This window comes from Quercus robur, chromosome 9, assembly GCF_932294415.1.
Source record: "Quercus robur chromosome 9, dhQueRobu3.1, whole genome shotgun sequence".
NCBI classification, from domain to species: domain Eukaryota; kingdom Viridiplantae; phylum Streptophyta; class Magnoliopsida; order Fagales; family Fagaceae; genus Quercus; species Quercus robur.
Window position 1 is genome coordinate 21,118,954 of NC_065542.1, and position 72,089 is coordinate 21,191,042.

At 38.9% G+C, this 72,089-nt stretch overlaps 3 protein-coding genes across 5 annotated transcripts; all 3 read left to right on the plus strand.

Moving 5' to 3' along the window:
- Positions 1-20,970: 20,970 nt before the first annotated feature.
- On the plus strand, positions 20,971-53,703 carry LOC126699433 (cytochrome P450 89A2-like). Of its 3 annotated transcripts, XM_050397263.1 has the most exons (3): positions 20,994-21,119; positions 22,282-22,377; positions 40,094-41,709. In XM_050397263.1, the coding sequence occupies exons 1-3, from the start codon at positions 21,054-21,056 to the stop codon at positions 41,489-41,491; spliced, it is 1,560 nt and encodes a 519-aa protein (XP_050253220.1). In that variant the 5' UTR covers positions 20,994-21,053; the 3' UTR covers positions 41,492-41,709. The 3 variants fall into 3 exon arrangements, with proteins under 3 accessions (XP_050253219.1, XP_050253220.1, XP_050253221.1); XM_050397262.1 differs by lacking the exon at positions 22,282-22,377 and having other exon boundaries at positions 20,971-21,119; positions 39,998-41,709; XM_050397264.1 differs by lacking the exons at positions 20,994-21,119; positions 22,282-22,377 and adding an exon at positions 53,669-53,703 and having other exon boundaries at positions 39,887-41,498.
- Positions 52,117-53,658, plus strand: LOC126699435 (cytochrome P450 89A2-like). Its single transcript, XM_050397265.1, has one exon. The coding sequence runs from the start codon at positions 52,117-52,119 to the stop codon at positions 53,656-53,658; it is 1,542 nt and encodes a 513-aa protein (XP_050253222.1).
- Positions 53,704-69,402: 15,699 nt separating the features above from the next.
- LOC126700837 (uncharacterized) lies at positions 69,403-70,101 on the plus strand. Its single transcript, XM_050399018.1, has 2 exons — positions 69,403-69,434; positions 69,501-70,101. The coding sequence occupies exons 1-2, from the start codon at positions 69,403-69,405 to the stop codon at positions 70,099-70,101; spliced, it is 633 nt and encodes a 210-aa protein (XP_050254975.1).
- The last annotated feature ends 1,988 nt before the right edge of the window (positions 70,102-72,089 follow it).

Below are 72,089 nucleotides of genomic sequence, written 5' to 3' on the forward strand. Positions count from 1 at the left end.
AAGTCCTAGGTTCTGTCCAAGACTTATAAGATATCTTCTTCGTACTTGGTTTTCCCATAGGCTTGAGTCCGAGGACCATGCAAGTCCTAGGTTCTGTCCAAGACTTATAAGATATCTTCTTCGTACTTGGTTTTCCCATAGGCTTGAGTCCGAGGACCATGCAAGTCCTAGGTTCTGTCCAAGACTCTTTGAGTTCAGATTCTCCCTTTCATAAGGCATTTCCCAAGGTGCCGAGCAGGGGTTGTCCTCGGCCACGGCCATTGCTCGGCGTGGGCCACAGTACCTGGGCCCTCACGCAAAGTGGGCCCGGGGCCACGAATCCACTTAGCCCATGAATTAAGAGATATTTCTGCAACTTCTGGCCACGTGGTACTCTCTGATGTCACAGTGACCGAGGTGCGCCTTTACGAGGCTCTTTAATCTTGTGGTTGCAGTTGATGTTGGAAGTTCAGCCAGAACTGTTTTGTCTGTAGCGTTCCTTGGGACGCCGCGTGAGTTGACTGCCATCACCTTGTCTTTTCAAATAAATGGGAGGGAGAGAAAGTTGCTTTATATACGCACAAATCCTTCAGATTTTCTCCCACATCACAGCTTCCATATCCGGAGCTCTCCTCCCTTAGCATAACATGTTTAAGGCAAGGGTTGGGAAGAAAGAACTTTCTCCGCCGCAGATGCACCGTGCCTTCATGAGACTGAGAATAGTACGGTATGGGCACAGGAAGCTTAAGTTCAGGAGAACACTTCATTTCGACCGAGGGGGAAGGGAATCTTTCCCTCTTTTAGTCAAAATCCGAAGCAGGTTCTGTCCATGCCAGAATTTTGGTGTGGCAGAAGAAAGATTTTCCGCCATCAGCGCCTCTGCTTTGCGGCAGGCGTATATTTAGTGAAAACCCCTCAACTTCCAACTCCCTGCACCTTTCCTTCGGCGGTGTCAGGCTCAAGTTGGGTTTCTTTTGCTGTTTGAGTTGTGGGCATGCGAAAGCATTGAGGAAGAACAAGGTCTTGGAGCTGTAGCCAACCTCTCCTCTGATCTACTTCCTCAGCTTTATTTTATTCTCTTGTATCTTCCTTTCTTTTCAGTTATGTAATGAGCTTTGACGCAAACCGATTCCAGCTTTTATTGTACGCTGTACTATTTCTTTGTTTTAGTGATAATGGAAATTTCTTTACTTGTTTTGGATTCTGTTCCTTTGATTACACTACCTTGTGAGTGAGTGTGCCCCATGCATGTGTTTCTTTCTGAATATTTAGAGCTAAATAGCTTGAAACGTAATCTAACTAACTCCTACTTATCCAATACTATCAGGCAATATATCGATAATTTATAGTAAATCAAACTTGGGAAACTAACCGGGATAGCAGTTGAATAATCTGTGATAAGCGCGTGAACACCGTCCAAGGCTGATAATCTCTAAATAATCCATCCGAGCAATCGACTGGGAAGTAGGGAACTCCGATGGTGCTTGTGTACTTGGTTTCCCCATAGGCTTGGGTCCGAGGACCATGCAAGGCCTTGGTTCTGTCCAAAACTTGTAAGATTTCTTTTTTGTACTTGGTTTCCCCATAGGCTTGGGTCCGAGGACCATGCAAGGACTTGGTTCTGTCCAATACTTGTAAGATTTCTTTTTTGTACTTGGTTTCCCCATAGGCTTGGGTCCGAGGACCATGCAAGGACTTGGTTCTGTCCAATACTTGTAAGATTTCTTTTTTGTACTTGGTTTCCCCATAGGCTTGGGTCCGAGGACCATGCAAGGCCTTGGTTCTGTCCAAAACTTGTAAGATTTCTTTTTTGTACTTGGTTTCCCCATAGGCTTGGGTCCGAGGACCATGCAAGGCCTTGGTTCTGTCCAATACTTGTAAGATTTCTTTTTTGTACTTGGTTTCCCCATAGGCTTGGGTCCGAGGACCATGCAAGGACTTGGTTCTGTCCAATACTTGTAAGATTTCTTTTTTGTACTTGGTTTCCCCATAGGCTTGGGTCCGAGGACCATGCAAGGCCTTGGTTCTGTCCAAAACTTGTAAGATTTCTTTTTTGTACTTGGTTTCCCCATAGGCTTGGGTCCGAGGACCATGCAAGGCCTTGGTTCTGTCCAAAACTTTTAAGATTTCTTTTTAGTACTTGGTTTCCCCATAGGCTTGGGTCCGAGGACCATGCAAGGCCTTGGTTCTGTCCAAAACTTTTAAGATTCCTTTTTTGTACTTGGTTTCCCCATAGGCTTGGGTCCGAGGACCATGCAAGGCCTTGGTTCTGTCCAAAACTTGTAAGATTTCTTTTTTGTACTTGGTTTCCCCATAGGCTTGGGTCCGAGGACCATGCAAGGCCTTGGTTCTGTCCAAAACTTGTAAGATTTCTTTTTTGTACTTGGTTTCCCCATAGGCTTGGGTCCGAGGACCATGCAAGGCCTTGGTTCTGTCCAAAACTTGTAAGATTTCTTTTTTGTACTTGGTTTCCCCATAGGCTTGGGTCCGAGGACCATGCAAGGACTTGGTTCTGTCCAATACTTGTAAGATTTCTTTTTTGTACTTGGTTTTCCCATAGGCTTGGGTCCGAGGACCATGCAAGGCCTTGGTTCTGTCCAAAACTTTTAAGATTTCTTTTTTGTACTTGGTTTCCCCATAGGCTTGGGTCCGAGGACCATGCAAGGCCTTGGTTCTGTCCAAAACTTGTAAGATTTCTTTTTTGTACTTGGTTTCCCCATAGGCTTGGGTCCGAGGACCATGCAAGGCCTTGGTTCTGTCCAAAACTTTTAAGATTTCTTTTTTGTACTTGGTTTCCCCATAGGCTTGGGTCCGAGGACCATGCAAGGCCTTGATTCTGTCCAAAACTTTTAAGATTTCTTTTTTTTTTGGAGGTCAGCCCCTTGGCCATGACGAGGGGAGCTGACTTGGGGTCGGAAGCCCCTAGAGAAGCCCGCGCCGTTAGCGGTGCAAGGCGTAGCCCCCAGCAGAAGTTCATGGCGGAGCAACGACTGCACGTCGCCGAAGATGAGAAAGACTCGTGAATCTCTGCTTGCTAGAGAGCTGACTTATGCGCCACTCGCGCCAACACGCAAACCTTCCCACAGACGGCGCCAATTGTAGGGACACGATTCTCAAGCGGCCCAACAATGGCGTTGGGCTCGCGCATGATGGATCCCTCACAATAAATTTTGTAGAGAGTGGGCTTGAAAGGCTAGAGTTGGGTCACGGGGCGTTAGTACGGGCCGGACATTAGATAAACCTAGACTAGAAAAAGCTTTAGTCCGGTTATCTAGGCCCATTAACTTTACAAATTGAGGGATTGGGCTCCTTGGATCCTGTCCGAGGAGCACTAGTATTTTTCTCCGGTTACCCGTCGATGGGTTTTCCATGGCGGAGTGCATATACTATCCGGGCATTCTCATTCCTAGAGTATTTTTCAGGAAGTGAGATGGGGGCCTCCCACTTTGTTACCTTGTGTTTTCTTTTATACTAGCCTACGTTCATTATCCCCCGTCCACGTGTAGGGTCGACTTTTCCAGGACAGAGATTTGTCCCATCAGTCTAATCCCGAAATTGTGGGAGATGGTCAATAAAGCCTAAGAATCCGGCTCTGTTAGGTGCGGTGTCATGTCAATGAAGGGTATTAAGGACTATTTCCCTGAGATATTTTCTGATCTTTTAAGTTTGCGTGTATTCCACTTTCGTCAATGGGATTCTGGGTCTTCCGAGGACTGAGAGGTCCTCGGACGTATCTTTGGGCCACATCGGGCTCACTATTTTTGGGCTTGGGCCCTGGCCTCCTTTAGTTTGGGGTCTGTGGACTCCCTATAAGCGAGTGAGCCGGGCCCATAAACTATTGGGCCCCACATATATCATTTACAATAATTCATTATTTAGGTAATCCTAACTTAGTAGCCTCCACGGGCTCGCACATAGACACACAAACCTATAATTTGAGACAATCCCTAAAATTTAAATGCACAAATTAACCACCCAAAAAAAAAAAAAAAAAAACATTTGAGCATTCATGCTGAATAAGATTAATACAGTTAATTTATTTTCTAGTATTTTTGTGAAAATTCTAAGATTTGGGATTCATCAACATTTGTGCAGTCGTGTAGATTAGATTAGAATATTATCCACAAATTGTGAGGATGCCTTTCAAGTTTTCACTTCGACTTGATGGTGATAAACCTTTTTTCCCTGGTTTTTAAGATGGGTGATAGTGATAACTTGATATCCGATTCCTCTAGTTTTCCTTCTAATTTTACTCATTTTATTATAACAGTCTTGACTCTTGAGAGATCTGTGAACCCATGAACAGGAAGAGGGATGGGGGGTCTCTACTTTCACCGTGTCAGAAGAGTCATATTCTAATCCATACTTATCTAATTTCTTTACTCTATACTCCGTATATGAAATATCAATGGTGGTATCAAATATTAGGATGGTGTTATTTTAGACTCTGTGTTTTATATACGCCCTATTTTTATAACTTAAAAACATGACTTTAAATTGTGTTTTCTGTTATTAGAGCACTTGCATTAGTGCTTTTATAATAATAAAAAATTACTATATTTTAGCTAATCAAGTCCAAAATTCACTCAAATTAGATCATGTAAAGTTGTGTAAAAACAATAGGCGTAGTGGGGCCCGATAGTTTATGGGCCAGGCCCACTTGCTCGTGGGGAGCCCGCAAGCCCAAGTTGAAAAAAGTTATGGCCCAAGCTTAAAAGTATAAGGCCGAGGATGGCCCAGATATGCAGCCGAGGACGGTTTAGTCCTCGGCAAGCCTAGAGCCCCCTTGACGAAAGGGGTAAAAGAGAGCTATAAGAACAAATCCGTAAGAGGATCTAAAATATCTCAGGAAAGTTGTCCTTAATACCCTTCACTGATAAGACTTTACACCTAACAGAACCTGATTTTTAGGCTTTATTAACCATCCCCAACAATTCTGGGATTAGATTGACGGGACAAATATCAGTCCTGAAAAAGTTAACCCTACACGTGGACGAGGGACAACAAACGTAGGCTAGTATAAAAGGAAAGGTAAACTAATTAGAAAAAAGGGGGGGAGGGGGGGGGGGGGAATCCCCATCTCACTTCCGGGGAAAAACTCCAGGAATGAGAATGCCCAGACAATATATGTACACCACCACGGAAAACCCACCGCCGGGTAACCGGAGAAAGGCATTAGTGCTCCTCGGACATAATCCGAGGAGTCCAATCCCTCAAGTTACAAAGCCGTAGGGCTTGAATATCCTGGCTGAAGCCTTTTCTTATCTGAGTTTCCCTGAAGTCCGGTTTGGACCAACGCCTTGTGACCAAACGCTAGCCTTTTAAGCCCACTCTCTACAAATCTTATTGTGAGGGATCCTTCACGTGCGAGCCCAACGTCATTGTTGGGCCGTTTGAGAATCATGTCCCTACAATTGGCGCCGTCTGTGGGAAGGCTTGCGCGTTGGCACGGGTGGCGCATGAGTCAACTCTCTAGCAAGCGGAGATTCGCGAGTTTTTCCCCATCTTCGGTGACCTGAAGTCGTTACTCTGATATAAACTTGCACCAGGGCTTACATCCTGTAGCGCCAACGGCACGGGCATCTCTAGGGGCTTCCGACCCCAAATCAGCTCTCCCCGTCAGGGTCAAGGGGCTGACCTGCGAAAAAACTATAAGTTTTGGACAGAATCAAGGCCTTGCATGGTCCTCGGACCCAAGCCTATGGGGAAACCAAGTACACAAAAGAAAAACTATAAGTTTTGGACAGAACCAAGGCCTTGCATGGTCCTCGGACCTAAGCCTATGGGGAAACCAAGTACACAAAAGAAAAACTATAAGTTTTGGACAGAACCAAGGCCTTGCATGGTCCTCGGACCCAAGCCTATGGGGAAACCAAGTACACAAAAGAAAAACTATAAGTTTTGGACAGAACCAAGGCCTTGCATGGTCCTCGGACCCAAGCCTATGGGGAAACCAAGTACACAAAAGAAAAACTATAAGTTTTGGATAGAACCAAGGCCTTGCATGGTCCTCGGACCCAAGCCTATGGGGAAACCAAGTACACAAAAGCACAGTCGGAGCTCCCTATTTCCCAATCAACCTCTCGGATGGATTATTTAGGGATTATCAGTCTTGGACGGTATTCGCGCGTTTATCACAGAATATTCAACTGTTACCCCGGTTAGTTTCCTAAATTTGATTTACTATGAATTATCGATATAATGCCTGGTAGTACTGGTAAATTAGAATTAGTTAGATTATGTTTCAAGGTATTTTGCTCTAAATATTCTTGAAGCAACACACATATGGAGCACACCCATTCACAAAGTAATGTTGCCCAAAGGATCAGTACACAAAACATGTAAATAAATTTCTATTTTTACTAAAACAAAGAAGTAGTACAGCGTACAACGAAAAGCTGGAATCAGCTTATGTCAGAGCTCACTGCATAATTGAGTAGAAAGATACAAGAGAATAAGAGAAAGCTGATGAGGTGGGTCAGAGGAGAGGTTGGATACTGCTCCAAGACCTTATTCTTCCTTAATGCTTTTACATACCCATAACTCAGGCAGCAAAAGGAACCCAACTTGAGCCTGACACCGCTGAAGGAAAGGTGCAGGGAGCTGGAAGTTGAGGAGCTTTCTCTAAATATTTGCCTGCCACAAGGCAAAGGCGCTGATGGCGGAGAATCTCCCTTCTGACACGCGAAAATTCTGGCATGAACAGAACCTGCTTCGGATTTTGACTAAAAGGGGGAGAGACACCCTTTCCCCTCGGTCGAAATGGAGTATTCCCCTGAACTTATGCTTCCTGTGCCCATACCTTACTATTTTGAGTCTCATGAGGACACGGCGCTTCTGTGGCGGAGAGAGTTCTTTCTTCCCAACCTTCGCCTCAAACATGTTATGTTAAGGGAGGACAGCACTGAATATAGGAGTTGTAATTTGGGAGGAAACTGAAGGAGCTGTGTGTATATAAAGCAACTTTCTCTCCCTCCTATTTATTTGAAAAGACAAGGTGGTGGCAGTCAACTCACGCAGCGTCCCAAGGAACGCTACAGACAAAATGGCTCTGGCCCAACTTCCAACGTCCACTGCAACCACAAGATTAAAGGAGCCTCGTAAAGGCGCACCTCGAACACTGGGACATCAGAAAGTACCGCATGGCCAAAGATTGCATAAATACCTCTTAATTCGTGGGCCTAGTGAATTCGCGGCCCAGGCCCGTTCTGCATAAGGGCCTAGGGACTATGGCCCACGCCGAGGAATAGCCGCTGCCGAGGGCAACCTCCTGCTCGGCGCCTCGTGATATACCTGAAGAAAGGGAGAAATTGAACTCAAAAAGTTTTGGACAGAACCAAGGCATTGCATGGTCCTCGGACTCAAGCCTATGGGGAAACCAAGTACTAGAAAAAGTTTTGGACAGAACCAAGGCATTGCATGGTCCTCGGACTCAAGCCTATGGGAAAACCAAGTACTGGAAAAAGTTTTGGACAGAACCAAGGCATTGCATGGTCCTCGGACTCAAGCCTATGGGGAAACCAAGTACTGGAAAAAGTTTTGGACAGAACCAAGGCATTGCATGGTCCTCGGACTCAAGCCTATGGGGAAACCAAGTACTGGAAAAGGTTTTGGACAGAACCAAGGCATTGCATGGTCCTCGGACTCAAGCCTATGGGGAAACCAAGTACTGGAAAAAGTTTTGGACAGAACCAAGGCATTTCATGGTCCTCGGACTCAAGCCTATGGGGAAACCAAGTACTGGAAAAAGTTTTGGACAGAACCAAGGCATTGCATGGTCCTCGGACTCAAGCCTATGGGGAAACCAAGTACTGGAAAAAGTTTTGGACAGAACTAAGGCATTGCATGGTCCTCGGACTCAAGCCTATGGGGAAACCAAGTACTGGAAAAAGTTTTGGACAGAACCAAGGCATTGCATGGTCCTCGGACTCAAGCCTATTGGGAAACCAAGTACGGGAAAAAGGTTTGGACAGAACTTGGGCCTTGCATGGTTCTCGGACTCAAGCCTATGGGAACGTCAACTACTCGGACGGGAAAGTCCTCGGCTCAAATACTGTAAAATATTAAGGCCAGTATGTTAAGATGGCAAAATGATCCCCTATTCAATAGCCTAAGGAAACTGTTCGTTTTGCGGATGACATGTCCTCGGATAGTTACTTCTTACACCGTATCGAATACTCAGTCCTCATCTTGGTTAATTTTGAGGTAAGTGGCGTCCTTCCCTGGTCGGCATTGCTATGTCAAGTAATTCTGTTAAAGTTATGGTGGCATCTTTTTATCAGCAAGTATTTTGGCCTTAGTTGTCATTAATTCAAATGCTATACTATTGTGCCGAGCAGTGTTTGCAAATTTATTAAAACATATAAACAGAACACGCGAAGTAGAATAACAATAACTTTTATTAATATGAAAAATTATTACAACGTACAAAGAAGGGCTTAAACAAGCCTATACAAAAAAAATGAATTGCTAAAGCAACAATAGCATCCGCAATACAGATCAGTAAACAGTCAGGTGTCTTTTAAACTCGCCTTCAAAGTCTCTCCAATCTCTGCCTCAGTACTGCTCATATCAGGAGAAGAACCTTCTTTAGAAAAAGATGAAGGAGAAGGAAGAAGAATTGGAACACATGGAAGCACTTCAGCAAGCTCTTGTCATCAAGGAGCGCAAAGGAAGAAGAAGATGGAGGACATGAGCAGAAGATGGAGGAGATGAATGAAGAAGATGGAGGACATGAGTAGGAAGGAGGAGAAGAAGAGAGAGAGGCAAAGGGGGGCGCTAGTGAACGAAGAGAGGAAGAAGCAGGGGCACTTAGTCCCTGCCCCAGTCCTGACTCCTAACACGCTGGCGCCATGTTAGATATGCTCGTGAGAGAGCGGACGGTGATGATAATGGATGTTTTTGACTCAGTCACACCGAGAGTGAGATGTGACAAGTCCCTACTTCGGATTTTGGTTAAAAGGAAGGGGAGACAAATCTTGAGTCTCCGCCATCCTTGCCCTGACCGAGCCATCTCAAGCTTTATTAGGACATGGCGTTTCTGGGAAAGGAATGGTTTATTCATGGCTGACTACTATGGCGAACGTATTATTGGGTAGGGTATAACCAGAGGGAAGAAGTGAACTCTGGGAAGAGCCTGGGGGATTCAGATATGAGAGAATCACCTTTTGTCTTCTCTCTTTATATAAGGGACGAAGAAAAGGGTACATAACACGTTCAGATCCCCAGGGAAACCTACAAATAAGAATACGCCGTTTCGTTCTCCCACACCATCAATAACCGTCAGATCTGGGAGGCCTCGTAAAGGGAGGATATTAAAGACGCGCCTCGAATACCCAAACGGCATAAGGGCAACGTGTGCAAATTAAGGGGAACAGCTCGTAGACCGGTACATTCCTTGGGCATGTGAAGAGTTACCCGCGTCCTTCAAGGGTTGAAATGAATGAGCCATAATAAAGGCTCGGCATTACCAAAACCCACCTTTCCAATCAAGATGTTGGACAGCAGGGTTTTGAGGGGCTATTGTGGGGCCCGATAGTTTATGGGCCAGGCCCACTTGCTCGTGGGGAGCCCGCAAGCCCAAGTTGAAAAAAGTTATGGCCCAAGCTTAAAAGTATAAGGCCGAGAATGGCCCAGATATGCAGCCGAGGACGGTTTAGTCCTCGGCAAGCCTAGAGCCCCCTTGACGAAAGGGGTAAAAGAGAGCTATAAGAACAAATCCGTAAGAGGATCTAAAATATCTCAGGGAAGTTGTCCTTAATACCCTTCACTGATAAGACTTTACACCTAACAGAACCTGATTTTTAGGCTTTATTAACCATCCCCAACAATTCTGGGATTAGATTGACGGGACAAATATCAGTCCTGAAAAAGTTGACCCTACATGTGGACGAGGGACAACAAACGTAGGCTAGTATAAAAGGAAAAGTAAACTAATTAGAAAAAAGGGGGGGAGGGGGGGGGGGAATCCCCATCTCACTTCCGGGGAAAAACTCCAGGGATGAGAATGCCCAGACAATATATGTACACCACCACGGAAAACCCACCGCCGGGTAACCGGAGAAAGGCATTAGTGCTCCTCGGACATAATCCGAGGAGTCCAATCCCTCAAGTTACAAAGCTGTAGGGCTTGAATATCCTGGCTGAAGCCTTTTCTTATCTGAGTTTCCCTGAAGTCCGGTTTGGACCAACGCCTTGTAACCAAACGCTAGCCTTTTAAGCCCACTCTCTACAAATCTTATTGTGAGGGATCCTTCACGCGCGAGCCCAACGTCATTGTTGGGCCGTTTGAGAATCGTGTCCCTACAGGCGTAAATGCTCTTTTCGTCCCTACATTTTGGGGTCATTTCTATTTTGGTCCCTACATTTCTATTTTACCACTTTTAGTCCCTAATCCAATTAACGCTTGTTATTTTAGTCATTTCCGTCACTCAACTAACAGAAAAAACTGACATGGCAAATGGAGTGCACTGTTGACACAGTAAATACTGACGTGACGAATAAAATAATAATAAAAAATTATTTATTATTTAATAAATGCCAAGTCAGCATAAAATAATAATAATAAAAAGATTTTTTCATTTTTTTTTCTAAATTCTTTTAAAATAAAATAAGATAATTAAATTAAAAAAATTTATTTCTTTCATTATTTTTTCTGAAGAACATGTTCATGTTCCTTGGGTTCATCCCCAGAAATTTTCTTGAGAAACAAACACACAAAGAAACCCAAAAAATTTAGCTCAAAAAAGAAATCATAAGCTCAAAAAAGAAATTCAGTCCTCATTTTCAATTCCAGCAAAATCATCAAATCCCTAAGCCATAAGCCCAGAAAGTTCAAAACCAGAAAATCCTCAAATCCCAGAAGCCACAACCCACACTTCTTCAATCACCAAACTCACATTGAAACCCAGAACCCGACCAGGACAACTTCATCACCACAGAACCTAGAACCTAGCAACCACTTCAACAACTTTGTCCTCTTGCACACCATCTTCGCCACCAAGCTTCACCTCCACCAGATTCTCCACCATCGTGAGCGTGCTATACATCGCAGCCATCTCATCGGGATCGGAAGCCATCTCATCGGGATCGAGATGGTGGGTGTTGGGTTTGACTGGGTTTGCTGGGATCTGATCGGATCTGGGTTTAGAGAAAGAGATGGCTTCTCCGCCTCTCTCACGCAAAGCGAAGCCGATACGATCGGTGAAAACCCCTCAGTCCTCGCCGTGTTCGAGGCCTGCCGTTGCGAGCTTCACACCACTCGGTCTGCACAGTTTCTCGGCCTTAGGAACCAGCGCGGTCTCTGGTCCGATTCTGATTACGGCTTCGATGTCCGATTCCGCGTTTGCTGAGAATTTCACATTTTGAAATTTCTTTTTGTTTTTTAAGTTATTAACTTGTTGTGGTATTCAAAATTTCTTTGATTATGGTTTGGTTTGGGAGTGGATGAGTTGGGTGCTTTGCTGGGTTTCTATTCTGTGGATGGTTTGGTTTGGGTGTGGTTTCGTGTGGGTTTACCTGTTGCTCTTGTTGATGCTCTTTGATTTGGTAATGTTCATGTTTTTTTTTTTTTTTTTTTTTTTTCCTGTTGGTTTGATGTTCATGTTCTTTGATGTTCATGCTCTTTGACTCTGGGTTTGCTCTTTGATTCTGGGTTTGATGTTGTTGCTGGGTTTATTTCTTGATTTAAGAAGAACATTGAAGAACAAGTTCTTATGTTCTTAGATTTGTAATTTTTTGTTTTTAATTTTTTTATTTAATTAAAATTAATTTAGATGCTGATTTGGCATTTTTTAATGTCAAAATAGTTTTTTTTAATTATTATTTTAATGTACCGTTTGCCACGTCAGGTTTTCTGTTAGTTGAGTGACGGAAAGGACTAAAATAATAAGCGTTAATTGGATTAGGGACTAAAAGTGGTAAAATAGAAATGTAGGGACCAAAATAGAAATGACCCCAAAATGTAGGGACGAAAAGAGCATTTACACCAAAACGATAACCAGGTCAATTTACACTAACACTATTCATTTGGTATTTGGTTTTTTTATTATTTCTTTACGTATCTCAAAGATGAAGGAAGATAGTGAATGTTGATTGTTGTTTATGAAGAAAGAGAAACAATAAATCAAGAAAATTTGATATTTTAATAAAATGTAGTGTAAAATAGATAATATGATGTGGGGTGTTTTGTTAAGTGGGTATGTAAAGTAGAAAAAGTATGTTCTTAATTACAGTTATCAAAACCGTATCAGAGGTTGACTCAGTTGAAGAATTGGTTCACTGGTTCAACTAGTGGTTCATTGGTTGAATTGTAGGTTTATTAATTAATTAAATAATATATTTTATAATTATAAAAGCAATTAAAATAAAATAAAAATGCTCCATTTAGGTAAATTAAGAAATTATAACAAAAAAAAAAAAATTGCATCATATGACATAAAGTTAGAGAATATATAAAAATAAACACGTCATTCAAATAAATCATCTAGTAACCAAGTTATATAGTCCAAAAGTCTTGAAACAACATATCTCATAGAAATTCAAAATAAATTTTTAACTTAATCATTAAACCCCAGATAGGGCTGTACATGGTACGGTGTGGCTGTTTTGAGAGGCTATTTTGCACCGCACCTGCAGAGGGCAGTTTCTCTGCATGTCTGACCGCACCTCAAATGTGGAGAGTGGAAACTGGCCTATGGAAGGTGCAGTGCACCATACTGGTTTGGTGTGGTTAGTTCGGATATTTCTTAGGAACCAAACACAATAAAATTAACACCCCAAAGTACATATTAATCATTAAAATATCCCAAATATTCTCCAAAAAAAAAAAAAAAAAAAATTCACTATCCTTCTGTCAACTATCCCATTCAAATCACAAAGACTCAAATAAAAACAAAAAACAAAACACAACCCATAATATATTTTAAAAAGAAGAACAGGATGCACATACAAATTTGGTAGAAAGAACAGTAGGATTTGAACATCAAAACATTCTCTAAAAACTTTGAGATAGCTAGGCCTTGAAGAATGAAGACTTCAAGGGCGAATCAAGTGGAGGAGGGCACAGAGGCGGAGGAGGAGAGGGAGAGGAGGGATAAAATAGGTAACTAACACTAAATTTTTAACTATTTAGTTAGTAGGCTTAGTTATCAAACTAATTGGTTTTATAGCATCTCGACTCTAAGAGAGTCGATTTTGGCCTATAAGTCGACTTTTTGAAGGTCGATTTTCATGGTTTGATCGGGTCCGAGGTGGCACTTGTGTCAGGAGAGGTCCACCTGTAAATCGAGTCTCTAAGACTCGATTTACATCTACATCTCCATTCTCAAACTTCCAAATCCAAAAAACCCAAGAACAGTTCTCAAACTTCCAAAAAACTCAAGAACAGTTCTTCTCCATTCTCATTTCTCAAACTTCCAAAAAACTCAGGAACAAAATCAAATCAAACTTTCAAATGTCTGTTCGTCAGTACTCGAAATTTCTGGTATTTGAAATTTCTGGGTTCTGTTTTATGATTTTGGAATTTCTGGGTTCTGTTTTATGATTTTGGGAGCTATATAAGAGTTGTAAATCGAGGCTAAAAGACTCGATTTCCAGCAATCTGATGTGGAAAAAATGCCACATCAGGCCATGAAAATCGAGTCTTTTATACTCGATTTACAGGCCAAAATCGAGTCTAAGAGACTCGAGATGCTATAAAACCAAATACTTTCATAACTGAACCATCTAACTAAATAGTTAGAATATTAAGGTTAATTACCTATTTTATCCGGAGAGGAGAGACAAGTTTTCAGTTTCACACGAGACTTGAGAGAGGAGAGGGGGAGAGGCGGAAGAGAGAGGGTGACTAATCTAAATGAGAATAGAAAAGTTTAACTTAAACCTAATGAGTTAAAACAATGCCGTTTGACTATTTTATATAAAATAAATCTAATAGTAAAAACGACGTAGTTTTGAACTTAATATTAATATTAATTTTGGGTTCAAAATGGCACCGTTTAGTATCAATTTCTTTTACTTATATAATAGCTAAACTATATTATTTTACACGTATCAACTTAAACCTATTGTCTTCTTCCTTCAAGCTTCACCCGCCTCTCTATCTCTCTCTCTACTACTAGTGTGGTATGCTAATTCCTCTCTCTCTCTCTTGGGAAATCACCTCTTTCTCAGTATTTTTTATACTAAAACACAAATACAAACACAAACACACATATACTCATTTATGTTTATATATACATATATTGGTGCAGTGCGGTTCTCGTTGGTGTGCAAAACTCACCACCACTCGTTGCACCAACCAACGTCAGTACTCGAAAAAATTTGCCGACCACAGCGCCTGAAACCTATTGTTGAGTCATGAGGCAGGTGAATCAGTGTGGTGAAGGGCAGTTCCGTTGGTATCGGGTAGTGGCTAAACAGGCCTAACCCCAGAGCATAACAAAATTATATAAATCTCCAGATACAACTAATGATTGAAATCAATTAGGTGTTATTAACCACTTGTGTTCCATGTAGCCCATCGGTGCCAAAGTCCATAAATTATCTCCATCTCTAGCAATGTCTGTTAGGACATATGTGATTCACTTGTTAGGAACATATGTCACTATTTTATGTAATTGGCTAATCCTTTGACAAAATGCACTTTACTTGTATTTGGATCTAGGATGTGTTTAATATTTCAAGAAACTATGTTTCAAGATCAAGTGTTGAAACCATGCAAGTTTGTCCAAGATTCAAGCTGAAAAGTGCCTATCATTAAAGCTCGATAGCTAGCCATCTATCGAGCTTAAAGAGCTGTTCAGCCCCGTGGCTTGACAACAGCTCGACAGATAGGGCATCTGTCGAGGTTTATGAAAAACAGAATTTCAGATCTGTTTTGACTCCAATCCATAGTTATGTGTTTGGGCTTTCTTTTCTCACAACCCTAGACATATAAAATGATTATTTTAAGGGCCGTCAAAGTGTTTACAAGTTGCACAAGTGTTGAGCAAAGTTTATTCAAGTAAATTGTGACCGGAGACAGAATTTGCCCTAGTTCATCGTTCTTGTAAAGAAGTTGCTGTGTTTGTGCATCGTAATGTTTTGTGACCAAGCATCTTTTGGATCTTCATCGTTCGGATGAACTGAAGAATTTTGCAACCAACAACCTTCTCTAGTTGGTGATTGAAGTCGCGTACTGGGATCTGCACAATTGGTTAGTCACGTATTGGGAGCCGTGCATCAAAAGGAGAAATTGTCACTACAGAACAAGTTCAATTGGGTATTGGGGTAAGGGTTCAACTGTAGGTTGGTATAAGGTACTGAGATTCCTTTACTTGTAACCGCTTGTTGTGATAATAGTGGAATTTCAGGAGTGGTGACCTTACTGTGTTAATTTATTTTCCGTTGCATACTTAGTTATTTGGTGATTTGTTTGTGGTACCACGCGTTTGCATGTTAATTTGATTAATTAATAAACTTGGCTAATTAACCAATTAATTCATCACAAGGGGTCAATACGTTTTTGGCCTATCAATGTCAATCTCAACTCTCATCTCATGGCACAATTCTTACTTTATCTTTTTAGTTTTTTAGTCTTAATCTTTATCGCTTTATGTCTTTATCAGGTTACCTTTTCAATCTTCAGCAGTTTAGTAAATATATATGGTTTTTTTTTAAATTTTTTTTATCTATGGGTTAAAAAGATTAACCTGTGCAATCTGTCGGTTTACATGGTTTGATAATAGGTCATTGCATATTCGGTATTTTACACCAAACCATTCTAAATAATGCTTTAGTTCATAGTTTTAACGGTTTAATCGATGTTTAACATAATTTTTATAACTATAGTTCTTATACTAAAATTGACAAAAACTTTTGTACAAGTTGATGTGAATGCACTAACTCTTAGCCTGTGTAAAACAGGCTGCATAAAACAAGTTTTTGCCTAAATATTAACACCCACTTGTGGACTAATGGAGTTGCCACCTAGATTAGGTCTAGGAATCATATTGGGTCTTTTGGGCCAATTCCTTACATACATGGGTCCATATACCATTTTATGGGTCTGGAGTTTGGGTACAACTTGGAAAGGTGTTAGGCATCCAAGACCGCCCGGCTTGTGGGCCGGCCTCTATTATGTGTTGTTAGGCCATATTTAATTAAAAAGTTTATTAAGAGAGCCCTAATCCTTAACCTAAACATACATCATGCACTTAAGGAAATAAAATACACAACATATTAAAGATCACAATATAAACGGAAACAAATAAAACATAATAAAAAACAAATAAATTAAACATGGCAAGTTGACAATTAAATGTAAACATACAAGAAAAAGATATTAAATAAACTAAATATAGTAAAAACATTGAAACAATATGGTAAAATAATTTAAACATAGATAATTAACCTAAAACAAAGTCAAATAGAATCAAATAACATGTTAAAAAGTGATTAAAATAATAAAAAAAACAAGATTTTGCCCTAATCTGGGTTCGAGGTGTGTATGCATACTCAATCATGCATACGCATGCCATGTGTACGCATACTCAAAGATGCGTACGCATCCTTTATCACAGATTCGAAAAAAATTACATTTTTACAGATTTCATCATTCAAAGATATTGAAACAGAAATCAAACAAGCATGTTAGAACCCTAAACACTTAAATGAACATAAAGCAAACAAAACAAACATCAATATAAACAAATAAACATGAAACAAAACAAACAATTATACTAAACTAATGTTAACTCAATTAACATGTCAAACTTTACATGGAACTAAAATAATAAAACAAGGACAGCTAAAACATATTATAAACAATCTAAAATCAAATTAAAACATATCAAACATAATCATGAACATCAAACAAACAAATATAACGAATATAAAAACTATGTTAAGAAACTCATGCGAATCCTATTAAACAAAGGAAGAGTTCATGGAAAAAACACTCATTTTACTTTAGATTGTGAGTTTAGAGTTTGTTTAAACAACCCCTCAGTGCCTACAAAACAAAGATTAGATTGATAAGACAATAATAATCAAAAGAACACAATAGTTTAGGTAATCACAACTCAAGAACAAATTTTAATTGAAAAAGGTTTTGAGAAATCAATTTTGGAAAATAGTTTCTGCCTTAGAACTAACTAAAGAGAGGTTTTAATTTTGTAAAAAACGTTCTAAGGTGCTGCCCTAGGGTTTTGAAAAGAGAAAAAAAGTTTTAGAGAAGATGGGGGCCAAAAGATCACTCTCTCTAGCTAGGGTTTTGATTGGAGGCATAAGGTGAATATTTAAAAAATTAAAATTAGGATTTTCAGACTTTTTAATGATATTTGGACGTTTTCAAGGATAGATGGGCCGGCCCACATCAAAGCATTGTGTTTTGAACCCTAAAAATGAAGTTTTAAAACCCAGAAAATCAGACTACTCAGTTGACCCAACTTCAAACAGTCATAACTCACTCAAAATAAGTCCAAATTAGGCAAAATTTGTATTCAAATTGAAGTCTAGGGTTTCTACTTTCCAATTAAACAAACCTCAATTAAAAATTCTTTGTGGACCAAAAGTTATGGTCAAAACAGTGAGTAAAAGTCATTTTTCAGTATCGATTTCAAAACAATTTTAGCACTTTTAAGTTGTGATTACTTCCAAACTATTGTGAATTCTTTAATTACCCTTAATTTACATGTCAAACTCATCATTGGGGTCGGTGATCGAAATTTACTAATGGGTACAAAATGCGGTGTCTATACCACCAACCAACTTGAGATTTTTATATTACTCAACTTTTTTAATTTTTTAATTTGTTTTGATTAAGATAAATCCATCATCCATTCATTCATATTCAAAAAAATCTTACGTTCCATCCAAAAAGAAAACCAATCTTACAAGATGTCGAATCCAACTGGTCCACCTCAAACTCAAACATCTTTCTTGCTCCTCTCTTATAGTATAGTAAATATTTTTTGAGTAATTCTTATGCCACACCAAAAGGCACAACATTGGCGACGACTTGCCCATGTGGTGAGTTGTGGTTGGTGGAAGGGAGATGTTGGGTTCATGTGGGGATATTCTTCCACTAACCACAACTCGCCACATAGGCTAGTTGTGGCCAATGTTGTGCCTTTTGGTGTGGCACAAGAATTTTTCATTTTTTTTTTATGAACCATGTTATAGTACATATTATACAATTAATATAATCACTATAATATATATTTTTTTGATGAATCACTATAATAGTATATATTTGTATTCTTTTCAGATCTTTTTGGCTTGTGCACCCACGAGCACAACTCACATGTTTCTAACATGGTTTTAAAAATCGGACCGGACTGGCTGGTTTAACCGGGAACCAGACTTTAATCCAGTCTAGTTATTATTAAAAATTGGAAATGAAGAAAGAAACCGAAAAATCAGAAAAATCGTCGGTTTAACCGAAAAACCAAAAACCGGTACAGTTAAACCGGTTTTAAGCTGCTTTGTTCATTAACACTTCAACCACTGTGATTCGGACCCAAAAAAAAATAAAAATAAATAAGAGATTTTGTTTCAGATTTAAGAAGAAGAGAGATTTTGACTTTGAAAATGCTATTAAGTCTAAAGCTGTGAAGCCTAAGATGCCCACATTCACACCAAAAATACAGATTTACTATTTATGACTTGACATAGTTGAAAAAGAACTGAGGAAACCCAAACCAAAGAGATGCAGCCACGCAGATACAATCTGTCCGCTTCAGTTTAAGAGCTTTTCTTGTTGCTCTTGTATTTTTTTTTTTTTTTGGCTGAATAAAAAGAAAGAGAAAAATCTTGCTGCTCTTGGAGACTTGCACATGCACTGATGCACATATATTGACGAGAGAGAGAGAGAGAGAGAGAGTATTGAAGGCAAAGAGATGAGAAATTAGAAAAAAAGTAAAAGAAGAAACTAGTACAGAACTTTTAATTAACCAAGGTGTGGATGTAAGATTTCAAAATATGTGGTAGGTGGAGTATCAATGTGTAAAGGACTAAAGGTAGGATATGTGGTGGAAAAGAAATGGGCAATGATATTGTCACTCACTGGTGACATTTTGTTATTTGAAAAATGAAAGAATAGCTAAAATAATTTTTGTATTGAGTTTGAGCTTGATTGTCTAATATATAAACAAAGAGAGGTGTTATATCTACAATATATTTACAACAAATTATAGGTGGTTAGTAGTTATTGATTCAAATTTGAATTTAATACTAAAATTACTTTTTTGACCTAAAAATAACAATTAGTAACAACTTGCCACTTAGAATTTGTTGTAAAAATATTGTGAAAATGTTATTTTAGAGGCAAAGGCCCAAAATCATATAATGGGCCTTGGGCCCCATACGGGAAGATCAGCCATGTCCGAGGAGAAGAATTGGGTGCCAAAAGGGCTCCCAGCCTAGTTCTCGTGGATGGGGAGACATTTAAAGGCGGTTTGAGGAGAAATGCCTCCTTGGACGTGATGAGTATGGCTCAAACATGCACTCTGTCTACTAGACGGACCCACCCCAAAGTACATTAGTAGCAGGGGTGAGTCCCACAGACCCGTAGGAAAGAAGGAAATGTAAGGTGTCTAAGGAGAGGTTGTTGCTACCGTATTAAATGCGTTACAGCTACTTTTCTAGCTGCATTAATGTGGAGAGGACCTGTGAACAGTGCTGCCTTGGCTACCACAACTCACAGAAGGCTGGAAGGGGGTGTCCAATGGGACAAGCACTCAAGTAAGAGTCCAGATAATCAACAAGTGTAAGGCCACGATGGCTTCAAGAAGACTATATAAGAAAGGGAGTCCCCATGAGGAAAGGGACGGAAAAAAGAAAGGAGAACAGAGGAACAATACAAACAACCGTAATCTTCGAACAGGGACCATCATACGTTCATTTCATCTCCTCGGACTGAGGATCTATGGATACTAACATGCATCACCTGTGTTCAATTGTAGTATAGCCCAATATTAACCACTATCTACTTCGCTAAGACCTAGTTCTATAGCCCACTCTCTACAAATTCATTGCTTCTAGGCTCCTTGGACCAAGACCCCATACCTATTGAGCTTGGACTCCAAATTGTGACCTTACAATTGGCGCCGTTTGTGGGAAGAACTTGTGCCTCAGCAAGTGCAACCGTTAAATATGGAAGGATCAGGCCCGCGCCAAACGGGGCCCGCAGACTCCCAACAGCAGGACAACTTTCTTAACCTCGAACGGAAAAAAGAAAGGAGAATAGAGGAACAGTACAAACAACCGTAATCTTCGAATAGGGACCAGCATACGTTCATTTCATCTCCTCGGACTGAGAATCTATGGATATTAACATGAATCACCTGTGTTGAATTGTAGTATAGCCCAATATTAACCACTGTCCACTTTGCTAAGACCTAGTTCTATAGCCCACTCTCTACAAATTCATTGCTTCTAGGCTCCTTGGACCGAGATCCCATACCTGTTGGGCTTGGACTCCAAATTGTGACCCTACAGTTATGGACATATCATTTCTTATAAATTAAAGTTAAGGTTTAATGTTTTATTGTTATTTAATTTAATCTTTTAGTTTAAATATTAGTTATAAAATTATTTATTTATATTTTATAATTATTAATTAATTATTTATGACATCATCGGTTTGACTATCGATCCGACTCCAGTCCGATCATAAAACCGAGAACCACTCTCTATTTTGGTTCTTTGACTGTACCGGTTTTTAAAACCATAGTATCTAATTCCAATCATGCTACTCCAATTATAGTTTTTTTTTTTTTTTTGATGGGGTCCAATTATAGTGTTTATTATAAATTTTTTTTTTTGGACCAGTGTTTATTATAAATTAGTGCGCATGCACACATGTTTCTAATTCCAATCATGCTACTCCAATCATAGTATTTCTTATACACTGTAACACTAGTGCGCGCATTCACACAAAAGTGTAATAACGCTGAAAAATCGTGGGTATAACTCACGACTTAAAAATGGAAACCGTGAATTAAAACTAACGCTTTCAGTGTTATTTAAGTGCATACAGTGTAATAGGTTTTACTTGGTCGCTATTTTTTCTTCCACAAAAAAAAGAAAAAATGGAAACCTGGTTCATCGTCCTTATCTCTCTCTGCATCTCAGCTCTCCTAAAACCACTTCTCAACCTTTTCATCAATGGCGACTCCAGGAATTTTTTTCAGGGTGTTCCTCAACAAGTATAAATTATACAATCTAATAAAGAGAAAAATTTGTTTCTCACCGTGGTCGAACCACCTTTTCCCCCTAGACCCCTAGGCACTTTGTACATGGGGAAGCCACAGTTACAAGACTTTTGGCTGTCAAATTTGTAATTTACTAATATAATTAGCCAAACTATTAATCTATTAACCAAACTACTAATATATAAGATATTCTATTCATCCCTAGCACAGAGTTGAAACTATTAATAGCATTACATGTATTATATATATATATTTTTTTTGGTTAAAAGGACATAGAAAAAACAAACTAGGAAGCCAAAATGGCTAGGTTCACGGCAGACAGCCTACATGTATTATATTTATATACATTCAAAGGCCTTCAAAAAGTAACGTTTATTTCATTAAAATATATATATATATATATATATATATATATTAAGGTTTGAAATGGTCCCCCCATCTTTCGGGGCGGATTCTCAAAAAAAAAAAAGGTTTGAAATGGTAGCAGGCATTCAACTTTTTTTTGAGAAAGTAGCCGGTATTAAACTAGTCTAAAACACGTTTTTCAAAACTAAAATACATGTCAAAGTAACATGAAAACAGGTGTGTGGCTGTGGAATTTTTTTGTTTAAGAAAATATAAAATATCTCATCTCTATCTCATCCCCACACAATAAGTAACACAAATACGTTGATCTCTTCGAAGCTGTCTTTCTCCGTCCTCTTTGTCTCTGTTTCTGTTCTTTTTTTTTTTTTTGAGGATCTCACCTCTTAGTCTCTCATACAACAAGTAGATTAGAGCACACATCTCTTCCTCTATAACCTTTCTTCCTAAGCAAACTGATCTATCAATGGTAGATCTAACATCTATCTAAGGTTTGAGCTTTTGGTGAAGATGAACTAGCCCAGACACCTTTTTAGTGATGATTTCTGTGTGAGGAACCATGAGAACCGTAAGGTTTGAGTTTTTTTTTTAGGGTGTTCTTAATTTTGATTGAAGGTGTTCCTAATTTTTTTTTAAGGGTAAACAAATAAAAAAAATTTAATTATTATATATAATTTTTTTTTTTTTTTTCAGGTCAGGGTGTTCCTGGGAACACCCTGACCTGAACGTGGCGTTGCCACTGCTTTTCATCAACAAGAAAAACAATAAGCTTCCTCCTGGACCCTTTACCATCCCAGTACTAAGCAGCTTCCTATGGATCCGCAAATCTTTCTCCGACCTCGAACCCATTCTCCGCAAACTCCATGCCAAGTACGGATCCATAGTCACCCTCAACATCGCTTTCCGCCCTGCTATCTTCATTGCCAACCGCTCTATCGCTCACAAAGCTCTCGTCCAAAACGGTGCCGTCTTTGCCGACCGGCCACAGGCTCCTCCGAGCAACATCAACTCCGCCTCGTACCGTCCCACGTGGCGCCTATTTCGCCGCAATCTCAGTTCTGAGATTCTTCATCCTTTGCGCTTGAAATCCTACTCTAACGCGCGCAACTGGGTCTATAATATCCTCTTCAATCGTCTTCATGACTCTGATCACTCCAAGTCCAGTGAAGGGCCAATCGTCGTTAAGGAACATTTCCAATACTCCATGTTTTGTTTGTTGGTTCTTATGTGTTTTGGTGACAAGCTTGGTGAGACTCAGATTAAAGAAATCGAAGATGTCCAGCGTCGCTTGCTTTTGGAGCTTCCTCGGTTTAATATACTTAATGTTTGTGGGAGTGTCGGGAAGATTATATTTCGTAAGCTTTGGCAAGAGTTGTTTGATCTTCGGAGAGACCAAGAAGCTGTACTAAGGCCTTTGATAGAAGCGAGAAGGAAAGTGAAGCAAGAAAGACAGAGCAAAGCGAAAGAAGACAAAGATGTTGATAATGACGATGAGATTGTGGTGTCGTATGTGGATACGTTGTTGGATTTGGAGCTACCAGGGGAGAAGCGGAAACTCCAGGATGGGGAAATGGTTAGTTTGTGCTCTGAGTTTCTCAACGCGGGTACAGATTCTACGTCGACTGCATTGGAGTGGATTATGGCGAATTTGGTGAAATACCCACAAATCCAAGAGAGGCTTTTTATGGAGATTAAAGGGGTTGTTGGTGATGGAGAGAAAATAGTAAAGGAGGAAGATTTGAAAAAGATGCCATATTTGAAAGCAGTGATTTTGGAAGGTTTAAGAAGACACCCACCTGGGCATTTTGTGTTGCCACATGCAGTGACTGAGGATGTGGTTTTGGATGGCTATTTGGTGCCAAAGAATGCTACTTTGAATTTCATGGTGGCAGAAATGGGGTGGGATCCAAAAGTGTGGGAGGATCCTATGGAGTTTAAGCCTGAGAGATTCTTGAGTGGCGGTGATGGTGGAGGAGAAGTGTTTGATATAACTGGAAGTAGAGAGATTAAGATGATGCCATTTGGTGTGGGGAGGAGGATTTGCCCTGGTTCTGGTTTGGCAATGCTGCATTTGGAGTATTTTGTGGCCAATTTGGTTTGGAATTTTGAGTGGAAAGCGGTGGAGGGTGATGATGTTGATTTGACAGAGAAGCAGGAGTTCACCATGGTGATGAAGAATCCTCTCAAGGCCCAATTATCTCTAAGGCTTTAAAGTTCCCTGCGTTTGCGTTTGGATTCGGCTGAAAGTTCCCTGCGTTTGCGTTTTGTCTGTTTTTTTTTTTTTTTTTTTTTTTTTTCACGCGTTTTGGAGCGTTTTGGGTGTTGCGGCTACTGTTCATGCACAATGAACAGTAACCGCAAACTTTGACTTTTCAAATTTTTTTGGACCAATCACAGCACATTGTGTACTGTTTACGGACCCATAAATTTCACTTTTCAGCAACTTTTTCATTAAAAATGGGTCCCACGATACTATTCACACATTTAAAAATTATTTTGCTACAGTGTTTTTCAGTTTTCAGTTTCAGTTTTCAGTTTTCAGCTGTATCCAAACGGACCCTTAGATAAGAGGCCAGTGTTTCTTTCGAAATAAAGTCTATCTCTGTATTTATTGAATTTTCAATAAAATGTTTCTATGCGATTTCATTTGAAGTACTAGTTTGGTAATCAGTACAGTATAGTGAATATACTTGAAACGAAATGGTAATGAATTTATGATTTTGGTGTTATTCTTGTTGCTGAGGGAGATTTGTTGTCAGTCATTTGAAGCTCTTCGTTCTTACGAGGGGGATATGTCAAGGTTGGTCATGTTTTCTATTTGGCTAAGAGTAAAGTGAGTTTGTTGCGTAAACTTCTTTTAGAGCATTCTCGTCAGCTCACTCATAAAAAATACCATTTTGACACTCCAAAATCTTACTTTATCATTTTAATACATCATTTTACAACATACCATTTATCAGATGTTCTATACTTCAATTCTATACATTAAAATAATATTTACAACACATTAAAATAATATTTGCTACACATTAAAATAATATATTAATTACTCTCTATCATCCTCATCCTCATTGTCGTCAACAACAGCACAACCCCCACTGCCGCAACAACGGCCACCAACAACCACTGCCGCAACAACACCGACAGCCACTACCGGCACAAACTCACATCCACCAACGCTACCTCAAAAAAAAAAAAAAACAAAAATACAACTAGAGAGATCGGCAAAAACCCACATTTACCAAACCAAACAAACCCACATCCCAAACCCACCACCGGCACAAACCCACATCCACATCCACCACCGGCACAAACCCACATCCACCGACACAAACCCACAAACCCAAGATCGGCGATTGCGAGATCTTTGAGTATGCTGTCTTGTGTGATTTTTAGTAAATCATGCGTTTATGCTTTGACTCCGTAATTTTTATGGTTTATAATGAACATACAGGGGAGTAGTTGTATAAAATTTCATGACAATTGGATGTGTTTGGACAGCCCGTTTGTATTTTACAAATGGGGCATATGCTGCTGGAATAGAACAGTGAACAGTAAGGGACATGCCTAATTTTGAGGATTTAATTCTAAAGTTAGGGTGAATGTTTTGAACTATAATTAAATATGCTCATCCTTTGGTATATTAGAATCATATATAAATTTTATGAATTGGTTTCTCTATGATTTAGTACATCATGTTGTCTGATGAATGCATTTTGTGTTTGTGGGAACCTCTTTGAGGTGGGATTAGGACTTCCTTGATTCTAAGAGATAGGCTTTGAGATGAATGTGAAGTTTATGAAAAGGAAATTATGGATAGTAATAAGCTTGATATTTGGTTTAGGTGATACCAATATCCAAGTCTAAGCTCCTTCGACTTTAGGCTCTCAGTTTCTCTGCTTTCAGGTAAGGGATAAGTTATATGGGCATTTGGTAAGTCATGAGGTTATTTTAAAGTATATTATGCATTAAAATGTTTTTGATTAGAGATATGGCATGTAATCATTATTCTGACAAAGATATGTTCGTGAGCTTTCGAAAAACTTAAGTAAGTAAATGATTTAAGCATATTAATGCTATTACTGATTTCATGAACATGATGTTTAAAGAAAAGAATGGAAATGTTATTATCATGAAATGTCATGCAAAACAAGAAATTTCAGTATGATGTAAAGTATAAAATGTTTTCGGGTTATGTCCTCTGGTGATCTGAACTCTACTAGTAGGGGTTAATTACTAGCTTTCCATGGAAAACGTTATATGATTGGCCATTAAGTGGGACTGGCTCTGCTGTACCCGCCCCTTGTTATTTACGGCCAACTTGTGGGGGAAGCCAACCTACCCCCATGGTTGGAAGATATGTATTATGATGTAATCCCGGGAATACTTGGCATTGTGAGGAATGCTGGATGCCTAGCATCGTGGTGCTAGAAGCCTCCCAAATAAGTACAGACTTATCAGATACCGGCTAACCAATAAGTTATTTATGAACAGCTATGTTATGTTATTAATCATAAGAGAATTATTTTGTTTAAATGCATTGTGAAAAGTGAAAACTCTCATGGCAAGAAGAAGTTTCTAATGAAAAGAAAAGCTGTTCATTAAAGATAAAAGTTTCTAAAGTTCTGTTATGCTATAAAGGTAATAGTTTTCAAAAAGTTAAGTTGGTTTTTGTTAATATCAGGTTTAGGCTTGATATTAGCATGCCGGTCATGGTCACAAATCCGGGTACCGGGTTTGGGGCGTGACAAAACCCATGAAATAAATGCTGAATATTTTCTCCAACAACCTGACATCATCCAGCTGACCTCATCTACTTCAGCCCCTACCAATAGCTATCTTGTGACAGCTATGACAGCCTTTTTTGATAGCTGGGACAACTTTTTCAGAACAGCTGTGATAGCTAACCCAACAACCTTGAAATTACATATTTTCCTTATTTGGCTAAAAACCAAAACCAACCAAAGAGACTATCTTTTTCTTATTAAAATCATTTCCTTTTTTCGTTGGTCTTTCCTCTAATTGATATTACCCTAAATAGCAATAACATATCATTTTAGGCCAAATCCTAGGATGGATTTTCTGAAGATTTATTATTGATTAGGATAGATTTTGGCTGAGATTCTTTGCTAAATACCCCCTTAAACTTAGCTATAAATAGAATCTCTCATCAACACACCAAAGCACACCAATGGAGAAGAACAACTCTTTCGTAAACTTCTCTATTCTCTCCCCCTCTAATTATCTTCTTAAGCTCTTAATGAAGTTTTGAGCTTCTAAGTTTTTAGTTTTCAAATTATGAACTAAACTCTTCAGTCCTTAGCTCATAATTGCACTTCATAAGCCTTTAGCCATTCTCCAGCAGAAAATCCCAGCAACATTGCTAAACACACTATAACACTATTACTCCTCTTATACTCATGCTCTCACTCTTCAGATTCATAAAATACATCTTGTTGCCCATATCTCTAAACATCTCTTTCTCCGTTTCTCTTACACAATCCCATACACACTTACTACACCATTACATATAACACACCACAACTCTTCTAAACTCCACTCTCATACTCTTTCACTCTGAAATTCTACTATTTTGCTACCTGTAAACACATCTTAATACTCTTCACCTCTCTTATAAAAGTCATTCTCACGGAAGACTTAAACTTCTAATACTAAAGCCCTTCTCCTAGAAGGCACTAAGATCTCATATCAAAGCCTTTTTCCTAGAAGGCACAAATACTTCTTACAAAAGCCCTTTTCATGGAAGGCAATACCATTCATAACTTCACAATATCTAAAAGAGTATTATCAAACTTAACCAACCACTACACATAGTTGGACATATTCTCTCTCCCTCCAGTTGCACCCATTTTCCCCCTTCAATCTTGAAGTTATCATGGAAAACTACTTTTCCACCGTTGGAGTTATCTTGCTGGAATACTATCAACTGATTGACACTACAAAACTGGAGCTACAAACCATACAAAGATAAGTCACTATGTTTTCATATCTCTAAATTCACATTTAAATACATATTACTTTAATGACTATTACAACCATTAATCAAAGCCATTATATCAAACACATATTATTTATTTATTCAATCATTATCATGGTTCTTAGACTTTAGGTTTCACCTATTTTGTAGGCCTAAAAATACGCCGGTAGCTATTGAACTATGTGGCCCAATGTTGAGTTCTGGATGCAAATCCCCAAACATATTCGGGTCTAGCAAGGTCACCCCTCTAACGGACAACATGTGGCCGAGCAATGAAAAAAGGCCTCCGAACAACTGTCAATGTAATTGTAGATTAAAAAATGCTTAAAACATTGTATATATTTATAAGGAGTGTACAATATTATACATATTTTTATAAAAGTATATAATGTTGTAAGCATTTATTTAAACTACAATGTAAATCTTATCTTGATAGTATATTGTAAACAAATAATTGTTCTTTTTCTTTTTATTATATTATTTTGTTTAACAATTAATAATATTGCATTGATTTTTGAACACTATAATAGAAGTTGTCATATGAAAAATACATTTGAAAGATGGTCTTTGTGGTTGCACGATTTTCCTGGCCCAACTGCTGTTGATCAGGCCTTGGCTCAAAGCACAACCCACAATAAATACTTGTAGAGAATGGGTTAAAGAACTTGACCTCAGTGAAACTAACAAGTCTAATGCATGTAATGTGCTATTTGCAGAAGGAAATAAGAACGTAAAGAAGGATTCCTCAAGTCTGATTTTATTTCTCTTGTTCCCCTTACAAATCTCCCGTCCCTTCTTTGAGGGATTTCACTACATTATATATTTCTCTCCTTTTCATCCCAGCCTTACACCTGTTAGTCATCCCAGCATCCACTCGAGCACCTGTCCCATCAGACGCCCTCATCAGACCCTTTGTGAGTTGCAGAGGCCAAGGCGGTACTGTTCAGGAGTCTTTTCCTCATTAATGCGGCCAAGAGGGTGGTTGGGGCGCAATTAATGTGGTGGTAGCCTTCCGTGAGATATTTTGAATTTAATTCGTTTTATATGTTGGGGAAGGTGAGCTGAAATGGCTGAGCAGAGTTTCTTGTCTGGGCTTCGTGATGTCCGAGGAGGAGTTACTCCTCGGACAGGTTTCCTTGACGCTATTGGGGTTGAATAGCGCTTCATATGAGTCTTTTCGTTGGACAGGACGCTCCTCGGACGGGCCTGAGCTTGGAATAGCCCATCATTTTTGGGCCGGGCCCCACAATAGCCCCTCAAAACTGCGGTTTTAACCTCCCTCCGAGGAGAAAAGCGGGGTTTTGATATTTGTGAGTGGAGGGAAATAAGGAGATCGTGGGGCGCGCGTGCGGACCGTTACTTTTGACGCGCCACAATTTACGAGACGTGGTCATTAACTTCTGGAGGCGTTATGTTCCCTTCATCCAACGGCTTGGCGTGAATCGAACGGCCATCGTTTCTTTCTCGTATTTTTAGGCAGGGATGATCTTTTCTCTCTCCTCCCTGCTATATAAGACGTCAGCGGGGCTCAGTTTCTTTTTTCATCTGCATTTCACAAACCCCAGAAGGCTCCAGAGAACTCCAGAGATATACGAACACTTGCGTCCGTTACGCCGCCGTAGCCGTTCTTGTGAAGCGCTTCGTCCAAGAGAGATTCCCAGGCGTCCCCTTGAGCGTCTTGTGAAGGTACCAGTACATTTCGCCTTTCTCTCCGTTTCAATTTCTTCCTCGGACTCTACTTTTCTTTCCAGTCTTTACTTTCATTTCCTCAGTTCAGTTCAGATGGGTAGATTCGAAAAATTAGTAAAAACTCCTACCGCTATGGAAGCCTTTAGGGCTAAATACCACATTCCCCCGAGGGTTGGGCTGCGGCACTGTCCTCTTGAAGGAATATTGACCGATAGAGTTGAGGGAGAAGTCGTTATCCCCATGATTGCTTTCATAGAGGGAGGGATGACGCTTCCCATGCGCAGGATCACAAGGGAATACCTGTTCAACCATAGGTTGACGCCGTATCAGTGTGCCCCAAATATGTTCAAGATACTAGGCTGTGTAGATGTCTTAAGCGAGCGGATGAATCTAAACCTCACTTGGCATGATGTGGCTTATTTGTACGAATGCCACCGCCTTGGGGATGATGGGTATTATCTTAAATCCCGGAACGAGGTCGTTAGGTTGATCTCTTGTCTTCCAGTTTCCAATAAGACCGTGAAGGATGACTTCCTCATTGCTTCTGGGGAGTGGTTCGAAGGTATTCACTGTCCAACTCGGGCGGGAAACCCAGGTGCGGCGCTTTTAGGATTGATCCTTTTTGGGGAGAGGATTTAGTGTTGAGGGGTTGTTTTTCTAGCTTTCTTTGTAATTGGAAAATTTCATGATCTGACCTCACTTTTCTTGGTTGTTTGCAGACAAAATTCACGTCGCTCCTCGGATAGACCTTACGAATGTGCCAGCGCTGAATTATCTTCTCAGGTCGGAGATTTACGTTACCGAGGACAGACAGTTGCGTGCGGCTCATCTGGTTTTGGGCTATCAACCTCTGAGCAGGGCTTTCCAGGCAATTGGTCACGCTATAAGGGCGGGCAGTCCGAGGTTGGCTAGGATTGACGTGTCCCGAAACGGGTTCCTAGCTCCACACGATCTGCCACTAGTAGTGCTGCCTGGGGTCAGGAATCCTTACTTAGCGGAGCAGCCTCCTCCGGTAAATGAGCCTGGCGCGGCTGCTCGGATTGAAGAAGAAAATGAATCTTCCCGTCTTTCTCTTGAGGCAGAAATAGACGAGTTTTACTTCGAGGAGGAAATTCAGCAAAATCCTTTAGGGGAGTCTTCCAATCCTGAAGCCGAGCAGGACCGACATTCTGCAGTTGGTGTTCCCTCAATCGTTATCTGCTCGGATGATACCTCAGACGAAGAGGCTGAGCCCATGGCAGGAAAAGGGAAGTCCTTGAAGGAGTTGATGTCCTCCAGGGGGAAAGGTCAGTCACCAAAGGGTCAATCTTCGAAGGGGCCAACTCCATCTCAGGCCAAGACCCTTCCTCTGGTGGTCCCCCAGGGTGTCTCGGATCCTGGCCTTAAGGTTAATCCTGACCTGAAGAAGAAGAGGCCGGTAGACACGCCTGAGGAAGGCGAGGTGGCTGTCCAGCCGGCCAAACAGCAGAAAACCACACGGGCGCCAAGGAGCAGAAGGGGCACCTCCTCGGACAGCAGGGATGAGGGGAACCTTGCTGAAGTGCGCACTTCCCCTCGTCCATGGGACCCAAAGCTGGAGCTGGATGGGCTCGCCATTCCTTACACCGCTTCGGTCCGAGAGTACAATCGTGGCCGGGCGGGGTACGTGGCGGAGGCCTTAGAGCAGCCCTTACTTCTTCCTCGGGACATGGAGGCCTACAGGCGGTGCACTCAGTCCGAGCTCTTCCTGTCCCTTAAAAGGGATCTCGCGCTGGTAAGTAATCCTTCTACTGCTTTGTCCATTTACTTGCTCCTGTTAGATTATATATTTTTCTTTTAAGGACATTCTTGTTTTGTCTGTAGATTACTCAGCAGGTCTTTGTGGCTGAGGAGTTTTGCCGTAACAGCCGCAATCTGGCTGAGGCTGAGACCCAGGCTCGGACAGAGGTGGAGAAAGCCTTGGGGTCCCTCAAGCATGATCACACTAAACTCACGGCGGAGTTCAAGGATTCGGAGAACCGACGTAAAAGTGCAGAGGCTGGCTTGAAGAGCGCCGAGGATCAGGCGGAGGATCAGCGCAAACAACTGTACACGGCTCAGCTTGACCTTAACACCGAGAGGCAGGCAGTGCAGGACCTCAAAACTGCCCTGCAGAAGGTGGAGGGCGAGCTGAAGCTGGCAAGGGAGGAGGCCCAGCTGATCCGAGAGGCCACAGAGGCTGAGAAGAATGCTGCTCGACAGCTCGGGGCCGAAGAGACTGAGGCCAGGCTGTCCGAGGAGATCCCTGAGGTGTGCAGGGAGTACTGCGACATTTCATGGGCTCATGCTCTCGATGCTGTAGGAGTTCTTGCGGATTCGGCACTAAGATTGCCCGAGAGCATCTTCTATCCTCCGGAGATCCGAGTTAGACCTGATGAAGCCCAAGTCGCTTCGGAGCAAGACCTGGCGGTGCCTGATGCCGCCCTTGTGCCTGATGTGGCTAAGGATCCTGCCACAGACTCTACCGTTGAGGTTCCTCCTCCTCAGCCCGAGCAGAAAGAAGATCCTCCCGCTGAAGCTTAGCCTTATAGGTTTTTTTTTATATGAGAGTTGTCTTGTTTTTTCATTCTTTTGTAAGGACCTCTCTTTTTAATGTACTCGGAATGTTAATATGAAATGTTCGTTTTGTTTGTTAAAAATGTATGTCAATAGCGTTTAAACCTTTGTAACGAGGTAGATACAGGCAAATGGTAAAAATGAAAATGGGTTTTTGGGTTGCTCATTTGAGGGTCGCGATGATGCTAGACTGTGCGCATGTATTAAAAGTGATTTACTTTAAATAATGATCTTCCAATCTATCACAAGTAATAATCTCCCCAAAAGTCTACATTCCGAGGAGCCAGGCAGGACTTAGGTTCTGCTTAAAACTATGACTTGTCATGAGTAATAATTTCCCCTAGAGTCTGTGGTCCGAGGAGCCATGCAGGACTTAGGTTCTGTTTAAAACTATGAGCTGTCATGAGTAATAACTTCCCCAAAAGTCTGTGGTCCGAGGAGCCATGCAGGACTTTGGTTTTGTTTAAAACTTATAAATAGTTGGCTTAAGTAACAATTTCCCCCAAGTCTGTGGTCCGAGGAGCCATGCAGGACTTGGGTTCTGTTTAAAACTTATAAATAACCGTAATGTAGACTGGCAAGCGGAAAATAGTCATGAAAGAGAACGTACGCTAAGCCATTCTTATTAATAATAATACCTCCTGAGGTTATTTACATTCCATGGTCGGGGTACAGTTTTTTCATCCAAATCTTCTAGGTAGTAGGCGCCTATTCCGGCCACGGATGTGACACGGTATGGTCCCTCCCAATTGGGCCCCAGCTTGCCCCAAGAGGGGTTCTTTGCGCTGCCAAGAATCTTCCTCATCACGAGATCACCTGGACCCAGAGGCCGCAGTTTGACGTTAGCATCATACCCTTGTCTTAACTTCTGGTGATAATAGGCCATGTGAATCGTGGCCTTTTCCCTTCTTTCCTCGGCTAGGTCCAGACTTCTTCCTAGCAATTCATCGTTATCACTTGGGGTAAACGAGCTAGACCTCAACGTTGGGAAATTGTTCTCGATCGGGAGTACAGCCTCAGCCCCGTAAGTCATTGAGAAGGGGGTCTCACCGGTGGAACGCCGCGGCATTGTCCGATAGGTCCATAAGACGTGTGGTAGTTCTTCTACCCATCTCCCCTTTGACTCATCCAATCTTTTTTTCAATCCGTTCACTATGACCTTGTTTACGGCCTCGACTTGCCCATTCCCTTGGGGGTATGCGGGAGTGGAATATCGATTAATGATCCCAAACTCACGGCAATACTCCCTAAAATTCTTGCTGTCAAACTGAAGACCATTGTCGGAGATGAGTGTTCTCGGAATTCCGAAGCGGGTGATAATGTTCTTCCAGATGAATTTCTGGGCGTCCACGTCCCTGATGTTGGCCAAAGGCTCAGCCTCCACCCATTTAGTAAAGTAATCGGTTCCGACTATTATGTATCGCCTGTTTCCCGCAGCTTTGGGGAAAGGTCCGACAATATCAAGACCCCACTGCGCGAACGGCCACGGACTGGAGAGTGGGTTGAGAACCCCTCCGGGTTGGTGGATATTCGGCGCAAATCTTTGGCACTGATCGCACTTCTTGGCATATTCCTGGGCCTGTCTCTGCATGTTCGGCCACCAGTATCCTTGAGTGAGTGCCCTATGTGCCAGTGATCTTCCTCCGGTGTGACTTCCACATACTCCCTCATGCAACTCTTCAAGAAGAGACTCGGACTCTTCTGGATGTACGCAGAGCAGGTACGGTCCAGAGTAGGAACGCCGATAAAGTTTGCGGTCCTCCGATAGCCAAAAACGAGGAGCATTTCTACGTATCTTCTCGGCTTCTAGTCTTTCTTCCGGTAGGATCTCATCTTGGAGGAAATTCCTTAGGGGGTCCATCCAACTGGGGCTCTGTCTTATCTGATGGACTTGGGTCGGGTTTCCACTGATGGGACTGGCCCTAACCAGATCTTCGACTAGGATCACTCGTGGCAAATTACGTGCCGAGGATGTGGCAAGAGTGGCCAGTGAGTCTGCATGAATGTTTACGCTCCTGGAGATGTGCGTTAGACTGAAGGATTCAAAGCTCTCCTGTAGCCGTTTGACTTGTCCCAGATACTCTTGCATCCTAGTATCTCGAGCTTCCAGCTCTCCCATCACTTGTCCGACCACCAATCTGGAGTCCGAGAAGGCTTCTATTACTCTTCCACCCAGCCTTTGAATCATTGCCATTCCTTGAAGTAAGGCTTCGTATTCGGCTTCATTGTTCGTAGCCGAGAATCCGAGTCTTAATGACTTTTCAATGACCGCGCCGTCTGGCGATATTAAAACTATCCCAACTCCTGATCCTCTCTGGTTGGCCGCACCATCCACGTAGACCTTCCAATGCATGGTTTTCCCGGCTGAAATCGCGCCGACCAGTTTTCCGCACAGGTCTTTCTTCTCGGTCACCGTTTCTATAGAGGGCTCAGCGAACTCTGCTACCAAGTCCGCGAGGACCTGTCCTTTGACGGAGGGTCTGGGCATATATTTAATATCAAAAGCCCCCAGAAGAGCACTCCACATGGCGATCCTTCCTGTGTAGTCAGCACTTCGAAGCACGGCTCGAAGTGGAAGCTGAGTCAGGACGATGACTGTGTGCGCCTGGAAGTAATGAGGAAGCTTCCGGGTTGCATGCACTATCGCCAAAATTGCCTTCTCTAAGGGTAGGTATCGCACCTCGGCCTCATGTAGTGACTTGCTCACATAGTACACCGGTCGCTGCACCCCATTATCATCCCGTATTAGTACCAGGCTTACGGCGTGGGGAGCTACGGCGATGTATGCAAACAGCACCTCGTCTGCTTCCGGACTGGACATGATGGGTGGTCGGGACAGGTAGTCCTTAAGCTGCTGGAAAGCCTGAACGCAATCCTCCGACCATTTAAACTCTTTCCACTTGTTTATCAGGAGGTAAAAAGGCCGACATCGATCCGCCGATCGTGATATGAACCGGCTTAATGCCGCAATCATGCCAGTGAGCTTCTGCACTTCTTTCGGGTTCCGAGGAGTCTGTAGACTGTTAATGGCCTTGATTTGGTCTGGACTTACTTCTATCCCTCTATGGGTGACCATGTACCCTAGGAATTTCCCAGACCCGACCCCGAATGAACATTTGGAGGCATTCAGCCGTAACCGGTGCTCCCTTAAGATGGCGAAGACTGTTCCCAGGTCTTGCACGTGCTCGGACACCCTTTTACTCTTCACGACCATATCGTCTATATACACCTCAATAATCTTGCCCAGTTGCGGCTCGAACATCCGAGTCATCATCCTTTGGTAGGTTGAGCCCGCGTTCTTTAGCCCGAATGGCATCACCTTATAATGATAATTTCCGATGGGCGTCATGAAAGCCGTTTTCTCTTGGTCCTCCAGTGCAAGGGGTATCTGGTGATAGCCCTGGAAGGCGTCCAGGAAGCTCATTCGAGGGTGTCCCACGGTTGCATCCACCAATCGATCAATTTTAGGTAGGGGGAATGGGTCCTTGGGGCATGCCTTGTTCAGGTCTGTGAAGTCCACGCAGACCCTCCACTTCCCCGTCTTTTTCTTCACCACCACTGTGTTCGCCAACCATTCAGGATAAAAGACCTCTTTGATAGCCCCTGCTCTTTTCAACTTGGCCACTTCGTCTCTTACGGCACCAGCGTGCTCCTTTGAAGGGCGTCGGGGTGGTTGCTTCCTCGGAGTGGAGGAGGGGTTGACGTTCAGGTGGTGGCAGATGAGGTTGGGATCAACTCCAGGGGCATCGTAGGCGTCCCAAGCGAATACGTCGACATTTTCTCTGAGAAATCTGACCAGTTCCTCCTTTTCCTGAGAGGGCAATTCAGAGCCAACCTGAAAGAACTTCTCCGGGTCACTGCTGACAGCAACCTTATCTAAACCTTCACACCTTATCTCCTCGGCCAGCATCTCGTCTTGCTTTGCCGAGGAGGTTGGTTGCTATAAGCTCTTTGGGGCCGAGGTCTCGATCAAGGGCCGATGTAAAATGGCGGCCACCACACACTTCCTGGCCACGGCCTGATCTCCTCGGATCTCTTCCACTCGTCCTCTGGATAGGTATTTCACTTTCTGGTGAAGTGTGGAGGTCACGGCCTCTAGGCTGTGGATCCACGGCCTTGCGACTATTGCGGTGTAGGGTGAATAAGCGTCGACCACGATGAAATTCACTTCCCCCACTTCCGCCCCAGTCTGTATGGGCAGTCGGATTTGCCCCTTTGGCGTTACAAGCTTCCCCTCGAAGCTAAGGAGGGGGGAGTCATAAGCTGTCAAGTCTTCTGGCTTCAGATTCAGCCCCTTGTATAGGTCGGGGTACATTATCTCCACTGCACTTCCAGAGTCTACTAATACCCTTTTCACATCGAAACCCCCAATCCGCAAGGTGACCACCAAGGCGTCATCGTGAGGTTGAATTGTTCCTTCCTTATCCTCATCCGAGAATCCCAGTATCAAAGAATTTCCCTTTTTTATCCTTTTGGGTTCCCTTTGTCTGCCCTCGGAGGGAAGGTGGTCCACGGCCAATACCCTGGGGATGGGTGGCCCAGTTCTTCCTGGTGCAGCGAGGATGACATGTATCGTCCCGGTGGGGGGTCTTAAAGACACGTCCCTTCGAGGCTCTTGTGTCGCTTGGCCGGGATGGCCGCTCGATGGGTGCAGCAGGTGACGTAGCCTTCCTTCTCGGACCAATTGATCCAAGTGATTCCACAAATTCCTGCAATCCTCAGTAGTATGCCCGTGGTCCTGATGATATTGGCAATACAAGTTCTGATTACGATTGGCAGGGTTTCCAGCCATCTTTCCCGGCCATCTGAAATAGGGTTCATCCCTTACTTTCTCCAGTACTTGTTGTACCGGCTCTCTGAATATGGCATTCACTGTTTGTGGGGTGCTCTGCCCAGTCTGTCGCTGAAAATCTCTCCTCGGCTGACCAGGATTGTGACGTTCTGTCCTGAAATCATTTGCTTTAGGGGGGACAACCTTCTCCTTCCCCTTCCCTTGCAGCTGATCCTCCTCCACCCTTTTGTACTTGTCGATCCTGTCCATTAGCTGTTGGACATCAGTAACTGGCTTTCCGGTGAGGGATTTCCTCAAGCCATGCCAGGTAGGGAGGCCGCTTTTGAACGTGCTGATAGCAACGTTATCATGGTTGTCGTCTAAATCGTTATACACTTCCCAATACCTATCCGAGTATGCTTTCAGAGTTTCTCCTTCGTGCATGGACAAGGACAGAAGCGAACTGAGCGGTCGAGGGACTCTGGTGTTTGTAATAAAACGGGAGCAAAAAGCTTGAGTGAGCTGCTTGTAGGAGCCTACTGAGTTTGTCCTCAGGCTGTTGAACCACCTCATTGCTATCGATCCCAAGCTGGATGGGAAGATCTTGCACATTAGGGCTTCGTTTTGCGAATAGATCGCCATTTTCTGATTGAACTGACTCACGTGTTCTACCGGGTCTGTTCTGCCGGTATAGATGACGAATACCGGTTGGTTGAAGCGTCTTGGCAGCTTAGCCCCTTCGATTTTGCTCGTGAAGGGCGACCTTGAGAGCTGATCCAACGCCTTCTTCATGGCATCACTCCCCGAGCCTTTGCTGGATGGGCTCTCATACTTCCGTACTGGGCGTGGTTCCTTTACGTAAGAAAAGGTCTCGCTTGGGGGGGTCCTTGACCTTCGTCTGTAACTCATGTCCTCCGCATTAGAAGACTCGCCTGAGTCAGAAGGAGATCGTCTTCGTTGTACACGTCGTAGCTTCCTTTTCAGGTCATCTATCTCTCGCTGCAGGGCCTGGTGACTATTTCGCCTCTGAGACACGTGGCTTCCTATCTCTGTGTGACTCTGACTGGTCCGGGTGATATGCACACTCCCCTCATGATTCCCCCTGCCGCCCGGGTGGGTTGGGTTATTTTGCCTCTGGGACTCGGCGGGTTGTGTTCGTTGGGAGTTAGCTTGGTGAGGATCCTCCTGGTGTGGATCTAGTTCTTCCATGCTCGACTGTTGCACTAGCTGATGCCCTAGCTCTCCCCACAGACGGCGCCAATTGTGGTTGCACGATTTTCCTGGCCCAACTGCTGTTGATCAGGCCTTGGCTCAAAGCACAACCCACAATAAATACTTGTAGAGAATGGGTTAAAGAACTTGGCCTCAGTGAAACTAACAAGTCTAATGCATGTAATGTGCTATTTGCAGAAGGAAATAAGAACGTAAAGAAGGATTCCTCAAGTCTGATTTTATTTCTCTTGTTCCCCTTACAAATCTCCCGTCCCTTCTTTGAGGGATTTCACTACATTATATATTTCTCTCCTTTTCATCCCAGCCTTACACCTGTTAGTCATCCCAGCATCCACTCGAGCACCTGTCCCATCAGATGCCCTCATCAGACCCTTTGTGAGTTGCAGAGGCCAAGGCGGTACTGTTCAGGAGTCTTTTCCTCATTAATGCGGCCAAGAGGGTGGTTGGGGCGCAATTAATGTGGTGGTAGCCTTCCGTGAGATATTTTGAATTTAATTCGTTTTATATGTTGGGGAAGGTGAGCTGAAATGGCTGAGCAGAGTTTCTTGTCTGGGCTTCGTGATGTCCGAGGAGGAGTTACTCCTCGGACAGGTTTCCTTGACGCTATTGGGGTTGAATAGCGCTTCATATGAGTCTTTTCGTTGGACAGGACGCTCCTCGGACGGGCCTGAACTTGGAATAGCCCATCATTTTTGGGCCGAGCCCCACAGTCTTTATATTTATTTGGTTTATTCTAGTCAAATTTTATATTTATACTAATTTAATATATTAATTTATATTTTAAATAATTATTAAATTAATTATGATGTTATCACGGTTCAACCTCAGTCCGACTTCAAAAATCTTGAATCTCTCTTTTATGATTCGATGAACAATCCGAGTTTCAAAACCATACAGTTTACATAGTTTGATAATGGATCATTGCATATTCAGCATTTTACACCAACCCATTTTGAATAGTGCTTTGGTTTATGGTTTTAACAGTTTAATTGGTGTTTAGCTAGTATAATTTTTATAACTATAGTTCTTATACTAAAATAAATAATTTTTATAACTATAGTACTTATACTAAAATAAACAAAAAAACTTTTGTACATGCCAATGCTTAGCCTTGTGTAAAACAGGCCGGATAAAACAAGTTTTTGCCTAGATATTAACACCCACCAACCAACTTGAGACTTTTATATTACTCAACTTTTTAATTTTTTAATTTGTTTTGATTAAGATAAATCCATCATCCATTCATTCATATTCAAAACAATCTTACTTTCCATTCAAAAAGAAAACCAATCTTACAAGATATGCCGAATCCAACCGGTCCACCTCAAACTCAAACATCTTTCTTGCTCCTCTTTCATAGTATAGTACATATTTGTTTTTTTATGAACCATATTATAGTACATATTATACAATTAATATAATCAATATTCTAGTACATATTATTAGTGATTCAGTATTCTTTTTAGATCTTTTTGGCTTCTACACCCACAAGCACAACTGACATGTTCCTAATTCCAGTCATGCTACTCCAAGTCTCCAATTATAGTGTTTCTTATACCCTAGGTGGCATTCACACAATAGTGTAATAAACCACTGTGTACCCACGATGCGGTGGTCATTTTACAAGTACAAGTGCTTGTAAAGTGTAGGGAGTAAAGACCGTGATTCAAGTCTCCAAAAATGAGTTTTATGCACAATAGTATAATAACATTAGTGCACATTCACACAATAATTGGTAGTGTATTTTGAACAATAGTTTTCAATATTTAAACAATATTACACATTTTTTCACACATTTTTCCTTCCACACATATTTTTAAAAAATATAAATAATATTACTAGGACAACACAATCTCATTATTCTTTTCAGATCTTTTTGGCTTCTGCACCCACGAGCACAACTCATATGTTCCTAATTCCAATCATGCTTCTCCAATCATAGTATTTCTTATACACTAGTGCGCTTTCACGGGATAGTGTAATTACACTGAAAAATTGTGGGTCTAACTCACGACTTAAGAATGGAAAACGTCAATTAAAACTCACGACTTCAGCGCTATTTAAGTGCATACAGTGCAATCGGTTTTACTTGGTCTCTATTTTTTCTTCCGCAAAAACAAAAAAGAAATGGAAACCTGGTTCATCATCCTTGTCTCTCTCTGCATCTCAGCTCTCCTAAAACCTCTTCTCAACCTTTTCATCAACAAGAAAAACAGTAAGCTTCCTCCTGGACCCTTTACCATCCCAATTCTAAGCAGCTTCCTATGGATTCGCAAATCTTTCTCCGACCTCGAACCCATTCTCCGCAAACTCCATGCCAAGTACGGACCCATAGTCACCCTCAACATCGCTTTCCGCCCTGCTATCTTCGTTGCCAACCGCTCTATCGCTCACAAAGCTCTAGTCCAAAACGGTGCCGTCTTTGCCGACCGACCACAGGCTCCTCTGACCAACAGAGTGTTCTCAAGTAACTCGAGCACCATCAACTCCGCCTCGTACGGTCCCACGTGGCGTCTATTTCGCCGCAATCTCAGTTCTGAGATTCTTCACCCTTCGCGCTTGAAATCCTACTCTCACGCGCGCAACTGGGTTTATAATATCCTCTTCAATCGTCTTCGTGATTCTCAGTCCAAGTCCAGTGAAGTGCCAATCGTCGTTAAGGAACATTTCCAATACTCCATGTTTTGTTTGTTGGTTCTTATGTGTTTCGGTGACAAGCTTGGTGAGTCCCAGATTAAAGAAATCGAAGATGTCCAGCGTCGCTTGCTTTTGGGGCTTCCTCGGTTTAATATACTTAATGTTTGTGGGAGTGTTGGGAAGATTATATTTCGTAAGCTTTGGCAAGAGTTGTTTGATCTTCGGAGAGACCAAGAAGCTGTTCTAAGGCCTTTGATAGAAGCGAGAAGGAAAGTGAAGCAAGAAAGACAGAGCAAAGCGAAAGAAGACAAAGATGTTGATAATGACGATGAGTTTGTGGTGTCGTATGTGGATACGTTGTTGGATTTGGAGCTACCAGGGGAGAAGCGGAAACTCCAGGATGGGGAAATGGTTAGTTTGTGCTCTGAGTTTCTCAACGCGGGTACAGATACTACGTCGACTGCATTGGAGTGGATTATGGCCAATTTGGTGAAATACCCACAAATCCAAGAGAGGCTTTTCGTGGAGATTGAAGGGGTTGTTGGTGATGGAGAGAAAACAGTAAAGGAGGAAGATTTGAACAAGATGCCATATTTGAAAGCAGTGATTTTGGAAGGTTTAAGAAGACACCCACCTGGGCATTTTGTGCTGCCACATGCAGTGACTGAGGATGTGGTTTTGGATGGCTATTTGGTGCCAAAGAATGCTACTTTGAATTTCATGGTGGCAGAAATGGGGTGGGATCCAAAAGTGTGGGAGGATCCTATGGAGTTCAAGCCTGAGAGATTCTTGAGTGGCGGTGATGGTGGAGGAGAAGTGTTTGATATAACTGGAAGTAGAGAGATTAAGATGATGCCATTTGGTGTGGGGAGGAGGATTTGCCCTGGTTCTGGTTTGGCAATGCTGCATTTGGAGTATTTTGTGGCCAATTTGGTTTGGAATTTTGAGTGGAAAGCTGTGGAGGGTGATGATGTTGATTTGACAGAGAAGCAGGAGTTCACCATGGTGATGAAGAATCCTCTCAAGGCCCACTTATCTCTAAGGCTTTAAAGGTTTAGTCTATATTCTGTTGAAGTAGAAGACTTCAGTACAAAAATCAATAGATAAGATGCTAGTGTTTCTTTCGAAATAAAGTCTATCGCTGTATTTATTGAATTTTCAGTAAAATGTTTCTAAGCGATTTCATTTGAAGTACTAGTTTGGTAATCAGTACAGTATAGTGAATATACTTGAAACGAAATGGTAATGAATTTATGATTTTGGTGTTATTCTTGTTGCTGAGGGAGATTTGTTGTCAGTCATTTGAAGCTCTTCGTTCTTACGAGGGGGATATGTCAAGGTTGTCATGTTTTCCATTTGGCTAAGAGTAAAGTGAGTTTGTTGCGGAAACTTCTTTTACCACGTTCTTCGGGAATTAAAGAGAAATTACGTATCCAAAATATTTTTATTATAAATTTTAAGTCACATGTTATTACTAATAGTTATTATTGAGTTTAAAGGTAATCGTAATATTAGATTTAAATTTGAACTAATGATAACTAATTATTTGTATTTTATTAAAAAATATTATAAAAATATTGTGATTGTTATTATTGAGGTAAAAGATAATTTTAATGTTAGGTTTAAATTTAAACTAATGACAACTAATTACTTGTATTTTATTAAAAAATATTATAAAAATATTTTGTACTTAGTATTTGTATTAAATGGTGCTGTTAAACTTTAAAGTCACTATCAAGTATGATTGGTCCTTCGTTTGCTCTCTTTTCTATATATTTATCTTTATTTATCAAAAAAATAAATAGAAATAAAACAATCAAGTATGATTAGAAGAGCACTTCATGGAGTTCCTCAGTCCTCGTTATAATTATGGAATTATCAATGGCTACAAAATAAATAAAAAATATGTACCTACAATCGGGTTCACAGGAAGTATTCTTTGAAGGCCCATTTATCCTTGAGGATTTGAACAGTTAGGTCCATTTTATGTGATGTAGCAAGAGGGAAGAAAATGTACCTACTACTAGGTCCATTTTATGTTATAGTTGCCTATATTTCATAGACAAGGCAAAATTGGATCCGACTCAGACTCGAAATTTTCTGACATGGAGTAAAAGTTGGTTGACTTCATTATGAAACAATAGTGTTGATGCAAATACAGGAAATTAAACAGTGAGATGTATCATGAATGTGAAAGGTTAAAGCATCATGCTACCATATTATTAGAGTATCTAATAATTTTCTGTATGTTCCCCATAGAATTTGGACAATTGATTCAGGTGTAGAAATCCACATAATCTATTCAGCTTGGTCATTATAAGACCATGCCATATAGTAACTCGGTTATCATAAAGCCACGCCACTCATGACTCAACTACCACAAAGGTAGTCCATCAAATGATCTGCATGTCATCAACCAATAAAAACAATGATGGCTCAAGCTTGAGAAACCACTAAAAGCCAAACCAATTATGCTCTAAGATCTGTGCTGTTCCTCCATATAATACGAAAAACTATGAAATTTTTAAAAAATTTAAGATCATTTACTTTGATATACTATAATAAATTATTAATTTTTTAAAAATTTGAATAATTATAAAATGATAAATTTATTTTTTAAATTAATATTCTAACAAAATAACAATAGCTAGGATCAAGAGATCAAAAGTAAAAAGAAAATGATGTATAAGGAGAGAGGAATGTGAATGAAACTTCACTAGAATCCACTTAAAATTCTTATCTAAAAGTAAGATATTTGATTTAATCATCGTGCACCAATGGTCAGCATGACATTAGTGTCTTTTAGTTGACTTTACGTAGTCATTATTCGAATCAACCGTGCAACGATATGACTTATCAATAACCATTTCAATTCATTTACTAATTATAATATTGGCGCATTCTAATGTATTGTTGTGGGATATATATAAATATAAATATAAATATAAATATACATATATATATATATATATATATTCTTGTGTATAAAAAATTAATTCATTGCATTTCAAAATATAAAGATGTATACCAAAAACCTTTAAAGTTCGAAAATTTACCAAATAAAAGGAAAAAATGTGGCATCACTTGAAGAAATACAACTGGTCAAAGCACTGAAAAATTAATCAAATGGCTTAAACATGCCTAAACACCATGACAAACACCAAGTTTCCTCTCCAAATCTCTAACAACTAAAGCAATTGTCAAGTTAGCACTTAAAAAATTCTTAGGTATTTTTGTAGTATGAAGAAATTATGTCATTTCTTCTCATATTTGTGGTGGACCCTATCAAGGACGGAACCAGGATTCAAACTTAGGGGGGGGTCGAATTTCTTTGTTCAAAGATTTTAAAAAATTGAAATATCAATATTAGAGGTTGTCAACAATGCATTATTAGCATTAATTTTTTAATTTTTTATTTTGAAAAAAAAAATCACAAATGACAATTTATAATCAAGAGTTTTGTAAATTGTGATTTACAACTATGTTTTTTTTGGCTTTAATTCCATGTTAAATTTGATTGTAATTATATTCAATCATTTCACTGCATTTTTGTGGGATTCAAAGGGTTGTGTGTGAGAGTTTGATGAAGATTTTGTGAAAATGAGGATTTCACGACCAGCTCGCGAGTGCCAACTCGCAAAACAGGCCACGTGAGAAGCAAATGCTGGAATTTGAAGAGTCTTTGATAGACTGGATTTCATAATTCATTCGCAACTCAGGCCAAGTTGTGAATGAAATATTCAAACATTGTAGCGTACCATTAATAAAAATCAAAATCAATTAGTTCAAATATCAAAATCACGTAGTTCAATATTCAAATATTGTAATTTCATTTCTTTATTAATGAAAATGATGGGGATGTTACTTTGATCAAGAAAGAAGAAAATATCAATTAGAGGAAAGTTGATCAAGAAGTAAATAGCGAGCATAGAAAAGCAAGTCAACGGAATTGTACTGTACCATGAACAATATCGCTTGTAAGTCTTAACCTAACGTAGCAGTAAGTCAATAACAAAGAAAAAGTCTTTTGCCAAGAAACTTGGGAGTTTAGCTAGCCATAAAATATTTGGTCACAATTTGCTATTCACAATCAAATGACACAGAATTAATAGTTATGACCGAGTGGGAGGCTCATGTGTGATAAAAGCACCATTTTTCTACCAAATATTAAAAGCAGTTTATCAGGGACGGAACCAGGATTCAAACTTAGGGGGGTCAAAGTTATTTGTTCAAAAATTTAAAAAAAATGAAATATCAATACTAGAGGTTGACAACAATGCATTATTAGCATTAATTTTTTAATTATCTGTATTTTTTATTTTGAAAAAAAAAAATCACAAATGACCATTTATAAGCAAGAGTTTTGTAAGTCAATTGGCATGTCCTAATATTTTCAAGGTCTAACCAAGATTAGTCCGATTCTTTATTCTATTGACATTATAAATTAAAAAAAAAAAAAAATCTACTCTTTTCACATACTTCTATAACTAATAACTTCATAATGCTATATGTATAGTTAAAAGATTCTTAAAAAAAATTAAAAAACTAGAGTTAAAAGTTCAAATCTATGTCAAGCATTATATTAATAAAACAGCCAAAATAATGGTTAATAATATCATGCATTAATATTCGGTGTAAAAAGGGTAAGACAATTATTTGTGTCTTGGTAAGGTTGAGAATTTTTCCTTTGAAAAATTGCAAGTTTGAAAAAATAGTAAAGAAAAAATATTAAAAGAGATCTATTAAACAATCACATGATAATGGACGGTAACTTTGAGTCTTTAACTAAGTAAATAATAAAGTTTTTCCCATCATTACATTAATTTAGTTAAGTCACAAATGCATGCCCAAGTGTGTCCCAAAGTTAACTAATCTCACACATGCATGCCAAGTGTGTCCCAAAGTTAATAAAACATTAAAAAAAAAAAAATTCTACCATTCAAAAAATAGATAATTTTTTTCCACTGATGAGTTAAAGACACCAACTGATCCAAGTTGTTGGTGATTAACTAGCGTGTGGATGAAGTGATCAACAATATAAGAGCTGTCTTTGTGTCTATGAGGTGGAGTCATTTGAAAGAGGCATAGAGCTCTCAAATGAGAGGGAGAAATTAGGTAAAAGTTATTGGGTTTTTGTGATTTGTTTTGCTAGGATTTGTTATTGATTTGTTGTTATTGTTTTTGCTTAGACCATATTTATGATTTGTCTAAAGATTTTTCTTATTATTTGGGTATGTGTTTTTTAAAAAGAAATTTTTCTTGTTATCTATTTTTGAGATTTATGGGTCATCTTGTCAATTTTTTGGTGGAGGGGGGCCAAGTATATAAATGTTAGAGCTTAAAGTAATTTTTTTGTGTAAATATATATAGTATAAGATTTTTTTCCAAAGGCTGGGGGGGGGGGGGGGGGGGGGGATGGCCCCCCTCAGCCCTAAGGCAGTGCTGTCCCTGAACCCTATCATGAATTTAATGAATAGACCTCACTATGAATGTGAGAGGGGAAGCACCATTCTCCCTGGTTCAAAAGTATCTAAAAATTACTCTATCTATTATCGCAACAAAAAATTCATTTAGAATTTAGATCTGTCCCTGTTCAGGCTTACTCCATTGGCATTTGTTCCTGTTGCTGCTCTTTGGTTGCCTTTACTTCACCAAATCAATATGTTACAGGAAAATCCTGCATCGCCATGTGTGATTCCAGCACCATTTTGACTAAAACTACCAAAAAAGTATGATACAACTTTGGTGGCATTCCCATAAAAAAGTATAACATAGCTTTGATATATAACTTATAAATCTATATATGCTTGTGGTCTATACATTCCAGAAGTTCATCATCAAGGATAATAATGTTTTAAATTCTTGTATACTTTATTTTCTTTTGAGAAAAGAATAAAGGCATCACTGCCATCTTGCCAAATGCCGCAACGATTAGGACAAGCATTTTTGGGTTTTTGTTGTTGTTGTTACTAAAAGATATGCAAAGGCCAATAGGGCATAAATAATTACAAGATCATCTCCTTTATTGGTGGAGATGACTAGAAGCGATCGAAAAAGTTTGGAATTTTGAGTGAAATCAAACAAGGTACATACCGGCTTAGTCATCAGTATGAAATACTCTAATAGTTTAATCAGATTGATAACTTCTTAGCTAAAGTAAGAAGTATAGCTAGACGTGCTAAAATCTCATATGTGTCCTTATCCAACATGAACCCGCCTTGGACACACATGTTTGTGTGTGTTAGATGGAGAATATATATATACATATAATCTGGTGCAATTCCATGCAATAGCGAACCAATAATGAGATTAAAAGTTAAAAGGTAACTGTTAACATCTCATACGTGGGCCGCGCCCAAGGACTTCAAATAATTTGAGGACAAATAAGTACTAGCGAAGGTATACAAATTAATGGGCTGTGGAAGAGGTTTGGTCAAAATGAGCAGGATATGTTATCCAAGGAGAAATACCTCATCGACTAAACAGAGTGGAGGCCTAAAGTCCGACCATCCATCAAAAGTAAAGCAGTAGGTAATCGTGCTTGGAAGGATAAATATCAAAGAGGGATGAGATAAAAGAGAGTTGGAAAATATTTGAGAAGAAAACTGTAATCATTACATTGAATGCTATGCATTTAACCCTCTAACTACATTAATGTGGAAGTGATACCTGAACAATAATTTTCAACCTTACAGCTACCCCCAAAGACTTCAGGAAGGTGCTAATGGGATAAGTATCAAGAAGACTAGTAATCTGATCTACAAGTGAAGGGCTGAGATGAAAGAAAAAGAGGAAGTATAAAAGGGAAGAATCCCATTACAAAGGGGATGATTAGAAAAGCTAGAGAAAAATTATTGTGTAACCAAGACCTGTAATTTTTGTATAAGTCTAAAAGAGATATAAGAACAGACTTACCTCAGACTTGATCGAGGAGAACTTTTCTTGTTCAAAACTGTTTGTTTCATTCTTTCCAATAATAACTACTCTATTGTGATCATTATCTACCTAACTTATTGAAAGTTTAATTTCAAGCTCACTTTCTAACAAATTCATTGTTTTGGGCTCATTGGGCCATTGTCCATCCATTTGGACTGTGGAGCAAATCGGGTCCTTACAATATATATATATATATAAAATATAATATAATATAATATAATATAATATAAAAGGCTCTATCTTACCTATTTTTATTTTTCTTAATTTGACACGTAACAATTTAATTTTATAAACAAAAAACAAGTGCGTCAATCTGTGGTCCTAACGACGAAATTATAAATAATTTAATTAGTAATTCTTAAATTTTATAAAAATAAATATATAATAACTCATAATATTTGCTAAACAATATCCAAAAAATATAAATAGTCTTAAGCACGTTTTCATGCTTTATAATAATAAGAAAGTATAAAAAGTATAGACAATCGAATTAACTTAATAAAAATAATAATTCTAATATAAATTTTTTTCTCTTTATTAGTTTCTAAATTTAAATTAAGAATAAAATAAATAAAATGACATGTTTCTTGTAGAGACTTATTCTAAAATAATAAAAATTTGAAAAAATAGATGTAATTTACAATGCCACCAGTTAGTTTTTTATTTATTTTTTATTTATTTTTATATATTTTTATATTTAACTTTTAATTAATTTTATAATATTATGTCATATAAGTTTTTGATAACTTACTATTTATAAGTCAGTATTTTAATATATTTTCTTTACTTGAATTTAAATTTATTTAATATTTGAACCCTCAACATTCTTATTATATAGTATATCATATCAGAATATAACATATAATACATATGTGAATATAATATGCCAAAGATTCAAAATATAGATTTTATGTTTTATATCAAAATAAAAATAAATATTTCCTTTTTCTAAATAATATTTATTATTTACTATAAAGTAGAATAAGATTGGCTATAATCTATTTTTCTTTAGAAAAATGATTGATTCTTATCTTAACTATGTATTTTTCAAAAGTCAAATAGTATTCAAATAAAACACAAATGTTCATTTCAATTTTAGCATATCATATTTTCTTTGAATGGTTGGACATAATTTTCAAAAAATATTATAGAATATATAATGCAAAATACAAATACACTTATAATAAATGCTTAATGCTAAAATGTATAGTTCAATATATAATTATAATTATAATAAATTTTGATTAATAACTATCATGATCATCATATTTCATATTTAGACAAAAAATTGGAATTTGATATAAATGCTCATTATTTATTTACATATTAAATGTCTAATGCATGCTAGAATATAAAATAGGTGCCTAATGCTAAAATGTATCCATCTACAAATGTGGTTATAATAAAAGTCTATTAATAACTATCATAATTATTAAATTTCATATTTAGAAACAAATAATAGATAGAAAAATTCATATAATATTAAATTTTTATATGCATTGCACAAGTTACTGACTAGTTATAATACTTAAAACTAATTTAAACAAGACGCTTTTGAATATACATTACTGTTAGTGTCTTTAAGATCTTCTCCTTTCTCTAGGGATGGCAATGGGGTGGGGTGGGGTGGGGCCGAATGATGAGATCTTCGTCCCTGCCCTGCATGGTTGTTGCCTTTCCCCATCCCTGCCTCGCCCCGGGGTGCGGGGCAAACTACCTTGCCCCATCCCCACCCCTTGGGGCCCCGCGGGGACCCACCCCGCCTTGCCCCACCCCTAATACAATTTTATATATATAAATAAAATTTTTGCTACAATAATATAAATCACAACACAACAAAACAAAATGTTTTAAAATCCAAGCATTTAAATAAATCAAGTATTTAAATAGTCTAATACATAACAACATAATTCAAAACTGCCTAATAGCAAGTGTGGGGCCGAACATATAATGAATCACATCTAGCTTCAAATTGCCTAATACATAATGAAATCCAAGTGTGCCCGAACCTACTGCCTACTGGAAGCATGAAACAGTGTGCAAAAAAAATTGAAACAATTGGAGTATGATAAGAAACAAACCTACTGCCTACTGGAAGCACTACATGACCAGCCTTTTTTCCTTCCAATTGTGCTTCTTCAATAGCTATAAACAAAAATACCATTTTTAGATAGAAAAAAAGAACCAAAATTTAAATTGAAAAAAATTGATTTAAGAAACACTAAAACAAAAGGAAGATAGTGAATGAGATGAACCTAAAAAGCAACATCTTGGACTTGGAGTGGAGTTTGGCTTGAAACTTGAAAAACATGTATAGACCATAGAGAAGAGGGATGGGTCAGAGGGTGGCAATAGCAATAGGGTTTTAGAATAAAAAAATATTTTATCTTATGTTTTGTACTCTTGTGTTTCACTTTAAATATTAGTGATTTATGGTTTACTAAATTTACAATTATAGTCCTTATTTGTGCAGAGTGAGGCGGGGATAAAAATACTAAACCCATCCTCGCCTCGCCCCGGGGTGCGGGGACAAAATATTGCCCCATCCTCGCCCTGCCACCTTTGCAGGGCGAGGAAAACCCATGCAGGATGGGGTGGGGCAGGGCGGGGCAAAATTGTCATCCCTACCTTTCTTCCCGCATGTGTGTTTGTTAAAAATATTTAGTATTGTAAAAAAAAAAAAAAAAGAAGAATAATCTAAACAATAAAATGTCATTATTAAAAAAGTTTAGTAATATTTTAATATTAAAAAACCCATTGAAAGATAAAAAATTGTGTTTATTTGCTTGGTTTATTATACAAGTCATATATTTTTTTTATTTAAAAAAACTTATAAAAATATTACTCAAACAATTTTAATCCTTCATAAGAAAGAACAATTTAATCCATAGATAAACCATTTTGGAGAGTAAAATTTTAGATATTTACGTTAAAAGAATATAAAATAATGAAGTTTGTTATATAATTAGTCCTAATTTTATTACTTTTACACATTTTAATGAAAAATAATAATTTACTATATAAAGAACTTAAACACATACAAGAAACTTTTTTTGTTTACTTTTTATCTATTGAATTAAGATTTAATTTTTTTTTCTTATTTTAAATTATCATTCCTTTCCTAAATAACTTTTGGAACTTAAGAAATGAATGAAATAGGATTATATATATATATATATATATATATTGTGGAGGATAAAATCTGTCAGCGAATGTTGGGCCGTGGTTCATGTACCAAGCCCAACCACGATAAGAAGAAAAGGCAAGGGGCGCAGGATATCCCATCCTAACTATGACGGGCCGGGCCTGTTTAGGGGCGTCCGAGGAGGAGTACCTCTTCGGACTCGCCAAGTGAGTGTCAAATTCGCACCTCCCACCTGGCGAAAGGTCACTCAATACGAAGGAATGGTGCACGGCGTCCAGGAAAGGGGGACAGCCACAACTGCCGCATTAAATGCCAAGGAACTACTTTTCCAGCCGCATTAATGTGGAAGGGACAGAAAGGCAGAATCATCTTGGCCAGTGCAACTCACAGAAAAGAAAAAGGATGGCCTATGGGACAGGCACTCGAGTGGAAGGTCCGATGGTTGACAAGTGTAGGGTCATAATCTTAGGAAGGATGCTATATAAGAGAAGAAGATCCCCCTGGAAGGGGGGATCGGAAGCTGAAGGAAGAAAAAGATAGAGAAGGAAGAGAAAGATAGAAAACGAGAAAAGAGATAGAAGTATCAGAAACAGCCCCAGGGACCATTACTCCAAAAGTTCGCAGGGATATCCTTACGTTCAACTAGTTGCATGGCATGGTCGTAACTGCGTTTCCTCTGTCAAGAACTAGTTCTGTAACCTACTCTCTACAAATTCATTGTTGAGGGACTTTTGGGCCAGAATCACCTGCCTTTTGGGCCTGAGCTCCAAAATCGTGCCCCTACATATATATATATATATATATATATAAAAGAGTAATGCTAAAGCTTCACTTATAAATAAGAGTAATGCTATAGTTACAACATTTTTACTAATTCTCATATGGGATCACCTCTATCACTTTATCATCTATGATTAACAACTTGTCACATTGCCAATTGTGAAAATATTTTGTGATTCTAGAGTTACTTTTTGTTTGTTATACATTTGAATCAATTTTGAAATATTTTGATATTGTGATTTATTTAAATTATGCAGTATTGTATCCTAGTTTTTCACTAAAAATAACGTTAAGAACACTATAAATTTAATTTATTAGATAAAGTGTGCGTTTGGATAAGAATGAAAAATTAAAATTATTTCATTATTCAACTTATTTTTGCTACTATTTATGGCTTCACTGCACTTTTTAACACTATTCATGAACCACTTAGTACTATTTTAATTAACTTTTACATTTATTTACTGTAGTATTATAAATTAATATATAAAAAACTTTCTCAATTTTATAATAATTATTAAAAAAAAACTGTTTCAACTTTTTAATTAACGTTTCCGTCTTTAAATAGGAAACCAAAATAGCTAAGAAATTTATCACACCAATCACATTTATCATCAAATTTGTAAACTTTCAGATTCTCCTAAAAAAAAAAAAATTGTAAACTTTCTATAACAAATTTAATACTCCTTTTAGCATTTTCCTTTTTTGACCTCTTCCACATGTTGTATCCATTCCTTTTAAACTTACCCACAAACCAGTCAAACTGGAAATCAAATTTCTCTGACTTTATTTTCCCACCCATAAGGAAAAGAAAATGGAAACCTGCTTCATCATCCTTATCTCTCTCTGCGTCTCAGCCATTCTTAAAACCCTCTTTAACCTTCTCATCCAGAAAAGAAATAAGCTTCCTCCTGGACCCTTTAACATCCCAATACTCAGCAACTTTCTGATGCTCCGCAAACCCTTCTCTGAACTCGAACACATAATCCGCAGACTCCATGCCAAGTACGGACCCATCATCACCATTTACATTGGCTTCCGCCCAGCAATCTTCATTGCCAACCGCTCTCTCGCGCACAAAGCTCTTGTCCAAAACGGTGCCGTATTCGCTGACCGCCCACCTGCTCTCCCTACAAACGCCCTTATATCTAGTAACCAGCACAATATAAACTCTGCTTCTTACGGCCCCAAGTGGCGGCTCTTCCGTCGCAATCTCAGTTCGCAGATTCTCCACCCTTCGCGCGTTAAATCCTACTCTCGTCCACGCAAGTGGGTTTTGGATATTCTACTCAATCGCCTTGGTTCTAATTCCAAATCCAGTGAACCAATTGTTGTTAAGGACCATTTCCAATACTCCATGTTTTGTCTGTTGGTTCTTATGTGTTTTGGAGATAAACTAGGTGAATCCCAGATTAAAAAAATTGAAGACGTTCAGCGTCGCTTACTATTGAGTTTTGGTAGGTTTAGAATACTCAATTTTTTGCCAAGTATTAGTAAGATAATACTCCGTAAGCGTTGGGAAGAGTTGTTTGAAATTCGGAGAGACCGAAATGCTGTGTTAATTCCTCTGATAAAAGCAAGGAGGAAAGTGAAGCAAGGAAAAGAGAGCAAAGTTAAAGAAGACAAAGATGATGATGAGTTTGTTTTGTCGTATGTTGATACGTTGTTGGAATTGGAGTTACAAGAGGAAAAGAGGAAGCTTGAAGAGGAGGAAATGGTTAGTTTGTGTTCGGAGTTTCTTGACGCGGGTACGGATACTACATCGACTGCATTGGAGTGGATTATGGCGAATTTGGTGAAATACCCACAAATCCAAGAGGGGCTTATTGTGGAGATTAAAGGGGTTGTTGGTGATAGAGGAAAGGAGGTGAAAGAAGAGGATTTGAATAAGATGCCTTATTTGAAAGCAGTAGTTTTGGAGGGTTTAAGGAGACACCCACCTGGGCATTTTGTGGTGTCACATGCAGTGACTGAGGATGTGGTTTTGGATGGCTATTTGGTACCAAAGAATGCTACTTTGAATTTCATGGTAGCAGAGATGGGGTGGGACCCGAAGGTTTGGGAGGATCCTATGGCTTTTAAGCCTGAGAGATTCTTGAGTGGTGGTGATGGTGGAGGAGAAGTGTTTGATATAACAGGAAGCAGGGAGATAAAGATGATGCCATTTGGTGTGGGGAGGAGGATTTGTCCTGGTTCTAGTTTGGCAATGCTGCATTTGGAGTATTTTGTGGCCAATTTGGTTTCGAATTTTGAATGGAAGGCTGTGGATGGTGATGAGGTTGATTTGTCAGAGAAGCAGGAGTTCACTATGGTGATGAAGAATCCGCTCAAGGCCTGCTTATCTCCATTTCTTTGAATGGTTAAAGGTCTATTTTCTGTTGCAGTTGAAGACTACAAAAATTAATAGGTAAGATAATGAGAAAGTGTCCTGTGTATTACGTGTATGCCAACGAGACACCATATCAAATGGTTTCTATTGGTACGTGGGATCCTATTGGCGCGTTGGACCTATAGGCCATAAAAAAATCACTGCATGTATATGATATAGAACATATGTATGTGTTACTTTTTGAGTAAATTCTAGTATTGTATTTAATGAATTTTCACTAAAATGGTTCCATGGGATTCTATGTATTAGTTTGCTACTCTGTTGCAATGTTCTAAATATTGTTTTGGTAATTGTAAAATTTTTGAAAAAATAATTGTATAAGGGAATTTTGGTGGAACCAAGGTGGCAAAATTAGAAAATCAAAACAATTAATATACTTTCTTAAAAAGTAAAAACAATTAAGTATACCAAAACAATTATTATGTCTAGCTTTAAATAGAAAAGCATACCAATCATACTTTATTACAAAATTTGTAAACTTTTTATGACAAAATTGATATTCCTTTTTAACATTTTTCTATTCAATAATGGGCTACTTTTCTTTCACATTTGGATAGAACTTATTTTGTTGAAACTGAAAACTGAAAACTGAAAACACTGTAGCAAAATAATTTTTAAATGTGTGAATAGTAATGTGGGACCCATTTTTAATGAAAAAGTTGATAAAAAGTGGAGTTTGTGGGATCCGTAAACAGTGCACAAGTGCACTGTTCATAAAAGAACGGGTCAACCATTACGGCTGAAAAGAAAAAAAAAAAAAAAAAAAAACTGAGAAAACGCAGATGCAGCACTAATAAGTGTTATCCAAACGAGCATTGTGTAATGAGTAATGACTGACTTTTTCAGTTTATGAAAACACTGTTACACATTGTGAGAAAGAGATTTTCCCATAAGAAGCTTGTGCATAATTCACGCTATCTTTTATATATATATATATATATATATATATAAAAAGCGGCCATGCCGCTACAGTACTTTGATACTGTTCATTTGTATTTTTACTGTTCATCTCACTGTTCATTTACATTAGAAATTTGGTGAGTTAGTTTGCCTTTTTTTTTTTCTTTTTTTTTTTTTTAGTTTCGAACAGGAGTTACAGTCCACGCGATACTGTAGCTACAGAAATTACAGTTTTTTTTTTCTTCCGTTTGAACTTTTTTTTTCTTCTTTTATATATATTGTTTTATTGACACAACAAATTTTACAATATTTTCATAATTATTGAAGTGTTAATTTCTTATAAGTCAAAATAAAATAATAAAATATGAAACTGTGACCAACCATAACTGAAAATAAATGTTTTGTGAAAATGTTGTGACACTTGTTAGGTGAATATTTAAAAACTACTGTACTTTTGGTTTGTTCAAGTGGCACTGTAGCTACAGTAGCTACAAATTTTTTTTTTTTTTTAGTCTTTTGTTTGTACTTTTTTTTTCTTTTAAATATTTATAAGAACCTGCATATATATTGTTATACTCACACAACAAATTTCACAATATTTTCACAATTATTGAGGTGTTAATTTCTTATAAGTCAAAATAAAATAATAAAATATGAAACTGTGACCAACTACAACTGAAAATAAATGTTTTGTGAAAATGTTGTGACACTTGTTGGGTGAATGTGTAAAAATTACAGTATTTTTGGTTTGTTCAATATATACTATTCATCACTTTTTTTTTTTTCCCAGTCATCGATTTGTGCTCTTTTTTCTACAGTATTTTTGCATTGTTCATACAGCGTTTTTCACTGTTCATCTACAGTTCCATTTTGGTTAGCCACTTTGTCTTTTTTTATTTTTTATTTTTTTTAATTTTAAGTTTTAAACAGTAGCTACAGTACCAAGCGGCACTGTAGCTACAACAGTTTTTTTTTTTTTTTTTCCTTTTATATATATCACTGTACATCTAGTGTTTTTGCGCTGTACATCTACAGTGCCATTTTGTTGAGCCACTTTGCCTTTTTTTTAAATTTTTTTATAAAAGTTTTGAACAGTAACTATAGTACCAAGTTGGTTTACTTAACTTTGTTGAGCCAAAATTCACTATTCCACATACAATTTTTTTGAGTTGACTTTTTGTATTTGTTTTTCTTTACACACTATTTTAAGTAAAAACACATAGTTTTGCACACAAAAACAAAAACAAAAACTTAGGAAAAAAACATTTTTCATCCTTTATGTTTGGGGTAGTTTACAATTCTTCTTTAAACTTTAAAATCATGCAATTTTCCCCTTAATATTTTGGAAAAGAGCAAATATATCATATTGTTTTAGCTTATGATTCTTAAAATATTTTATTGTGTAATGTCTTAATTACTCCTGCTAAATTTTAACATCCTAAAAATTTTCTTTACATATTTTGAGTTTTAAATGATAAAAATTGATGATATTCAATGACACAAGCCTTTTGTTATCCTTTTTTTTAAATTTTTTTATAACAAAACTCAGTTGTTTATTGTTGGAAGATGATGATATTCGTTATCATTCTTAGAAGCTTTTAGAGAATAGATATATTATCTTTAGCAAGTAAGTACTAAAAAACTATTATAGTTAAAGAAATATTTATATGTTAAATAACTACCCTAACTTTGTGGTTGATCAAAATTCTTAAACGAATGAGATTAACTTTTTTCGACATAATTATCAAAATTCTTAAAATTAATATCTCTCTTGATTAATGTAAATCTCTATATACTTTAAAAATCAAATGATTCATATCTTTGTTTTATAATACAAATAAAATCTAGAATTGACCTTAATTACTACAGTACTTTTTTTCCACAACCAGAACGTGCTGCCCTAACTAGTTAGTTTATAAAAAGGGATTGTACTAAAGGGCACCCCAAGATGCTCCTTAACAAATTTTTTGATAATTTTTTTGTGTTTCTGATAAGCATTTTTTTTTTTTTTTTTTCAGTTTTATAAATATCATTTGATATCTTTTTTGACTTTTTGCTAATTTTTTTATTTTTATTTTTTTACCTTAATAAACACTATGCTTGTTAACATTTCTCTTATTAAAAAAAAAAACATATTTGAGTTTTTCTCCTTCATTAATTGTCATCCCTTTCTATCTTTTTCTCTCTCAGAAAAGATAATTGTCCTTGTTGGCTACTTCTAGTACAATAGAACCTACTTCCTAGTAGGGATGGCCATACCCATTGGATAATGGATATCCAACCCTACCTGATCCAAATGTTTCGGGTAATACTTGGTTCTTAATGGGTAGAGCTTAATCGGGTAGGGTATGGATATTACCCAAATTGTTCGGGTAGGGTATGGATATTATCCAAACCTGACCCGTTAAAAAAAAAAAAAAAAAAAAACCAAGCTCTTGCTTATGCACACCTGATGAGTAGTAGGGTGACCCACATTGACATTCTCATCCCTTGAATTACGCTCAGCCGCTAGTGCCATTGCTAGGTTCATTCCTGTAGCTATAGTAGGTGCCTGATGAACATCATTAACATTCACATTCGCATTGCTCACCAAATCCAACTCTTCTTCTTCTTCTTCTTCATGGTTTTCTAGGATGGCCAAAGTTGAAGAAGTCGGGCTCCACGTGGCATTATAGCATCCCATTCCCTTGAATCCTAGCCGTTGTTTTAGATTTCTCCATCTTCCTCCCTGATCTCTGCCCTCCATTCTCATTTTCTCCCAAAATACCAACTTATGTTTCTTGTTTCTTTTTTCTTTTTTGTTCTATTTTCCTCCCCAACTCCCTGCAAGCTAAATAATAGTGCTTGTTCTCTTTATTAATTATGCTGATTCTTAAAGAAAATGAAAACTAAATTATAAAACTAATAAAAACATAATTTTAGGCAGCCGCTGGCTCAAATCAATTAGTTTTTATGTTAAAATGTTTTGAATTTAAAAAAAAAATTAAATGGGTTTTGGGTAGGGTATGGATATCCATGGATAATATATTCGGGTAAGATTCGGGTATGGATATTAACGGGTATTGATAATCGGGTATCCATGGGTAAACTTTTCGGGTCGGGTATGGGTATACTCGATCCATACCCTATCCATGGCCATCCCTACTTCCTAGTACCCAACAATCAAATTTACTTACGTCTCTTATGACCTCATCTCTTTTGTTTTTAGTAGAAAGACAGTACGTGTCATTTAAGGTAGGCCGTTAAAATTGGCTTGAAGTGCAGGTGGTATATCTTCTAGGGTTTACTAATATGTGTCCTTAAGCATATATGAGTAAATCATTTTTAAAAAAAATTTATGAAAAAATAAAAAGGTAATTAATTGTTTTTATAATTTTTTCAATTTTTCATAAAAATTTTCTCAAAATAAATGATTAACGTGTGTCTTAATGGCACATATTAACCAAACCCTATCTTCTATTAGGCTGCAACGGAGAAATAGAAATTGCTCATCTTTTTTTAGTAAAGGTTATCCCTTTTTATTTGTTTTTAGATAAAAGGGGAGAGTTAACAAATTTGTTTTTTTAAAGCACACATTAATAAAATCTTTTATATATATATAATATTATATAACAACAGACATTACAGGGACGCCATCTAGTCGTCCCAGGTATTCCATATCCCATACAAAAGATCCATGTTATCCCTTGTTGTGGGAGTTTGGTGAATTAATTTGTTAACACAAGGTTAAAGAAGAGAGAGAAGAAAATATGACATAAGGAATTTACGTGGTTCGGCAATATGCCTACGTCCACTAGAGGTGATAGAATATATTTTCACTATAACTGTGGAGATTACAACAATGACTTGAAGACACTCTCACACAAATCCAAACCCCAAATACACCCTTTGGTTCTCTCACAAATAAATAGAGAACATCCTATTGTATTTAGACAAAAGTTGCAAGACACTAATTGCTATCCGTAGCTCACTTTCATTGCTCTCAATTGCTCCACCTCTATTTATAGCCAAACCTTCAGCCGAAATATCACCAACGTGAAACACCAATTGTTAAGGAAGTCAACAATAGTGGCCAAGCATTTATTGCCAAAGAATTCATACATTTCGGCTAGCATGATATTTGGTAACTTCCGGTGTAGTTCCTTGCCTTTTCTTGACAATTCATGAATGCCAATAGAGTCCTACATTTCGGCCAAAAGGTGAAGTATGTATGCATGTCAAGTGTTCTAGACCAATGAGAATGCAAGACTTCTATCAACCAAGAAGTCAATAAATTCGGCCGAGTCCATGCAACAATTTCATGCGACTTCTTTGCATTTCTTCACGTATAGCAATTATGCAACTTTCTGATGGTTTGTTGTGTAATTGTCAAGCCACCAATTTTGACAATTCAAGCCATTCCAACAAATCTCCACCTTGGCTTGAATTGAATCAAGCTCCACAAACTAAACTCTTCAATCGCCTCCACCTTAGCCCTTGTGGGCTATCACAAACCACAAACACTGATCAAGTCCAAGCAGTGCTTGAACTTGCTTGTAGGTACCGGCTTTGTCAACATATCAGCTGCATTCTCTGAAGTGTCAATCTTCTCAAGAATAATTTCTCCTGTAGCAGTCAACTCCCTTATCTTATGGAATCTAACATCAATATGCTTTGTCCTAACATGAAAAACCTAATGCTTTGCCAAGTAAATGGCACTTTGACTGTCACAATGCAACTAAAATCCTCCTTGGCTCAAACCAAGCTCTTTGACTAGTCCTTTCAACCATAGTGCTTCCTTTGCAGCTTCAGCTACCCCTATGTACTCTGCTTCTGTAGTAGACATGGCTACTAGGGATTGTAGTGTGGATCTCCAACAAACAGGCCCTCCTGACAGTGTGAACACATAACCTGTTGTAGACCTTTTGTCATCTATATTGCCTACATAGTCTGAATCCATATATCCTACCACTGAATTATCCCCATATTGCCTTGCAAACAGGATCCCATATCCTACGGTTCCATTTAGATATCTGAATATCCACTTTATTGCATTCCAGTGTTCTTTACCTGGGTTTGCCATGTACTTACTGACAGTACTTACTACATGAGCCAAATCTGGCCTGGTGCAAACCATCGCGTACATTAAACACCCAACTGCACTTGCATATGGAACCTTTGACATGTCTTCAATTTCTTTTTCATTCTTCGGGCACTGAATACCAGATAATTTGAAGTGATTCGCCAATGGGGTGCTTACAGGATTAGCATCTTGCATGTTGAATTTTTCAAGAACTTTTCTGATATAGTTCTTCTAAGATATCCACAGCTTTCTTGAATCCCTATCCCTGCGAATCTCCATACCCAAAATTTTCTTAGCAGTACCCAAGTCTTTCATGTCAAACTCTTTGCGCAACAAAGCTTTTAACCTATCAACCTCACACATGCTCTTTGCAGCAATTAACATGTCGTCAACATACAATAACAAGAAAATATAAGAACCATCATCAAGCATCTTAACATATATGCAGCAATCATACTCACAGCGGGTATAACCAATCTGAATCATATAGGAATCAAACCTCTTGTACCATTGTCTGGGAGATTGTTTAAGCCCATAGAGTGACTTCTTCAATCTGCAGACAAGATTTTCCGTACCAGGTTTCTTGAACCCCTCTAGCTGTTCCATGAAGATTTCTTCCTCCAAATTCCTATGAAGGAATGCCGTCTTCACATCTAGTTGCTCTATTTCCAGATCCTGATGTGCTACCAAGGCCAGCACTACCCTGATAGAAGTATGCCTGACCACAGGTGAGAAAACCTCATTGTAGTCAATCCCATGTGAAAGTTAAAAAACGTGTACAAAACACTTTTGAACGTTTAGACCCCCAAATAACAACTTAACCAATTCAAGCAATATGTCAAACAACTAGTGTGCGGAAACTTAACACATGCTATAATATGAAATTGGTTAAAAACTATCTAAGCCATAACAAAATAAAATCCACAGCAGATAATAAAAAGACAAAGATAGAGAGGAAGGAAGATGCAAACACAGAGACAACACGCGATGTGTTATCGAAGAGGAAACCGAAGTCCTCGGCGAAAAACCTCTCCGCCGCCCTCCAAGCGGTAAACAATCCACTAGAAAATACAGTTGGGATACAAGGACAGCAATAGACCCTCCAAGCCTAATCTACCCAGTGCACCTAAGCCCTCCAAGCTTCTTGCTCCAACGAGGTTGCGCCGAACCTTTTTCTTTTCTAGCTTCCCGGATTCCGCTACTAGACCATAGCATCAACCAATGAAGATTGGTTCCTTCCTAACTGCTTCCCAGAAATCCAAACAACTGTCTCACAGTGATGATGATGGTGAGAACTAGGTTTGGTATAATGCCTCTCAAGGATTTGACAATGGAGAGGAAGAGAGTTGAGGAATTTGAAGAGACTCTAAGGTAGAGATTGTAGGTGAAACAATCTGGTTTTTCTTTAGGGTTTTTCTCTCAAAATTCTCTTTGGAAGCTCTTTTTCAATCGTGGGTAAAAGGGGTATTTATACTGGAGTGGGAGAGGAATGTGAAACGTCAGGTTTTACAAAACAGGGGTGGCTCGCGGCTTGACCTCGCGGCTTGACTAAGTCGCGAGATCCAGTCGCGAGTTAACCGTATGGCCAGTTGTCCTGTTTTGTCCTGTAGTGCTCCAGCTAGCATGACTGTTCATCTTCCAGCATGCTTGGCACGTGTGCTGCTTCTGGCAGCTTGCAACCGCGAGTCACCCGCGAGTCCCAGCCGCGAGTCTCTGTTTTCTTGCACACTCTTGAGCAAACTTCACTCTATCTCACTCACTACCCTTACAACAAACCCACCTAAATACAGGGTTACTAAATGCTGAATTACAAGCAAATTTGGCACGGAATAAAGCCAATTAGATGGTTGAATAAATTCAACCTTACAATCTCCCCCTTTGGCTATTCCGTGACAAAACCCTAAAACAAACTCTAGACTTAACATGTGAGTTGGGAACAGTTGAACAAAACTCACTCACACCTAACTCTAGAAACTGTGAAGCACTTGAATCATATGAACATAACACTCCTGAAACATAACAATACACCATGATCATTGTAAGCAGAAAATTATAAAAGCATATGAAGCAGGCAATATGTGATCAAGCAAAGATGGAGTTAATAAACAAATCATGGCTTGATCAACCAAGTGAACACCACAAGGTAGTGATCACAGTGCTCATTCACACTTGGAATGAACAGAAGGACATACAAGTTAACAAGCACAAGGCAAGACACTTGTATGCTCAACACTCAACCAATGCATAACACACAAGGCATATGCATCTAGGAACAATCCTACAAGGGCACAAGAGTGACAGTACATAAACCAAAATGCAGAACATTTAGATTAAAGTACTGATTTCAACATAGCATAAAGGCTGCATTAAGCAAGGTACATACCATAAAGCCTACAAACTATGCATAAAACATTAGCCCTAAAAGCTTACAAAAGCACATGGGTACAAACACAAAAACATCCTGAATAACATCATCAAAATATATTAAAGATTAAACCAAGAGTATAGGTTAAGAGTTAGAAACAGCCATACACCAAAACACAGTGTATCAAACCCATTAAATAGTACGCAACAAACATAAACCTAAAACCATAAGTTTAGAGGATAAGACTAAAAACAAAAGTATGACAAAAGTATGTGTGTACTCCCCCTATCACTATGCACACTTCCCTTTGAACTTTTCTCCCCCTTACTGAATGCTCTCCCCCTTTTTGTCACGAATAGCTAAAGGCTCTCGTCCAACTTTCGTTGAATATCATCTAGCTGATTCTCCATAGTCTCGAGACGCATTTGGACATGTTTGTTTGTGGAGTAGAGAAGTGCCACAAGCTCATCAATGCGTTTCTGAATATGCTCAAGTACACTGCCGACTCTATCAGTATGAGGAGCAGTCTGTGCTTGCGGAATACTAGCCGGTGAAGCTTCAGGAACAGCACGTGATGTAGATGTGGTATGTGCAGGTGTCTCTGAGTCAGGGGCAGATGGGGTAACCGGAGAGATGTGAGCACTTCTTGGTGATTTAGAGGAGTGACTTCTGCTAGCTTGAAGAGTGAACAAGGAAATGGGACGTTGACGAGTCAACATTTTTCCATCTGCAGGAGGAATAATGCCTGCACGAAGAATGAGCTTCATGATGAGACTGCAAAATGGAATAACTCCTCGAGCTGCAGATCGACACGCGGTCTTCCTCAAGGTGTAGAAGATGTGAGCACATATATCAATGGGGGCTCCTGTAATAAGGTCACATAGAAATAGAGCTCTCCCAAGATTGATGAATGTAGTGTTGGACAGTGGGTAAAGATTGGTGAACATGATCAACTTCAGTGTGGTCAGCTCAAGTGCAAACTTTGCGGTGCTGATGGATGTTCCTGCACTGGATACTTCATGATCGTATCCTAAGATTTGTAAAATTTCTCCAACTTCTGGATTTCGTTCATCATAAGGAGTTATATTCACATTCTGAGGTCTGGTGATGCCGAGAAGATCTGCGATGGAGTCTGGGGTAACACTAAACTCTGTTCCTCTGACCCAGAAAATGAGTTTAGGTCCAAGATCAGTTGCATTGGAGAAGCATTCTTTGACCAGCTCATCCATTGGATCATCAAAGTTCCCGAACAAGTTTGCCCAATCTCGTTTCTCAAAGATTCGAGGGATGAAAGTGGTCCCTAAGGTGTTGAACTCTACCACCCGTTCCACTATAGTGGTTGACTTGTCAAACACATTTGAGTAGGCGTGTGAGTTAAGCGGAAGTCTGAACCTATCCTCATTGGGATCTTGAGATACTTGAGATGATAGACGAGTCCTTTTAGCAACTGGTGTTGCTAGTTCGTCAGCAACAATGTCTTTACCCCTGGAAGATCGACGAGACATCTGTAAGAGAACAGGCCCACAACAAAGAACCAAACAACAATACCACACAAGATAATTGTCAACAAGATTCAGTGTAAACAAAATTTCAATATATAAGCACAAACTGAAGATAGTGCAGACCCAACCAAACTTCCAACAATACAAAGAAGCACAAAATAACAGGTGTAGCAAAATGGTGATAGTGCACCAAGACATAGACAGACAACACAACTGACAAAACTGTCAATGAGACAGGTCATCATGACCATGATATGCAAACAGATACATCATTCGAACATTTAGAGCAGATAACATAAATCACTCCACCAGAGATGTGAACAAGGGGAAAATATTTCAACATGAAGAAACCAATCATCCACATTAGAGCACATGGTTGAGAGACATACATTATGTTATCATAAAAACTCAGTAACCAATACCGAACACCAACATCAATACTTAAGCAAGTGAAATGAGTAAGTCAAATAAACACCAAACCCATTTAAGAAAAAATTTTCAGACTCAATAATAGGCAAAAATCAGAACAATGAAAAACACATTGTGACCGCTCAGTATGAAAACAGGTGAGAGCAATATCAAACAAGACACTCCATACCCATTACACAAAGAGAGAAGTATTTCGAACACACTATCAGTCCAAACAGTAACAAAAATATGCAGGAAAAAGGAACATGAGATTGAGAAAGCAAAACCCATACCTTTTCTTGATGATTTGGATAAGAAATGAAGCACCAATGAGGTTTGAAAATGGATTCACGAAGTGTTTGGAAGGAAGATAGTTTAGAGAAAAGATGAACAGTTACAAAAGTTCGAGGGAAAACTGAAAAGAGGTTTAAAAACTGCTTCTGTTTCTGCCAAACACGCGATTTACGAGACTTGATTAAGTCGCCACACAGTCGCCAGCTCAAGCCGCCAAAGCACTCAAGAACAAAAATTTGAAAAATTTTTTCTAAGTGTTTTTCGCGACTGGAAGGTCTACCCGCGAGTGAGTCGCGAGTTGAGCCACGAAAATCTCTGAGTGAACCTCGCGACTGGACCTTCCACTCGCGAACAAGTCGCCAAAAATGACCAGCGAAGATGCGACTGAGGCTCGCGACTTGACATTCCAGCAACTGAGCCGCCAAAACAGGGCAAAACTGGATTTTTGAAATTTTCAGATTTTTAAACAAAATACTTTCCAAAAACACCTAAAACACTCAAAAATCTTTTTGTGCTTGAATTAACAAAGATTGAGCATGTGAAAACACATTTCATCAAGTACAATCACACAAATGAATATGGCATTTATTGAACATAAACTTGTGTGTTGTGTGTGGATATCAACAATGAGATAGTCCTTCGTCTAATGTGAAGCTTCAATGATCGATTCAACCAAGGCATACACAATTAGCACTAGATCATGTGACCTATCTCAATTATAGAAATATGTATATATGACCTCCCACAAAACTTGATAACATGACTTGGAGCTTTACATTTTACTCCACTTTTAATCATAACATTTGATCTTTTTGATCTTTTGAGGCAATCACCTCTCATTGTGAGAGTGATATTTGACATTCACCTTAATGAACAAGCCTTTGGCTTTTTGAATAAACATTCACTTTAATATAAGGTCGCTTACCCTTTTTCCTAGTCGAATACTAGAATGTGCGACAGGCTTTTGCAGCTCAATATCTCTTTTCATTTGGAGATTTACATTTGGTGAGCTCTTTTTAGCAAAACAAAAATAAAAAATGGGAAGATATATAGACACAAGTCTATGCATGTCTCAAGATCAACATAACCATTCACTAATCATTCATGACAAGTTTGAAGATCTATTTACAACAATCACATAGATTTCAAGATTTTTCCCACAGTGAAATAAGTGCATGAAAACAAGCAATGCTCGAAAATGCACACAGCCATTAGCATAAAGGTACAAGGCAAAACAAGTTTTGAGACAAAACTCAACAAAGTCAATCAAGCTTTTTGATTTTCTAATTTTTTTATGTGATTTTTGGATTTTTGACACAAGAAACAAAAAGATTGATAAAACAAAATTAAAAATATTCACAAGTAGACAAGCAAACAACCAACATCAAAAACAGCAAGCAAACCAAACAAACAATGTCGCAAAGCATAGGAAGTATTAATGCATGGACATGTTGTAATGCTTATGCATGAGTACCCTTTTTCACCCACACGTCACTTGCGTTTGTGGTGATTTCCTTATAGGATTAGGTACGGGAGTTAGGGCTTTCAAACCTTCGTGAGAAGCTTTCCAAGCAGTTGGTGAATGCACCAATCATCTTCATCACGTTCATCATTCCAGGATCTCCATTTTGATCTCTAGATTGATCACCTGCCCAAATTCTCCTATCATTTCTGGGTCCTCCTGACCTTTGAGGAGTTGTACTGTTCTTTGCTCTCAGCTTTTGGCAATTTGGTCTAGTATGCCCTTGAAGTCCGCAATAATGGCACACATAAGTTCCTTTAGGACCTCTTTGTGGTCGTGGACGTGACTTGGCACGAGATTCAGACCTGCCCACAGACTGATTACGGGGATTCAGCATCCGTTGGTTCACCACATTCTTCTTCTCCTCCACCTCGAGCTTCTCACCAGTAAGGTCAGCTACAACTGGATCTTTGGCCTTGACAAACTTCACTTCTTTAGTGACATTTCCAGATGAACTACTTCCTCCGGTATATCCCAATCCGGATTTGTCTGAAAAGCTCTTTTGAGATGATATAACATCATCTAGCTTCTTGGTGGTGACCCTCTCTATTTTACCATTCGCTTGCACAACCTCATTCTCAAGAAATCTCACTTTTGTGTAAGTTTCGGACAACTCACCATTCAGTGTTTCTATCTCACATTTGGCCTCCCTATATCGAATTAGGAGACTTTTGTAGTCCTCCTCAGCCTTCTTCATTTTTCTCACAGCAGCCTTGGCCACCCTTGTGTACTCACCCGACTTCTCCAAGAGTAAGTTATAATTCTCTTGAAGATTTGCTGTGCTTTCATCTTCTTCAGCATCTGATTCTTCAACAATTCCTAGTGATTCATCATCACTATGTTCTCCAAGGTCTCGTACAAGCAGATTTAACTCATCCGAAGACTCAACATGAGCAATAGTCATAAAAGCTGAATAGTTCCCCTCTCCATCACAGCTCTCTTCAGATTCTGAGTCAGACGAATCCGAGTCACTCAAGGTCATGGCATACACTTTACCTTTCGATTTCAAATAATTCGGACATTCCTTCTTAAAGTGTCCATGCCCGTTACATTCAAAACAAGTGACACCTTGTGTGGGTTAGGATTCTTTTCCATCTTTCTTTTTGAAATCCCTCTTCTCCCTTCTAGAACTTTGGAATTTTCTTTTATCATCAAATTTGCCATTATTTTTGAATTTCAAGAACTTTCTAAAATTTTTGACAAGGTAGGCTACATCTTTGTCAACCACATCTTCTCCCGATGAGTCTTGATCTTCCACCTTCTCATTAATGGTTTTTAGAGCAAGGGATTTACTCTTCCGTTGATTGGGCAGCGACATCTCATAAGTCTGCAGAGAACCAACCAGCTCCTGTACTTTGATGTCATCAAGATCCTTGCTCTTTTCAATTGCTGTCACTTTAGCACGAAAACTTTCCGGCAATGATCGAAGGATCTTCCTTACAATCTTTGAGTCCTCCGTTTTCTCCCCCAAGTTGAACTTACTGACAACCACCTCATTTAGCTTTCCATAGAAAGAGTCAAAAGACTCATCCTCACTCATTTTGAGCTCCTCAAACCGAGTGGTCAGCATTTGTAACTTGGTGTCTTTCACTTTCTTCGTGCCTTCATAAGTGGTTTCCAGAATCTCCCATGCTTCTTTGGCAATGGTAATGTGAGAAATCCTGTGAAATTCATCTGGAGACACACCACAGAAAATAGCATTGAGTGCTTTACTGTTAGCATTAGATGCAGCAAGTGCTGCCCTATCCCATGTGGATTTGGCTACCTCAGGTTTGGTCCAACCAATCTCAACAGCATCCCAAACGGATTCATCAATAGAACACAGAAAAGCTCTCATGCGAACCTTCCAAAAAGCATAATTACTACCATCAAAATATGGAGGTGCATTTAGGGATTGAGACCTATCCATCTCAAAAGGGAGTCAAGGATCACACAATGGTAATGAAACCAATCGCAGTGTACCCGCTCTGATACCAATTGAAAGTTCAAAAACGTGTACAAAACACTTTTGAACGTTTAGACCCCCAAATAACAACTTAACCAATTCAAGCAATATGTCAAACAACTAGTGTGCGGAAACTTAACACATGCTATAATATGAAATTGGTTAAAAACTATCTAAGCCATAACAAAATAAAATCCACAGCAAATAATAAAAAGACAAAGATAGAGAGGAAGGAAGATGCAAACACAGAGACAACACGCGATGTGTTATCGAAGAGGAAACCGAAATCCTCGGCGAAAAACCTCTCCGCCGCCCTCCAAGCGGTAAACAATCCACTAGAAAATACAGTTGGGATACAAGGACAGCAATAGACCCTCCAAGCCTAATCTACCCAGTGCACCTAAGCCCTCCAAGCTTCTTGCTCCAACGAGGTTGCACCGAACCTTTTTCTTTTCTAGCTTCCCGGATTCCGCTACTAGACCGTAGCATCAACCAATGAAGATTGGTTCCTTCCTAACTGCTTCCCAGAAATCCAAACAACTGTCTCACAGTGATGATGATGGTGAGAACTAGGTTTGGTATAATGCCTCTCAAGGATTTGACAATGGAGAGGAAGAGAGTTGAGGAATTTGAAGAGACTCTAAGGTAGAGATTGTAGGTGAAACAATCTGGTTTTTCTTTAGGGTTTCTCTCTCAAAATTCTCTCTGGAAGCTCTCTTTCAATCGTGGGTAAAAGGGGTATTTATACTGGAGTGGGAGAGGAATGTGAAACGTCAGGTTTTACAAAACAGGGGTGGCTCGCGGCTTGACCTCGCGGCTTGACTAAGTCGCGAGATCCAGTCGCGAGTTAACCGTATGGCCAGTTGTCCTGTTTTGTCCTGTAGTGCTCCAGCTAGCATGACTGTTCATCTTCCAGCATGCTTGGCACGTGTGCTGCTTCTGGCGGCTTGCAGCCGCGAGTCACCCGCGAGTCCCAGCCGCGAGTCTCTGTTTTCTTGCACACTCTTGAACAAACTTCACTCTATCTCACTCACTACCCTTACAACAAACCCACCTAAATACAGGGTTACTAAATGCTGAATTACAAGCAAATTTGGCACGGAATAAAGCCAATTAGATGGTTGAATAAATTCAACCTTACACCATGTCTTTGTGAATATCCCTTTGCTACCAATCTTGCTTTGAATCGTTCTACTTCCTTTTCTGATACTGCTTCCTTCTTTCTGAACACTCACTTGCAACCTATTAGTTTCTTTCCCTTTGGAAGTTCTGACAACTCCCAAGTCATGTTCTTATTCAAGGACTCCATCTCCTCCACCATAGCTTCCATCCACTTGTCCCTTTCAGAGCTATCAATTGCTTCTTGAAAAGTGGAAGGATCCCTGCTACTAATTACTAAGCAATAAGCAAGATCCTTGAAACCATACCTAACCAATGGTCTTATGTTGCGTTTAGGCTGTTCTAATATCATGTGTGGATTTCAGCAATAAATAATTAAACAATCCAAAAGATGGATTTCAGTTTAGAATAGTACTACTAGGGGTGTTTTTGTATTTGTGATAAATTTAAATTCAATATAGGAGGAGTAGCTTGCCCACATTGCACCAGGTTTCCAGAATTGGTTTTACATGCTTTATGGGACTGTGATGCTTCTCAGGATGTATGGGTTGGGAGCATAAAAAATTGTAGAAATGCTCGCATGGACAGACCGATATGACTCAGCTCATGGAGTACTTATTGGATCGGTTTGTACTGGAAGATATGGAACTGTTCTTGGTCCAAGCATGGATCATCTGGAACTAGTGAAATAGAGTGCTGCATGGAGGAAACTTTAATGACCCAATCTGCCTGAACAAGAAAGCAGTAGAATACCTGGAGGAGTATCGGCACACACAAGTTCATTTGGCAGCAGGTCTAGTTGTGCAGTTGAGCAGGGATGTTTGGACACCTCCTCCTGAATCGGTTTTCAAATTGAATTTTGATGCAGCCATATTCATGGAGTCAGACAGGTTTGGGTTTGGTGTGATTATTAGAAATGATAAGGGAGAGGTGATGGTTGCCATGTCTGCCAAAGGTCCAGTGGTGAGTAGCAGCGATGAAGCCAAGATGCTAGCTTGCAGAAAAGTAATTGAATTTACAATGGATGATGGGTTTTCAAAACTAGTCATTAAAGGGGATAATGCTAATGTTATAAAAGCCATTTCATCTTCAATGGCTAACCTGTCATTGATATGGAATGTGGTAGACGATATTCATCATTTGATCCATGGTTTGCACTGGGTGAATATTTGTTGCACGAGGAGCAGAGGAAAGAAGGTGGCACATGCACTTGCACAACATGCTAGAAATATTTCAAATGATATGTATTGGATGGAGGACTCATCTCCTCCAGCTATGAAAACTTTGTATTAGGATTCTCTTATTTTATGAATGAATGATCCATTTAATATATATATATATATATATATATATATATTTCTATATTTATAGGAGTAGTAGCTATAAAAGACTGGAAGTAAAAAAAAAAAAAGTTGCCAATCATTTCTAGTCTCCACCATGGTTTTAAAAACTAGATCCAACCGGCTAGTTCAATCCGGAATTGGACCTCGTTCTAGTAAAAACCGTAAAAATCGGTAATTCAACTATAAAAATCGCATGTTCAACTAGTAAAAATAAAAAACTAGACCATTTGGTTCTTTTCCTGGACGGAGCTATATATGGACTAGAGGGGGCAATGCGCCCCCATCCCCCGCCCCAATTTTTTTTTTTTTTTTTAAAATTTTATTTTAAATATTAGTATATTAATAGGTACTAATTTTAGCAATTTTGTTCAATAAAATTACACTTTGCACCACTTAAGAATGCCATTAATTCTTTTAAGAGTAATGTTATAGCCACAAAAGTTTTTACAAATTATTAAGGTAGCAAATTCTTATTAGTTCACACACTTGCGTCACTTTTTACTTCCCAATAACAACTTGCCATATTAGCAATTTATAAAAAAAAAAAAAAATAGTTTTAGCATTTTTCACCTTGAAAGGCCATAAAAATTAATAGATTAAATCTAAAACAAAATATATAAGCCCAAAAAAATTAGCCCAATAACAGAAATTACCAATAATAAAGCTAAAAAACATTAAGCACAATCAACCTATTTTTTCCAAAACAAACAAGCAAGCCCTTTAAAAATTTTTAAATATAAATCCTTAGTGGTTAAGTAGTAGACTCAAAGGTTGGAGCCACTGCACACAGCGAGTAATAAAGCCACCCCCTTAACTTCAAGTCCAGGCTCCGTCTTTGGTTCTTTCACTTTGGTTTTTAAAACCAGATCTCCAATACTATTCCCTCATTTCACTGCAATCAAGTTTTATTGTGCTTTTATAATTTTTTTTTTTTTAAAATTATTGTGCTTCTACCTCACGGTTCCCCAAGTCAAAATATTCCAAATTTTGCCCTTTAACTTAAAAGTCAAAACAATTATTCTATAGACACATACCACATTTTTTAATATGTGATTAAATTATATCATACGATTCTACAATTAGAACTTGGTGAAAAATAATCAAATTATCACTTATCACGTGACTAATTTATTTCAAAATATGCGAGCAAACATACAATCCTAGACTTTTTGTCAAAGCAATATAACTTCCTTCGTTTTACCTTTGTTTTCTTTCCCCTAAGTCTCATTTGGTTATTGTTATATTTACATCCATCTTCATTGAATCTATTATATTGTACAATGCTAGTTTCACACGCACTTCGTGCGTGCGATGGGGCTCTTTCTCTAGGTGATTTGTTTTTCTTCTAATTAGCTAATGTGAATGGAAAAAATTATTTGAAATTGATACACTTGATTTTTTTTCCTAATATATATTTTTTCTAATAGATTCTTAAAACCAAGCCGAATCTGCTAGGAGTTGGGCTAGGATAGAGGTCCAATACAACTAATTTGTAGAGATGAGGAGTTAAGGCCAACACTTTGTCTTGGCAACTACGACTTGATAACTAAAGGAATGGGGATAGCTAGAATGATAATACTTGATAGAAACTTAGTAGGAAAAGAGAGATTCTTATTTATTTCGTTCCTTAAGCCGGTTGAGGATCACTTGTTCTTAAGAAATACAATTCTCGGTATTACATTGGTCTTTTTTTCTCTCTATTTCTCTCTCCACTTTTTTCGATCCCCCTTCAAGTATGACCTTCCTTCTTATTTATAGCCATTTGAATTGCATCACAGCCTTCCACATAGAGGGCTATTAATCTTACTTCAGATACTTATCCCATCACTGCGTTGCTGGTCATGGTAGAGTAGGTTACAGGTTGTAAGGGCACTGTTTAGGGGTCATTCTACCATTAATGCGCTAGGCTGAATTGGTGTAGTGCATTGAATGCAAATG

Bases quoted from the DNA above. Each gene is read 5' to 3' on its own strand.
- LOC126699433 (XM_050397262.1), top strand. From the start codon at position 21,054: ATGGAAACCTGGTTCATCGTCCTTATCTCTCTCTGCATCTCAGCTCTC. The intron at 21,120-39,997 runs CTTTTCATCAAT...CCTCTTCTCAAC, and splicing joins TCCTAAAACCACTTCTCAAC to CTTTTCATCAACAAGAAAAA.
- LOC126699435 (XM_050397265.1), top strand. From the start codon at position 52,117: ATGGAAACCTGCTTCATCATCCTTATCTCTCTCTGCGTCTCAGCCATT.
- LOC126700837 (XM_050399018.1), top strand. From the start codon at position 69,403: ATGACTCAGCTCATGGAGTACTTATTGGATCG. The intron at 69,435-69,500 runs GTTTGTACTGGA...CTAGTGAAATAG, and splicing joins ATGGAGTACTTATTGGATCG to AGTGCTGCATGGAGGAAACT.